The following is a 60,948-nucleotide window of genomic DNA, read 5'->3' on the forward strand; positions in this document are numbered from 1 at the left end:
CAAGCGGTAGTATAGGTTCCGCACCGGTAACAAAGAAGTAGGGGGAGCAACCTAGGTCTTTCCTAGTTGTTACTCTATCCGCCCACAAAATATGCTTCAAAAACCAGTACCATTTTGCAAGGTCTCCAGCTACGGCTTTCGAAAGCGCGCTCCGTAGATCGAAATGCGCTCTCTCATCTTTCCGTTTGCTTGAGAATTGTACGGTGAAATCTTAATGCTACGGACGCCGTATTTGTCCGTAAGCCACCTTGCCATAGCAATCATTTGTGGTGCATTATCCGTAACAACCTCCTCGGGACAACCCCATCTACTAATGATATCGTCAAAAAACCACTCTGCGAGTATTCTGGCTGTATCACTTTGAATAGCCCTTGCTTCGGACCATCTCGATAGTGCGCATCGTCCGTGAACAATCAGTTTACAACTGTTGCTAGCGGGAGTCATACTTAAAACATCTACATGGATCACTTGGAACAGCGACGGTGTGTGAGTAACCACTGGTGGTATTCTCAAAAGATCAAGCCTTCGATCCTGGCATTCTTGACAGCTACGGACAAACCAATCTATGTCCTTGTCCATATGTGGCCACCAAAATCGTTTCTCCATGATCGACTTAGTCGCAAACATTCCTTTATGTCCTAGATGATCGTGACTTGCTACGAGCATCCACATCCTCTTATCAGGAACTACATACAACCTATGTTGTGTAGAACCATCCGCAGACCGTTTGTAAAGTCTCCCATCGGGGTCTAGAAAGAATTTCGATCCCAATGTAATGAAACTGTTCATTTCGTTTTTAGATAACTCGCTTACAAAATCTGCTTCGGGATCTAGAAGCCACTCTTCAATTTGTGGAACTTTCTCATCGAACCTTTTAATCTCATTCGTATATTCATGTATAGGCTTATATGGATGAGAATCATTCCAACTGTCATCTACGGCGGGCGGAACCACTGGTACTTGCTTCAAAAATGTTGAAACATAGTCTGGAGGTTTCCGTAGCGCCCAATTTCTTATCTTATCTACAAAGTTTGCTTCATCTACGGCAGACCGTAAGTCTTCTAAATAGCAAAAGACAGATGTAGCCAACTTTGTTTCTCTCTCAGCTAATGAAACCAAATAACCTGACCGCGGATCTATATCATCCTTGAACGTATCAATGTCAAAAGGTTCATCCTCGATTCCATCTCCCATTCGAAACTTTACTGGCTGACCATCGTCGTCGACCAGGAATTCTTCCCATCCTTCTGGTCTAGGCGTAGATATCCCACCAGGAGGAGGTCTCGAAAGTCCATCTGGACCATGTACAAGTCCTTTAATATGAACTAGTTCAAAATGATAGAGTCTGATCTCTTCAATCCACCGGTTAATGCTAGCATTCGGAGCACTATCCGGATTGTTCAACATTCCTTTAATGTAGCTGGCATCCGTTTCTACGGTCAACGGTCTACATCCAAAAGTTTGATACTTCGACGCTCGTAGCGCCATAAGTAACCCGTAGAGTTCTCTTTTCGGTTGTGAGAAGCGAGCTTCTCTCTCATTGAACGTTATAGACCCAAAGTAATTGTAGAACTTCATTTTTGGATTTTCGGGGTCTACTTGGTACAAGTAATAGCCTACACCGTGCCAAGACGAATCTACGGCCAAAGTGATACCTGTCGGATTCTTATAGTTAATGGGCCGTAGCGCGGGTGCATCACGGATTCCATCTTGAACCTCTCGGACAGCTTCACAAGCTTCCTCGTTCATTTCAAATGGTACAAAAGCTCCAGTGAGCTTATTCAATGGTCTTGTCTTCTTAGCGTAGTCCTTAATGAACATGCGCATCTGTCCTGCAATCCCCAGAAATGATCGAATATCAGTTTTGTTTCTGAAGTTTTTCGGATCCCAAGAGAGAATGATCTCTGCAAACTTCTCTACAGGTTTTTCACCGTCGTAGGACACTCTATGACCTACTACCATTCCTTCAGCGCAACAAATGAAAGCCTTTGGACCTGAAAAGGTACCTCCTGCATACTTCATCCGCTGAACTATTCGATTCACGTTCTGTAAATGCTCCCAAACGAATCTACGGATGCCTGGATTTTCAGGAATCACCTCGTAGCCTCCGTCAGGTAACTCATATCTAGTACTAGGTCCTCGTATAGGTACGTCGTCAATGTATGGTCTAGTAACATGAGGAATTTCTTCCCGTAGAATGTATGTTACATCCTCATGAAACAAAGGGACTGAATTAGTCCATCCCATAGGTAGTTTCACTAATCTATAGGGGCCAAAGGGCGTTTGGAACGTAGTAAAGTCTCTCGATTCCTCGTCGATAAGCCTTTCATCGTAGCCAACCCAAATGTCTAACATTCCTATACATGCTCTTCCGGAAAAGCTACTAGCAATCTCAGCTGTTCCAGGTGGAATCCCAGAATGCTGAATCGTGACTGCATTCAATGGTTCTAACGAATGAACCAGCCGTAGACTCTTTCCATCTTTCTTTAGTACCATGAACCACTTCGATCGATACGACGACGTAGTAGGTTCGTATACTCCTGCTGCGATTTTGTCCTTCAAAATCTGGCAGACTTCTTCGTAAATCCCAGGTGGAATAGGGATATTACGTTCAACCCAGGGCTTGTGAGGCAACACTGGAAACTTAATCGGCGGGAAGAAATCTGTACGAAATGTTCCACCTTCGTCTGCACTCCAAGCGAATCCTTTCTCTTGGATTTTCATCAGATGGTGTACCAATTTCATTTCTTCGGGCCATAGAAAGCCTTCATTATGATTCTTTTCTATGATTTCCTTACGTTCTTCTGTATACCGTTCTCCTGGACTGAACGCAGGAGGGTGCGGCGATAGTACTGGCATCCCTTCAAGCGGATCCCCAGTAATATTCCTAAGAACTCGGAATTCTTCTGGCATCTTAGCCAATTGTGGTCGGACTTTAAGTGCTACTGGCTTATATTTTCCGTAGACCGACTGAACTGTATGTTTTCCAAGCGCCGTAGCACCCTGGGAAACATAGTTCTCACGCTCCATAGACTGCGAGCTACTCAAGAATGTGCTATATGAATTCGTAGGAAGACTTTCTCTCGAAAGCTTTCCTTCTAAGTTGCGTAGAGCAAGCCCCATCTCTTGTACACACGCATCAAGTTCGATAACGTAGGCATTCAGAGAGTCCGTAGACGATAGAATCTCATCTATCGGGGTTTCGCCCGTATAAAGGTCCTTAGGAAAGTTGTCTATAGTCCCGTAGACTTGCAACCATCTTTCCTTATGAAAAGCTAGTTCATTGAACAAAGTCTTTCCACGTTTCTCAGGATCCTTAGCTAACCTATCCAAATCCAAAGCTATACATTCGTCGGTTTGGTAGTGATTTTCGTACATCCTTTGGTGATAATCTACTAGCGCAGATGCTTCATATAGCATTGTATCAAATGCACTTTCATTTTCAACCGCACCCCCTACAAAACTTCGTAGTCGGAGCAACGGGGGTATCAATCTATCTGGATTTTCTTCGATTCTCGACGCATCAGCGAGATCCTTGAAATTCGTACTAAGCGAATCAACAAGTTCACATAGACTATGGGTATCTTGAGCCTTCAAGAGTAAAGCTCTGCTGTCTACGGCGACCTCACTAAGCTCATCTATCTTATCTTGTTGAGAAGAGTCCGATCGATGTGCCAATTTTTGGCTGTTGAAGCCTTCGAGGGTTGAACCTCTTCTAGTAGTACAAAGCAACCGTTCTCGTTCCGTAGATTCACCATGTATGGAATCTAGGGAATTCGAAACTAGTGCTGATGAATAATAAGAAAGAAAACTGTCCGTAACACAAGGAGAAATAGAAGCACTGTTTTTGTGTTTTGTATCTTCTGTGTGTTTTTGGTCTTTTTCGTTTATATCAATGTTTTTCATCCCTCTCGAATCAGACTGACTAGTAGTCCTTTCACTATTTGAAGCTTCTATGAAGGCTCCAGCCAGCTCCGTAGGAGAGAATTTTGTATTTATCAAATTTTTATATTTTTCAATTCGTGGAACACTGTGAGCATCTACGGATATTTGTAGAGCCACCTCTCCTTGATCCTCTATCAATTCATCAAGGTGGACTGAAAATTTGAAGATTCAGTCCCTCGTTGTTCTCTTTCTTTCTGCGCTTCCTCTGAACTCTGCGTCCGTAGGGTTGGTTCCCGCTTAGGTTTTATCTTAATGCCTTCCCCTCTCATGTATGTAGGGATGACACTTTGAATTCCTTTGTTTGGGCATGAAACCGTAACCCACTGATCTCCATCCTTGAAGTTTTGCACTTTTGATTCCGTTAGGACATCGAAAGGTCTACCCAAGAGAATCTGAAAGGGAGCTTTCTCCACCACATGAAGTTGCAAGTATACTGTTACTTCACCAAACTTGAAAGGTACATTTCTGCACACTCCCAGTGTTGGTTTCAGCTGTCCATTGGCAGACTGCATGTGAATCACTGAATTCGGATCCCATTGCAAGCCTAATCCTTGAGCAACCCATGCGTCAATCGCGATTATTTGCGATCCACCATCGATCACCGCTTCTACTCTTTCCGTAGAACCGTTAACCTCAGGAAAAACACATCTGAGACCCTCGGACAATCCAGCTACTATCACGACCTTCTGTTTTTCTTCAGAATCTAACTCGGTGCGATAAACTTCCACAACATCTCGGTGAACTACTGATCCCGCTTCCAATCCGTCTTCTTCCTCTTCCAAGGTTTCGAACGAATCTACGGTCTCAATATTATCTACTTTCACAAACTCCGCTTCTTCATCAAAAGGTTCCTCAGCCGCCGTAGAGTCTTTTATCGGATAGTCTAACGTTTGAAGGAACGCTTTATAGTTCTTCGTTCGAACGTGCTTATTCCTAACTCGCCGTAGCAATGCCTTTCGGAACTCTTCTGAAGCCGTGAGCTTGTTCAAGCAGACACTAGCCGGATTGGCCATCATTTGGTCAATTAGGTCTTGTATCACCCGTTGCTTATATCTTTTCGTTTCAACATTTTGAAGATTTTCCGTAGACGCTTTCTTCACGTTTTCGGAATGAACCTTCTTAGATTTTGAAGCACCCTTGTCTTCAGGAATTACGCTTCGGGGCAATACAGAATCCCTTGGTTGTGGGACACGTTCTACGGGCTGAATTTTATCGAATACCCTAGGCGGCGGAGTAGAAGGACGTCTATCGACCTGCGACGGAGGTTCTTCTTCATCCGATTCTGCTTCTTCTTCTTCAGAGACCTCTTCTTCGAAAGGCTTTCTCTGGGGTATCACATACGGTTGTTTCCTTAAGAATGACGGCGTAGATATTACTACTTGGGGTTTTGGTGGTAATTTTATTTTTTTGGGGTCCTCCGGTCTCCTCTGGGTATCTCGAGATCTATCTCTCTTATCTGAGGAGTCCATCATTGGACCTTTTAGTTTTTTGAGCTGTCGCCCGACTGGCGACGAGTCTCTACCTCCAAAGCAGCAATTCTCTGTAGCAAAACTTCTATCGTAGGCACAGATTGACGGTCTGGGAGATCATCATCAAGATCCAAGTCTCCTTGTAAGAAGAAACTGGTCTTTTCAGCACCTGGCCATCCCTTCTCTCTAGCGATAGCTCTAATTCTGTCTGCTCGCGACTCTTTCTTTACTGGATCAGGCGGTGGGAGGTTATTCCCATCGTACATCTCCAATCTATTCGTATGTTCATTCTTAACTATCCACTTCTTCTGGGATAGCTCTTGTGCTTGCCTGCATTCTCTCCAGAAATGCCCGGGTTCATCACAAATAATGCAATTTTTGTCCGTAGGCGCCCTATATGGCTGCCCCGCGGCCGTAGAGTTGGATGCGATCTGGTTCGAAGGCCTAGATCCACCGCTACTCTGCCCTTGGCTTCCATTATGATACGCCATAGCTTGCATGTTTTTGTAGAAGTTAGGCTGACTGAAGTCAGGCATCTTCTTCGAAAGCTCAGAAACTGCACGCGCGAAGTCGTTCATTCGAGTATTCTGTGCGTCTACGGAGGCCAAAAGTTTCATTGTCAACTCATCAGAAGCTATTTCCTTCTTGTACGAAGACAATGGAGCTATCGTAGGCTCGATTTTTGCACGAGTGATCAAAGGGGTTCCTACGGGAGCCGCCGCTTTCACTCCTAGAGTATAGCTAACAGGATCTAAGCCCTGAGGTGCGTAGCAATCGCCTACTAACTCATTACTTATGGTCAAAGCCATATCCCTAACTTGGGAGAAAGCAAAAGGGTCTAGCTGGGAAGCCACCCACCCACTATCTACTTCTACGGGCTTTTCTGCCTGCAGGTTTCGAACGTAGTGAGGGTCCCGTAGCCTCTTTCTGATCTCTCGCCAGAATGTCGGGTCTAGACATTCCGCAAACTTCTGTACTTTCTCTCGATTTGACAAACTTCCTGCAAGTTTGTCTGCTTCAAACTCAAACTCCATATTAAACGAAGTAAGCTTTTGTAGCTGTTCTTCTCCTATACCAGAGAACCTAGCCTTCAACAGATCTAAATTCTCCAGTGCTCCTATTTCTAAATCCCTAATCGACGGGAACGAATCAAACATCTCTTTCTCAAAGGCGGCCCAACTATAGCCTCTTGTAGATGGCAAATGATGTGCCAGGAGTCGAGAGGTCTCGAACTCCATTTGAATCATTGCTAGAATGATAAAAGATTCATCTAACTTCCAGCCCTTGACTTTCCCATATTGTAGGATAGCCGCCATCCATTCCCGTAGATTTCCAGGATCTAGACGGTTGAATGTGGGGAGCCTTCGTTTCGACGTATCCTTGTCTAATTCTTTCAAAGCACCTTTAGAGAACTCCGTCCAGGACTTCTTTATCGGTCTTTCTTCATCTGGCACACCTGCCGCTACTGGGTCATTCGATATATGGGACATACTTGTTAACGGTCTTTCAAGAAATAAACTCGGGTTTAGTTCAAAAGAATAAAACTCTTCTTCCCGTAGGTCGAAGTCTGAATTGTATTCGGAGGGTAGAGATGATAACGGTGAAGAAAACGGTTCAATGTCTTCAGTTAAAATCTCTGGGGTTTCGTATGGGGTTTCTAACGCTTGGTTTCTAGGACCTTGCGTAGATCTTGTATCTCGGAATGCTTCTCTCGGACTTCTGTCAAAAGAGAAACCGGGGTTTCTTAAATCGTTTGGGATAACTTGGGTAGCTTCTCTTCCTTGCGTAGAATTGCGCGTAGATCGAGAAGACTGACCAGCTCTCGGTACTTGAGCTGGGGTACTAGATGCTAAAGCCGTAAGACTATGTGTCTGTAAGACTTGTTTGCCAGCCGCTAGTGAAGTGCGAGTATTACGTCGCTGTGAACTAATCTTTCTGAGAGAAGTTCTTTTGGTTTTTGTTGTTTTTGTAGTTCTCGCCGTAGGGCTAAAACTACCGGAATTTCACAATATTTCGTTTGATACTGAATGTAATCTTATTTCCACCCCCTGCGGTGGTCACCAGATAATGGGCGAAGAATACCACTCAAGAGTCAACCTAATATCAGAGCTACGGGAGTAGCACCAACACCAAATCAACCCAAAAACTAGTAAACCTCCGTGTAAAGTCTATCAATAACTCTACACACCAGGAAAGATTGCAAGGGTGGACTGCTTGGCAAAGGTTACGCACAAGATCACAGTCTCAATATCGTAGTGAAGTTCTTATGAAATCAATGTGTAACTGCAAGTGTAAAACACCACAGCTTACGGGATTCTAGGTTTGTAGGGGCTCTGTTTATTGTCCAGTGGACTAAGTGGGACTATGAATTTCGTCTACGGTAAGACTAATTCGAACGATTGGAGACTATTGCCCTCGACGGACACGAAAACTAAGTCCTCGGCGGACACGAACGCTAAGACCCTCGACGGATCACGAAACAGTAATCAAGACCTCGGCGGCCTACGGACGGATAGTTCTCTAGTTTTTGACCTCGACGGTCTCGTATAGTTCAAATCAAATCTTATCGTTTCACTGCACAAAGACAGGGCAAATCTCTCTATTGGTGTCAAGAGCAGTTACTCACGGGCAACCCACTCAGGACTTTCCTACGCACGGGTAGTACTTTTTTATCTACGGATACATGAGCTGCTTTTATACTACTTCTACGCTAGCTTTGTAATCCTATCTCTACTTGTTCTATCTCTAAAAATAATGCACCGTAGCTACGAATCCATGCGGAGTCTTATCGCTAGGGACTGCTACATGTGCAGAATCTTGTCTACGGAGCTTTTCCGTATTCGAATCATATGTTTTGGACCAATCTGGACCGTTCTTCATTCTTGTTTCAGCATGTAGAATGGACCTACATAGGCGTACCATATGGTATTTCCTGCCTACGGACCTTATCCTGCATTTCGACGTTATCAAATCATATGGACTTTGTGTGTCCAAGTAGTTCCAGCATATGGATCCAGAGTTCCGAATCGCCATAGCACATGAACAGCGTGGACTCCGAGATCCGTTGTTCATTCCTGCCTGGTTCCTAGGTACTCTATCTGTGATCTGGGATCTGTATCATGTCTTTTTGTCTTTTCCTCAGATCGGGACTCGATCTACGGTCATATCAAATTTCTCCTAGTCTGTGTGGTCCAATGTCCGATTTCTTGTCAACTAAATCCCCCGTAGAAGTAGGTACTCCTAGTATGAAGGTCTTTTGACTTTGTTAAGTTCTGCTACGAACGGTTCTGTGAAGACTACAAGTCTTCTAATAGTACAATCCCTTGATATGCCAGTGCATAGTAGAATGTAGAGAGTAGAACTCGGTGAATTACCGCTTAAGTCCTCTGCTCATAGTGTTCTACAGGTTTCGAACGGTCATACAGTTTTCTGACACGATCTACGGCTCTCTCTAACTGGTCTAGCTGCGCCTACGGCACATTCTACTAGCGGCACTAGCTTTAACTAGCAATTCGGGCTCACTCTAGTTCTTAATACGATAAATATCGCTCCGTAGCACTGTTTTAAAGTGCAAAAAGAACCTTGTGTAGCATAGTCAACTAAGTCGCATTAGCGACATGATGGAAGTCAATCTACTGGAAGATGTGATGGTCAGTGGTCACCAATATTATACTCGCGATCACGGATTCTGGTAATAGATTTACTTTTTATGAATTTCAATCCAGCATCCTTAATCTTAACGCCTAGTTTAAATCGTTCGGATGTCACTGGAATATGACTAGTCAGTCTTGGCCTATTCCTAAGCAATTTTTGGGGCTTACTTGTTTTTTTCGTCCAGGATCGTTTGAAGGTTATTATTAACGGAGTCGCATCGCCATCATTAACGCCAGTGACTCTTTATCAAGCGGTCCACGGCCTTATTATTGCCAAAGCTTCCTCAATGGCGGGCTAGAAAGCACCTCGTCTAACTGCAGCCACATAAACCGTCCGATGATGGAAATTCACAACTATACCCATAAGGCAAACCTAACCAAAATCGATGGATTGGTGCCGTAAGGGAATAATGCTAATGACCGGTATTCCGAACGCCCAGACTAGACGCCAAACGCTGACCTATTAGGTTATTGGCACCCAAACGCTTCAAACCAGACGCCGATGTTTTGAAACCGCCCTGCCAAGACCAAAACTCTGAATATATCACACCGCACAACCCCGAACGTTGATTATCGAGACTAATCATATCACCTTATCTCCAAGATGGTCACAATCACTATCTATTTGGATTTGTAACCATGTGCCGCATTCTCAGTACCTTAACGCAGCACGACGCAGCATAAAGCCGGTGGGCGCCTCACTTTTCCGCCTGTACTGTCGAATTTACATCTCATTCTAATATGCCAGTCTACACCTCATCCTTCCGAACTGCGCACTTTAGCGAAACTCACCGATTGGACAACTGTGCTATATTTCCGTAGTTATTCTTTTTTATTTTCTAATCCGTAGTCAATCCGTAGCTGAACGATACTGACTCAGGACTTACAAATATATACAAACATTAGAACTATATAAGAACTGGGCCTTCAACACGAGAATCTCAACCTAGTTATTTTGCAACCTCTGTAACCTTTTTTCTTACCTTTAACTACTATTTCTCTCTTACTTTCTCTCTTGTAAATTCATTAAGACATAGAATCATATCTATCTGAATCTACAAACCCCATCTCGTGAATATTTAAGTGAACCAATATATCAACCAAACAAACCGTAAGCCTCTCCTCATTCCACAAATACTCTGAATATTAACCCTTTCAACAATCATAACTAACTATCAACCATTATCTTTCATAAATCTCAACTTGTGCATAATAAAATACTTGTTGAATCAAACTAATTACTCACATCTTGTCATTAATCAACCCTAGCTTAAAGTGTAAACCTGTTTATACTACTCAACTCTAACATTTATCTTGTGAACATTTTAAAAAAATCATAACAGAATCCATGCGGAGTCTTATCGCTAGGGACTGCTACATGTGCAGAATCTTGTCTACGGAGCTTTTCCGTATTCGAATCATATGTTTTGGACCAATCTGGACCGTTCTTCATTCTTGTTTCAGCATGTAGAATGGACCTACATAGGCGCACCATATGGTATTTCCTGCCTACGGACCTTATCCTGCATTTCGACGTTATCAAATCATATGGACTTTGTGTGTCCAAGTAGTTCCAGCATAGGGATCCAGGGTTCGAATCGCCATAGCACATGAACAGCGTGGACTCCGAGATCCGTTGTTCATTCCTGCCTGGTTCCTAGGTACTCTATCTGTGATCTGGGATCTGTATCATGTCTTTTGTCTTTCCTCAGATCGGACTCGATCTACGGTCATATCAAATTTCTCCTAGTCTGTGTGGTCCTATGTCCGATTTCTTGTCAACTAAATCCCCGTAGAAGTAGGTACTCCTAGTATGAAGGTCTTTTGACTTTGTTAGGTTCTGCTACGAACGGTTCTGTGAAGACTACAAGTCTTCTAATAGTACAATCCCTTGATATGCCAGTGCATAGTAGAATGTAGAGAGTAGAACTCGGTGAATCACCGCTTAAGTCCTCTGCTCATAGAGTTCTACAGGTTTCGAACGGTCATACAGTTTTCTGACACGATCTACGGCTCTCTCTAACTGGTCTAGCTGCGCCTACGGCACATTCTACTAGCGGCACTAGCTTTAACTAGCAATTCGGGCTCACTCTAGTTCTTAATACGATAAATATCGCTCCGTAGCACTGTTTTAAAGTGCAAAAAGAACCTTGTAGCATAGTCAACTAAGTCGCATTATCTCCCCCAAACAAAGAGGACTGTCCCCAGTCCATCTACGGACTGAGTACAACATCATCTTCTATCGCTTGAATTGATCTACGGCTTTTTCATTTAGTAGTTCTACTAAAAGCCTTCAAAATGGCCCCTAGATCTACTTAATCTTATCTACAGTGTACACTCTAATGTACAACCGCCAAGTCTCTGACTTAGAGAAATTTTGAGCTCGAGCTCTACGCTGACCAGCTAATGTTCCCAAAAGGAAATGTTCCGACATCAAAATGATTTTCCCACGCTAGAACTCCTACGATGCAATGTTCCGTCGTTAATTACTTCCATCATTTCTTAATTATGGCCTCATCATTCGTAGATGATTTCAACAGCCTCGAGGCTTTAATTTCCGTAGATCTGGAATATTCTACAACATTCTGCGATGTTCTACGGTCATGTGCTGGTTCATATGTTGGATTTGGCTATAAAACCGCAGCAGTTGAACTTAGAAGAAAAATTCTTTCTTCCTTTCTCCCACCACTCTACGGTCGCTCTTCTTATCTCTTTGCTCACTGTTCTCAACGTTCTCAGGTGAGGGGACACCCACGGAGGCTTCGGAGTCTGCTCCGAGGCCCGTAGATTGTTTTTCTTTTCTTTCTCGGTGTCGCATACTAATGTGACGCCAGAGATCATATCCAATGCCGTCCAAACAAGACAAAGGCAAGGGCAAGCCTGCTACGGAGCCCTACATCCCGCCTCCTATAATCCTGGACGCTCTGGAGGCCAACCTCCTTCGCTCACACCTGGATCGGAAGTCTAAACAACCGACTTATCGCTAAGGTGACAGAAGAACCTCAACTATTTGAGGAGTTCCGAGAGAACGGCTCTTTTCTGGTGTGTCTTCTTTTCTAGCTACTTGCGCTCTGACTCTGCCGTAGAACGACCTTTATCGCCAAATTGTCCGATTCAGTGATGAAGACTGGATTTCCGCACTTCAACTAATGGCAACACTCACTTTCCTGGCCAATGATTGGAAGGTCCCGGAAACGAGTGGCAATATGGTCTAGCCGAGACCAATCACTTACTCGACCTCTACGTAAGTTTCAACTCCCATCTTTGTTCTCTTTTGATCTTATTTTGCTTCCGTAGCACTTTGATTTTGATTCGGAAGCCCCAGAACTTTATCTTCCGAATGCTCCCAGATCAACTCTGCCATCTACGGTAAGTTTTCTATTCATTTTCTTCTTGAACGCTCAGCTTTCACCGTAGCTCCCTTTACCCGCACTTCTGGTTCCTCCTGGTAGCTACGAGCTCCCAGGATGTGGTCATGGGTTCCCCAGGCAACCAATGTTCAACCTGCTTTCGGTTCATCTGAAGCGTCCTCTACGCTTCCAGTTGCTGGACCATCAAGGTCGGCTTCAAAACGCAAGGTATGCCACTTATTTCCACTTATTTGCCTGTTTGTCTTAACATATCTAGGCTCCTATCTCGCCTACGGCTGGTCCTTCGCAACCAAAGAAGGCCAAGGCTGCTCGAACCTTCTCAAGAAAGTCGCTTTGCCGAAACTTCTGATGATGCGGGTCTCCCCTCCTTCAGTACGTTCTTTTCCTCTCGATTCATTTCCTTAGGTCTGATGCCTTAGCGCTATCAACTCGATCTCGCCAAAGCGCTCCACCGCCCTCACTTCCGATTCGAGGCGATGGCGGTTGATACTCCTACGGAATCAATACCCGGACGAGCTTCCAAGGGTAAAGGCCCTAAGAAGACGACCGAAAACCGAATTCCACCATCCGTAGACGAAATGTGGACATCTTCCACACCCTCACATGCCTTTCCCGAGTCTTGGATCGGGAAGCTAAGTGTTCGCTTCTATTCCCATCATCTTTTCTTACACCGTAGATCAGACATGGATCTCCAGTTTGATCTTGGAGAGGCTAAGTTGAGCCTTGAATCAATTCTGAAAGCTGGCCGCTCTGTAACTTTCGTGAGTTACGCTTTTCGTCCCAAGTCGATACGTTCTTTCTAACTGTCTTCGTTCAGTTTGATCGCCTAACGCCCTGTGGCCGATGCACCTACTTCGGCTACGCAGATTGCAAACCGATCTGGGCTGCCAGTGGCAAGGCTGGCGTGACCGACTTGTGCACGTTGCTTCGCAGGGAAGCAGAAGTGCTCTTTCTTTGATCCAGACAACTCACGATCTGGATTGAAGAAACTCGAAGCCGCTTCTAGTAATAACCTTCGTAGGTTTTTCCTATGATTCGCTTTTCATTTCATTTCATTTAATTTCTTTTGTCAGTTTTGGCCAAGATCGCCCTACGGCTCGATCGCGAACCACGGTCTTATGAACAGATTCAGCTGGCCCAGAAGACCACTTACAACGCCGCTAAGTTGGTCTGGTCAAACATTCAGGAGAGTCAGCGGGCACTACGGGCAGCTGGGAGGATCCAGTCGAAGTATTCAAAGGTCTCGGTGACGATGAAGACTTCAAGATGACCCTCCCAAGTTAAAGCTCTTGGTGAGGCCCTTGGTTGGTCTCTCTCTGGATCTGCAGTAGAAGAGGTCGTAGAACCTGCTTCTTCTTCTGTTCCTCTGGTAAGCCTCATTCATTTCTCATCTACAGGGATCCCTAGGATTCATCCTCGATTCCTTTATTCTAGCCGTCCAGCTCTACTATCAATCCACCAGCTCCCATTGCTACTTCTGGAGCTTCCGAGAAGGATAGCGCAGATGAAGAGGAAGAAGAAGAGGGTGAATCTGATGGTGGTTCATCGGACTCTTCTTCTGCGGCGGCTTCTTCATCTGTAGCCAAGTCCAGTACGGTTCAGGACGCTGAGCGCTGAAGATCCTCAAGTACAAGAACCCGTAAAGTCAATCTTTTAATCATGTTCTATGCTTTTTTTAATTCATATTATTTCTAGGAAGTAGCGATTACAGCTTCACGACTTGATCGACGATGAGGCCGAGGAAGCGTGTTAAGTCTCTTACTAATCTTTCGCGTAGACTGGTTTCCTAATCATTTCCTATCTAGAGTTCCCGAAGATTCAAGTACGGAAGAAGAGGAGGGGGACAGTGAGGACCGAGGGAGAATCTTCGGATTCTTCCTCCCTTCTGTCGCCGCTCTCTCGATCCAGATTTCCAAGGCAGTCATTGCCAAGCTGGATCAAGACAGGCGAGCCGTCGAGAGGGCGTTTGGCCTTCAGCTGCGACGCAAAAGGTAAGCTCGATATTTCTATCTTATAAATTCAAGGTTACTAACTCTTTGTTAGAGCTTAGTAGTCTTTCTTCCCTTGAACTTTTAATATCAAATCTGTAATCATCATTTTCATGTCTTCTTGGTTGTATCAATAGCCTACTTTTATTGTAGCTTCTTGATTCTTGTATTGGGCATCTGCCTCATCTTTTGTATATTCTTGGTATGCGCTATACGGCGCCTAAGTTCTCTTTTTTGTATTTTTAGTTTCATATCTTGTAGTAGAATCAAGACTTGTTTGATTCATATACTGTGTGAACTAAGTTCAAATGTGTCCAACTTAAACTCTAATTGCTAAGTTAAAGTCTCATCGGCCGTAGCTCGTGTATCTCTATGCTCGGAGCTAGATGAATCTATCCGTAGCATATTGTTCAATCATTCTTATCGCTATGCATCTCTCGCGTAGCTTCTCGCTTATAAGTTTTTCTTAAGCGATGGTTATCTTTTCAGGATCCGTAGGTACACCCGTATGTTCATGTAGGTGGTCCAAATCACAAAACTTGAATCTACAGTCAAATTTTCAGGAACCTAAGGTACCTCTCCCCAAACAAATGAGCAGTCAACTCCTGTTGACTAGATGTTGGATCCGGGAGTCCTTTAGGACCATAAGGTAGAGAAGTCATCTACGACTGGATAGTAGAGCGTAAAAGGTATAAAAGGTTGACCGTAGATAGTCAATTCTTCACTACCCAGCTCTACCAGCATTCGTAGTAACCAATTCTCAACTCTTACATTCTCATATTATCTAAAACATGTCCACTCGTAGCGAATTTGTTCCTACCAAAATCTGGGTTGAACGCGCTGCTCGATCGTTGAACAAGTCAGCCAGTTGCGTCCCTACGCTAACAAGCTGTCCTGCTGAGCTGTTCACCAAACAGCTTCTCGACGTTGTGGTACGTTCAGCACTGCTCTTTCATCTCTGTTTCATTGCAATGCTTCTGCCGTAGGTTCAGACCAAGCTCCAAAGCTACCAGTCTGCCAAAGACGATGTTGCGTTTGATCTTTATCGCAACGTCGTCGAGATGGTCACCGCTGACATTGAGCAGTTCTCCCTCGATAAGAGCGTTGACTTCGCAAAGGCCAAATCCTTCTACGTCGAGATGTGCGCTGTGCGCAACAAGGCATCTGCTATCAAGCGCAAGAATGTAAGCTCTTAGTTTATCAATCTTTCTAATTTTCAATATTGACTTCGCCGTAGGGAGCTAGCTCTTCTCGCAACGAAGCTACTATCGAAATCTCTGATACTGAAGAAGCAAACAATAAAGTAAGCCTTCCAGTTTGTTCTAAACCTATCTACGGCTCAATCCTTTTATCAGAATGACGACTTCAAAATGAAGGACGCCACTAAAGGAAGGATCCTATGAAAATTCGCATTTCCAAGAAGAAAGAGGTCCGTAGATCGCATTATTTGTTTCATATAAATCATTTCTAATCTTTCCGTAGATCGAAGCAAAGCCTGCTAAGAAGGCTCGTATCGATAAGGCAGGCGTAGACCTTACGCCCGAATCTGAGGGTGAGTGTCCACCTTGGGACCGTCCTCTCTTTATTCGTGGCCGTAGCATCACTTATGACAACTTGTTGGACAGAGGAGAAGAAATGCAGAGAGTCTACGCATCTCTCTGTACTCAAGGTCATAGCCAGCATGCCGGCCCATTTTGGTATGGACTCCCTTTCTGCGTCCGACCTCGCCGCCATTCAGACCCTCCTCTGTACGGAGGTCAATGCATCGGCCTTTTCGATCCTTCACCAAGGAGCAGCGTACCGGGCAGCCTACGAAAAACTCGTCGAGGCAAATCAGCTAGTCCTTTCCCGCCTCGCCCTTTCCGTCGAACAGTCAGCTACGTCGACTTCAACACAGGAGAGGTCTACAAACCAGCCTACTGAGGCGGATGCAGGTGCTCCTATGGAGTCTATTCAGTAGTGTATCTTTCCGTAGATCACTCTTTTAACAATGGCTGGCTGTAGCGATAAACGGTGTCCGCTCCTTTCATATTACTGTCATTTCGTATACTTGTGCACTAGTTAGATTTTATTAGAATCTAACTGGATTTTTCAGTTTCATATGTTCAGTCAGATCTGAGAGAATCTAACTTTCTTCTTAGCAGACCTAGTAACTCTTACTGGATCGTCCATTGGATCCTCAGATTCGCTAGGTAGCTCAATTTCATTATCATTTTCTGCCATAGCTGAGGCATTACCATTCAGCCTCAGGTTTTGAGCCCTGTCAAAGATGTAGTCCACTCCAAGTTCGTACTCAGTTGGTTCATCTTCGTTAGCCATGGCTTCTAACTCATCTTTAGATAGCTGAATTAAATCTTTTATTTCCGTAGGAGGTCAATGTGGTATCGCGCCGCGTGAGGTAGGATGCGAAAGGCTCCATATTTTCCCCGTAGCAACGTTCCATCCATTTCCGCTAAGATATAAGAGCCACCTTTAGTACGAATGACTACGCAAGGCCCAAAGTATCTAGGGAACATTTTCCTATCCAAGTTCTTTTCAATAGCGGTATTCCGTACTTGAACCAAGTCTCCGGGTTCAAAGTTTAAGGGTTTTATAGTATGTATATATTCCCGTTCGTACTTGATCAAGCGTCTACGCTTTTCTTCTGTAATTCTATCTCGCATAGCTGTTACATGCGTTCTGTGTTTAGCCAGAGCTTGCGCTCGAAAGCCAATTAACTCTTCTCGTGATAGAAACCTATTGGGTAGTTTCACTAGCCACGTAGATTCCACAATATCAAGCGGTAGTATAGGTTCCGCACCGGTAACAAAGAAGTAGGGGGAGCAACCTAGGTCTTTCCTAGTTGTTACTCTATCCGCCCACAAAATATGCTTCAAAAACCAGTACCATTTTGCAAGGTCTCCAGCTACGGCTTTCGAAAGCGCGCTCCGTAGATCGAAATGCGCTCTCTCTATCTTTCCGTTTGCTTGAGAATTGTACGGTGAAATCTTAATGCTACGGACGCCGTATTTGTCCGTAAGCCACCTTGCCATAGCAATCATTTGTGGTGCATTATCCGTAACAACCTCCTCGGGACAACCCCATCTACTAATGATATCGTCAAAAAACCACTCTGCGAGTATTCTGGCTGTATCACTTTGAATAGCCCTTGCTTCGGACCATCTCGATAGTGCGCATCGTCCGTGAACAATCAGTTTACAACTGTTGCTAGCGGGAGTCATACTTAAAACATCTACATGGATCACTTGGAACAGCGACGGTGTGTGAGTAACCACTGGTGGTATTCTCAAAAGATCAAGCCTTCGATCCTGGCATTCTTGACAGCTACGGACAAACCAATCTATGTCCTTGTCCATATGCGGCCACCAAAATCGTTTCTCCATGATCGACTTAGTCGCAAACATTCCTTTATGTCCTAGATGATCGTGACTTGCTACGAGCATCCACATCCTCTTATCAGGAACTACATACAACCTATGTTGTGTAGAACCATCCGTAGACCGTTTGTAAAGTCTCCCATCGGGGTCTAGAAAGAATTTCGATCCCAATGTAATGAAACTGTTCATTTCGTTTTTAGATAACTCGCTTACAAAATCTGCTTCGGGATCTAGAAGCCACTCTTCAATTTGTGGAACTTTCTCATCGAACCTTTTAATCTCATTCGTATATTCATGTATAGGCTTATATGGATGAGAATCATTCCAACTGTCATCTACGGCGGGCGGAACCACTGGTACTTGCTTCAAAAATGTTGAAACATAGTCTGGAGGTTTCCGTAGCGCCCAATTTCTTATCTTATCTACAAAGTTTGCTTCATCTACGGCAGACCATAAGTCTTCTAAATAGCAAAAGACAGATGTAGCCAACTTTGGTTCTCTCTCAGCTAATGAAACCAAATAACCTGACCGCGGATCTATATCATCCTTGAACGTATCAATGTCAAAAGGTTCATCCTCGATTCCATCTCCCATTCGAAACTTTACTGGCTGACCATCGTCGTCGACCAGGAATTCTTCCCATCCTTCTGGTCTAGGCGTAGATATCCCACCAGGAGGAGGTCTCGAAAGTCCATCTGGACCATGTACAAGTCCTTTAATATGAACTAGTTCAAAATGATAGAGTCTGATCTCTTCAATCCACCGGTTAATGCTAGCATTCGGAGCACTATCCGGATTGTTCAACATTCCTTTAATGTAGCTGGCATCCGTTTCTACGGTCAACGGTCTACATCCAAAAGTTTGATACTTCGACGCTCGTAGCGCCATAAGTAACCCGTAGAGTTCTCTTTTCGGTTGTGAGAAGCGAGCTTCTCTCTCATTGAACGTTATAGACCCAAAGTAATTGTAGAACTTCATTTTTGGATTTTCGGGGTCTACTTGGTACAAGTAATAGCCTACACCGTGCCAAGACGAATCTACGGCCAAAGTGATACCTGTCGGATTCTTATAGTTAATGGGCCGTAGCGCGGGTGCATCACGGATTCCATCTTGAACCTCTCGGACAGCTTCACAAGCTTCCTCGTTCATTTCAAATGGTACAAAAGCTCCAGTGAGCTTATTCAATGGTCTTGTCTTCTTAGCGTAGTCCTTAATGAACATGCGCATCTGTCCTGCAATCCCCAGAAATGATCGAATATCAGTTTTGTTTCTGAAGTTTTTCGGATCCCAAGAGAGAATGATCTCTGCAAACTTCTCTACAGGTTTTTCACCGTCGTAGGACACTCTATGACCTACTACCATTCCTTCAGCGCAACAAATGAAAGCCTTTGGACCTGAAAAGGTACCTCCTGCATACTTCATCCGCTGAACTATTCGATTCACGTTCTGTAAATGCTCCCAAACGAATCTACGGATGCCTGGATTTTCAGGAATCACCTCGTAGCCTCCGTCAGGTAACTCATATCTAGTACTAGGTCCTCGTATAGGTACGTCGTCAATGTATGGTCTAGTAACATGAGGAATTTCTTCCCGTAGAATGTATGTTACATCCTCATGAAACAAAGGGACTGAATTAGTCCATCCCATAGGTAGTTTCACTAATCTATAGGGCCAAAGGGCGTTTGGAACGTAGTAAAGTCTCTCGATTCCTCGTCGATAAGCCTTTCATCGTAGCCAACCCAAATGTCTAACATTCCTATACATGCTCTTCCGGAAAAGCTACTAGCAATCTCAGCTGTTCCAGGTGGAATCCCAGAATGCTGAATCGTGACTGCATTCAATGGTTCTAACGAATGAACCAGCCGTAGACTCTTTCCATCTTTCTTTAGTACCATGAACCACTTCGATCGATACGACGACGTAGTAGGTTCGTATACTCCTGCTGCGATTTTGTCCTTCAAAATCTGGCAGACTTCTTCGTAAATCCCAGGTGGAATAGGGATATTACGCTCAACCCAGGGCTTGTGAGGCAACACTGGAAACTTAATCGGCGGGAAGAAATCTGTACGAAATGTTCCACCTTCGTCTGCACTCCAAGCGAATCCTTTCTCTTGGATTTTCATCAGATGGTGTACCAATTTCATTTCTTCGGGCCATAGAAAGCCTTCATTATGATTCTTTTCTATGATTTCCTTACGTTCTTCTGTATACCGTTCTCCTGGACTGAACGCAGGAGGGTGCGGTGATAGTACTGGCATCCCTTCAAGCGGATCCCCAGTAATATTCCTAAGAACTCGGAATTCTTCTGGCATCTTAGCCAATTGTGGTCGGACTTTAAGTGCTACTGGCTTATATTTTCCGTAGACTGACTGAACTGTATGTTTTCCAAGCGCCGTAGCACCCTGGGAAACATAGTTCTCACGCTCCATAGACTGCGAGCTACTCAAGAATGTGTTATATGAATTCATAGGAAGACTTTCTCTCGAAAGCTTTCCTTCTAATTTGCGTAGAGCAAGCCCTATCTCTTGTACACACGCATCAAGTTCGATAACGTAGGCATTCAGAGAGTCCGTAGACGATAGAATCTCATCTATCGGGGCTTCACCCGTATAAAGGTCCTTAGGAAAGTTGTCTATAGTCCCGTAGACTTGCAACCATCTTTCCTTATGAAAAGCTAGTTCATTGAACAAAGTCTTTCCACGTTTCTCAGGATCCTTAGCTAACCTATCCAAATCCAAAGCTATACATTCGTCGGTTTGGTAGTGATTTTCGTACATCCTTTGGTGATAATCTACTAGCGCAGATGCTTCATATAGCATTGTATCAAATGCACTTTCATTTTCAACCGCACCCCCTACAAAACTTCGTAGTCGGAGCAACGGGGTATCAATCTATCTGGATTTTCTTCAATTCTCGACGCATCAGCGAGATCCTTGAAATTCGTACTAAGCGAATCAACAAGTTCACATAGACTATGGGTATCTTGAGCCTTCAAGAGTAAAGCTCTGCTGTCTACGGCGACCTCACTAAGCTCATCTATCTTATCTTGTTGAGAAGAGTCCGATCGATGTGCCAATTTTTGGCTGTTGAAGCCTTCGAGGGTTGAACCTCTTCTAGTAGTACAAAGCAACCGTTCTCGTTCCGTAGATTCACCATGTATGGAATCTAGGGAATTCGAAACTAGTGCTGATGAATAATAAGAAAGAAAACTGTCCGTAACACAAGGAGAAATAGAAGCACTGTTTTTGTGTTTTGTATCTTCTGTGTGTTTTTGGTCTTTTTCGTTTATATCAATGTTTTTCATCCCTCTCGAATCAGACTGACTAGTAGTCCTTTCACTATTTGAAGCTTCTATGAAGGCTCCAGCCAGCTCCGTAGGAGAGAATTTTGTATTTATCAAATTTTTATATTTTTCAATTCGTGGAACACTGTGAGCATCTACGGATATTTGTAGAGCCACCTCTCCTTGATCCTCTATCAATTCATCAAGGTGGACTGAAAATTTGAAGATTCAGTCCCTCGTTGTTCTCTTTCTTTCTGCGCTTCCTCTGAACTCTGCGTCCGTAGGGTTGGTTCCCGCTTAGGTTTTATCTTAATGCCTTCCCCTCTCATGTATGTAGGGATGACACTTTGAATTCCTTTGTTTGGGCATGAAACCGTAACCCACTGATCTCCATCCTTGAAGTTTTGCACTTTTGATTCCGTTAGGACATCGAAAGGTCTACCCAAGAGAATCTGAAAGGGAGCTTTCTCCACCACATGAAGTTGCAAGTATACTGTTACTTCACCAAACTTGAAAGGTACATTTCTGCACACTCCCAGTGTTGGTTTCAGTTGTCCATTGGCAGACTGCATGTGAATCACTGAATTCGGATCCCATTGCAAGCCTAATCCTTGAGCAACCCATGCGTCAATCGCGATTATTTGCGATCCACCATCGATCACTGCTTCTACTCTTTCCGTAGAACCGTTAACCTCAGGAAAAACACATCTGAGACCCTCGGACAATCCAGCTACTATCACGACCTTCTGCTTTTCTTCAGAATCTAACTCGGTGCGATAAACTTCCACAACATCTCGGTGAACTACTGATCCCGCTTCCAATCCGTCTTCTTCCTCTTCCAAGGTTTCGAACGAATCTATGGTCTCAATATTATCTACTTTCACAAACTCCGCTTCTTCATCAAAAGGTTCCTCAGCCGCCGTAGAGTCTTTTATCGGATAGTCTAACGTTTGAAGGAACGCTTTATAGTTCTTCGTTCGAACGTGCTTATTCCTAACTCGCCGTAGCAATGCCTTTCGGAACTCTTCTGAAGCCGTGAGCTTGTTCAAGCAGACACTAGCCGGATTGGCCATCATTTGGTCAATTAGGTCTTGTATCACCCGTTGCTTATATCTTTTTGTTTCAACATTTTGAAGATTTTCCGTAGACGCTTTCTTCACGTTTTCGGAATGAACCTTCTTAGATTTTGAAGCACCCTTCTCTTCAGGAATTACGCTTCGGGGCAATACCGAATCCCTTGGTTGTGGGACACATTCTACGGGCTGAATTTTATCGAATACCCTAGGCGGCGGAGTAGAAGGACGTCTATCGACCTGCGACGGAGGTTCTTCTTCATCCGATTCTGCTTCTTCTTCTTCAGAGACCTCTTCTTCGAAAGGCTTTCTCTGGGGTATCACATACGGTTGTTTCCTTAAGAATGACGGCGTAGATATTACTACTTGGGGTTTTGGTGGTAATTTTATTTTTTTTGGGGTCCTCCGGTCTCCTCTGGGTATCTCGAGATCTATCTCTCTTATCTGAGGAGTCCATCATTGGACCTTTTAGTTTTTTGAGCTGTCGCCCGACTGGCGACGAGTCTCTACCTCCAAAGCAGCAATTCTCTGTAGCAAAACTTCTATCGTAGGCACAGATTGACGGTCTGGGAGATCATCATCAAGATCCAAGTCTCCTTGTAAGAAGAAACTGGTCTTTTCAGCACCTGGCCATCCCTTCTCTCTAGCGATAGCTCTAATTCTGTCTGCTCGCGACTCTTTCTTTACTGGATCAGGCGGTGGGAGGTTATTCCCATCGTACATCTCCAATCTATTCGTATGTTCATTCTTAACTATCCACTTCTTCTGGGATAGCTCTTGTGCTTGCCTGCATTCTCTCCAGAAATGCCCGGGTTCATCACAAATAATGCAATTTTTGTCCGTAGGCGCCCTATATGGCTGCCCCGCGGCCGTAGAGTTGGATGCGATCTGGTTCGAAGGCCTAGATCCACCGCTACTCTGCCCTTGGCTTCCATTATGATACGCCATAGCTTGCATGTTTTTGTAGAAGTTAGGCTGACTGAAGTCAGGCATCTTCTTCGAAAGCTCAGAAACTGCACGCGCGAAGTCGTTCATTCGAGTATTCTGTGCGTCTACGGAGGCCAAAAGTTTCATTGTCAACTCATCAGAAGCTATTTCCTTCTTGTACGAAGACAATGGAGCTATCGTAGGCTCGATTTTTGCACGAGTGATCAAAGGGGTTCCTACGGGAGCCGCCGCTTTCACTCCTAGAGTATAGCTAACCAGATCTAAGCCCTGTGGTGCGTAGCAATCGCCTACTAACTCATTACTTATGGTCAAAGCCATATCCCTAACTTGGGAGAAAGCAAAAGGGTCTAGCTGGGAAGCCACCCACCCACTATCTACTTCTACGGGCTTTTCTGCCTGCAGGTTTCGAACGTAGTGAGGGTCCCATAGCCTCTTTCTGATCTCTCGCCAGAATGTCGGGTCTAGACATTCCGCAAACTTCTGTACTTTCTCTCGATTTGACAAACTTCCTGCAAGTTTGTCTGCTTCAAACTCAAACTCCATATTAAACGAAGTAAGCTTTTGTAGCTGTTCTTCTCCTATACCAGAGAACCTAGCCTTCAACAGATCTAAATTCTCCAGTGCTCCTATTTCTAAATCCCTAATCGACGGGAACGAATCAAACATCTCTTTCTCAAAGGCGGCCCAACTATAGCCTCTTGTAGATGGCAAATGATGTGCCAGGAGTCGAGAGGTCTCGAACTCCATTTGAATCATTGCTAGAATGATAAAAGATTCATCTAACTTCCAGCCCTTGACTTTCCCATATTGTAGGATAGCCGCCATCCATTCCCGTAGATTTCCAGGATCTAGACGGTTGAATGTGGGGAGCCTTCGTTTCGACGTATCCTTGTCTAATTCTTTCAAAGCACCTTTAGAGAACTCCGTCCAGGACTTCTTTATCGGTCTTTCTTCATCTGGCGCACCTGCCGCTACTGGGTCATTCAATATATGGGACATACTTGTTAACGGTCTTTCAAGAAATAAACTCGGGTTTAGTTCAAAAGAATAAAACTCTTCTTCCCGTAGGTCGAAGTCTGAATTGTATTCGGAGGGTAGTGATGATAACGGTGAAGAAAACGGTTCAATGTCTTCAGTTAAAATCTCTGGGGTTGCGTATGGGGTTTCTAACGCTTGGTTTCTAAGACCTTGCGTAGATCTTGTATCTCGGAAAGCTTCTCTCGGACTTCTGTCAAAAGAGAAACCGGGGTTTCTTAAATTGTTTGGGATAACTTGGGTAGTTTCTCTTCCTTGCGTAGAATTGCGCGTAGATCGAGAAGACTGACCAGCTCTCGGTACTTGAGCTGGGGTACTAGATGCTAAAGCCGTAAGACTATGTGTCTGTAAGACTTGTTTGCCAGCCGCTAGTGAAGTGCGAGTATTACGTCGCCGTGAACTAATCTTTCTGAGAGAAGTTCTTTTGGTTTTTGTTGTTTTTGTAGTTCTCGCCGTAGGGCTAAAACTACCGGAATTTCACAATATTTCGTTTGATACTGAATGTAATCTTATTTCCACCCCCTGCGGTGGTCACCAGATAATGGGCGAAGAATACCACTCAAGAGTTAACCTAATATCAGAGCTACGGGAGTAGCACCAACACCAAATCAACCCAAAAACTAGTAAACCTCCGTGTAAAGTCTATCAATAACTCTACACACCAGGAAAGATTGCAAGGGTGGACTGCTTGGCAAAGGTTACGCACAAGATCACAGTCTCAATATCGTAGGAACGTTTTATGAAATCAATGTGTAACTGCAAGTGTAAAACACCACAGCTATGGGGACTCTAGGGTTGTAGGGGCTCTGTTTATTGTCCAGTGGACTAAGTGGGACTATGAATTTCGTCTACGGTAAGACTAATTCGAACGATTGGAGACTATTGCCCTCGACGGACACGAAAACTAAGTCCTCGGCGGACACGAACGCTAAGACCCTCGACGGATCACGAAACAGTAATCAAGACCTCAGCGGCCTACGGACGGATAGTTCTCTAGTTTTTGACCTCGACGGTCTCGTATAGTTCAAATCAAATCTTATCGTTTCACTGCACAAAGACAGGGCAAATCTCTCTATTGGTGTCAAGAGCAGTTACTCACGGGCAACCCACTCAGGACTTTCCTACGCACGGGTAGTACTTTTTTTTATCTACGGATACATGAGCTGCTTTTATACTACTTCTACGCTAGCTTTGTAATCCTATCTCTACTTGTTCTATCTCTAAAAATAATGCACCGTAGCTACGAATCCATGTGGAGTCTTATCGCTAGGGACTGCTACATGTGCAGAATCTTGTCTACGGAGCTTTTCCGTATTCGAATCATATGTTTTGGACCAATCTGGACCGTTCTTCATTCTTGTTTCAGCATGTAGAATGGACCTACATAGGCGTACCATATGGTATTTCCTGCCTACGGACCTTATCCTGCATTTCGACGTTATCAAATCATATGGACTTTGTGTGTCCAAGTAGTTCCAGCATAGGGATCCAGGGTTCCGAATCGCCATAGCACATGAACAGCGTGGACTCCGAGATCCGTTGTTCATTCCTGCCTGGTTCCTAGGTACTCTATCTGTGATCTGGGATCTGTATCATGTCTTTTTGTCTTTTCCTCAGATCGGGACTCGATCTACGGTCATATCAAATTTCTCCTAGTCTGTGTGGTCCTATGTCCGATTTCTTGTCAACTAAATCCCCCGTAGAAGTAGGTACTCCTAGTATGAAGGTCTTTTGACTTTGTTAGGTTCTGCTACGAACGGTTCTGTGAAGACTACAAGTCTTCTAATAGTACAATCCCTTGATATGCCAGTGCATAGTAGAATGTAGAGAGTAGAACTCGGTGAATCACCGCTTAAGTCCTCTGCTCATAGAGTTCTACAGGTTTCGAACGGTCATACAGTTTTCTGACACGATCTACGGCTCTCTCTAACTGGTCTAGCTGCGCCTACGGCACATTCTACTAGCGGCACTAGCTTTAACTAGCAATTCGGGCTCACTCTAGTTCTTAATACGATAAATATCGCTCCGTAGCACTGTTTTAAAGTGCAAAAAGAACCTTGTAGCATAGTCAACTAAGTCGCATTATCGGGTTGGTCACTTTACGGGCGATGGTTGCATCCAACATGCCCATCCTACCATCTTCCACTACAACGACCCCGTTCTTGGACATGTTCGTGAACCCGCCGTTGCAGTGAACTTCTATCTCAAGCACGACCAAGACTTCCGCGAGAAACAGTACTCGCTCGAGTACGCTCCCGGGCCCGGCTATCAATTCTTCGCTGCCCTCTTCAACAATTGTGTTGACAATTACAAGCTTGCGGATTGGGACTACGGTTACAAAAGGAATGAGAGCGACCCTAACGATAAGTCACCCATCCTTTACCTTGACAAACCTTCGCCTCCGCCGGAACTATTCGGCATCGAGCTTCGTCAATGTGTCGAGGGCGAAATTCTTTTACCCGGCCATGTTTCTATCCCTCGCATCGAGTATGAACAGCTCTCTCGTCTCGCTAGCCAGGATGCCCTTTGTGCCAACAAATTTAGGACCAAGGCTGTTAGGGATCGTGCCGAAAGGAAGGCTTACAAGGAGGCCACCCAGTTCGGTACGGGAGGTTTCGGATACATTGACCCCATCACAAAAGCAAAAAGGGAGAAAGCTAAAGGTCGTGAAGAGCTTCTCCATGGTACTGGTCAATCCTCCTCCTCCTCCATTGTTGTCGATGAATAGATTTTTCAATTGGGTTAATTCTGTGATGTCGTATTCTCATTATTCCCCCCTCCTTTTAGTATTTTCTTTTCACTCGAGATACGATCCTTTCTTTCAAATATTTTTCAGCATTCCATACATCTTATGTATATATCTTTTATGGCCTACTGCGTAGCCCAGGAGGGCATATGTAACGTGCAGGATGGATATATCTTGTGTTCTCTTCATTCTGACAGTCTCAAGTTTATGTCTATTTGGCTTTTAGATATTTTTCTAGTATATAAGGAGTTCTAGTTAGATTTGAGTAGGGTAGCACTCTGGAAAAACACGTCTTATACCTGTTACCTTCGAGAGTTTGACTCTTCATGAAACCTTGCACTCCAAGCACCGGTTTCATTGTGACATGTGGCAGTTCCTTCCACTCAACGGTCATCACCATTGGTATTTCCTGGGATCTGCAGCCCTTAGGCCAGGATCAGGCAATCTTTCTCGGGGAACTTCAGGTTTATCTGGCAATTCACACCCGAAAATCTTATTTTTCTTTCAACGGAAACTGCAATTTGTGTAGAGCCTATCTAGGTTGCCCGAGGGATGGAATCCTCATTTCGAGCTTTTTCGTCAACCTGGGTCACTCCGGAAGAATAAAGGGCCTCTCCAGACTCCAGGTGGCCTATATTTGAAGGCGAAAACGTGTACTCGCGATTCTCGGCCAGCCCGAGCGGCAAGGTCTGACTCAGTTTATTTCCCTTAAAGTTTTCGGCAGAACTGACGGAACTACAGTCGCAGACAACCAAGCGCGACAATTTTCTTAGCGCTGAATTTTGAATTTTCTGGGCCAAAGGAATGACAGATTCGAACTCAGACCAGCGAAATACGTCGAAAAATGGTATTCCGAAGTTTTTCCCACGACCCGTTTCCGAGTCTCAATTTTTAGGCCGATTTCAATGAGCTTTTCAGCCGCTATCTCAGCCCTTACCCCGTGCATATACATTCTTTATCTATGAGAGTGGTGCTGCTGTATCTAAGACTGCCTCAATGCTCATCATTGCCATGCGTGAGACTGCTCGGTGACCCCGTTGCTTCCGCACAGCCCACTCCGCCGCTTTTCCGGTAAGCCCATGACGATATGCGCTCGAACGGTTGATAAACTTCCGTATAACCTCATAGCCACTGCATAATAAAACATCCGTTCTTGTAATCCCTCATCGTCAAACTCACCTTCCTCCCATTCTCGCACTGCCAAGTCATCTTCGGAAGATTCGCCACCCGAACTTTCCTCGTCCGACTGTAATCCGTGTCCGTAACATCATAACATCAGCATTTTGGCACTTTGATTGCCGCGGGTTTTCTTGGGTTGTGCAACCCAAGAAAACCCGGAACAACCGACAACCACGCCATCAGCAACCCCAGTCCGTTTATTCGCAATCGATTGATGGACCTGTCTGACCACCCAAATCTCTACCATTAAACTTTACCACTCACCATAAGACCATTCTAAATTATAGTAATTCTTTTCATTCATCCTTTTGGCAGATTTTAAACTCATGTATAAATAAAATTATTGATTAATGTACAATTTATATATGTGGATTGTGAGGTTGTGTGGAATTGTCGGGTGGTGCGGTTGTGTGACCATCCAAAAACCCGCCAAAACCCGCCAAAACCCGGGGCAGCCGCGCCATCAAAGTGCCCAAATGCTGATGAACATGGCGTTGCACGGGCATCTGGCATATCCACTACGTGTTCACTTTCATTTGAGGACTTGAAATTTTCGGATCCGCCTCGAGAACTTGGAGAACTGACGGCAGCTGTTGTCTCTGTGGCTTCTTGAAGTCTGTCATCATGTACATTGGTTTTCTCTTGATTTCGCAGGCCAGCGATATTTCTCTTGTGTTTGGCAGGCCTTCCCGCTGTCATGTTGCGGCGAAGGCACGTGCACGCCTGCAAAATTACCATATTTGGACATGAACTTCGCCTCTCCGATGACCCCACTTTTACCGGGATCGTGCTCAGCTTGGCAAATGGAGCATTTTCCGCATTTTTTCATAATTTTAACGATTTATTTTAGCCGAGTCTCAATTTTTGGGGTATAAAACTTCCATATTGAGCCTGGACGAAATCGGCTCGTTGAATCATGACCACATTGTTCTAAATAGCTTAAAAACACATTATTTTTTTTACCCTTGTATCGGTGTGAGTGGGAATAATTCGGTCAAGTTTTTTGTCGTGCTTGGTTGTCCGCGACTGTACTCAGACGCGCTGCCCACTTTGGTTTGAGCTTGACTGGTATACCCAGTCAAAATCAACTCCATCTGCATCCTCAGACTTCAATGCAATGAACTCGGAAGGTCGGGTGCGAAGTATCGCTAAAGGTCATCGCGACACTGTTGTTTATGAGTGAACGCAGGTATTAGAAGACGCTCACGCAAATATCGAGGCCCAGACAGTGCTGGTGACGCAATTTGAGGGATCTCTCTCATTCCAACTGACAAAGGGAAATTAGTGGAGACTCGGGGAGAGACAAAACTAAATTCGCCGCACTTGTCGTCAGCAGCATCAATGTCGGATTGCGAGGAAGGAGCCCATTATAATCCGTACTCGAGTCGTCTGTTGAAGCACTACACCTTCATCATGTTCAACAAGTTCTTTGCTCTCTTTGCTCTCACTACCCGTGCTGCCGCCACTGCTCTCCTAGACGATGGACGAAGAGGATCCGGAGACTCTGACGCCCAATATCCCATGCTTCCGGAATCTTCGAGTCGATCTCGGTGGACTCAACGTCCTCGTTGGTCTCACCTGCAGCCCTATTACTGTCATATACGCCGTGGAAACGGTATTCGGTAAGTTAATTAGTGGATTTGCTCTTGACAAGCACCGTGACTGACGAAAACTTCTTTCGTTAGATGCTTCCGGAACTTCCCCGGCAGCCGCCATGATGTTCATTTATCCAGATTTCGAGCCTTGGATGTTATTTACTGGCAAAGATCATTCATATTGGATTCATCGGCTCCGATAATTACGCTGATATATGGGACTCTGTAAGTAATTGATGTATCAATCGATGAATTTATCTTAACTTGTTCGCATCTTTCGGACATTCCGTACATATTTTTATTATTATCAGGGATCTACATCCTTCGAAGAGTCAATAGTAAGCTATTGCCGCACATTGAAGCAGCTGCAGCTTAAATACCTCAAAAAAGCATCGGGCTTGAGTGTAAACAGTGGTGGTTTCGATATATCTCCCATTTCGCAGAGTATTTCGCAGATTGCGTCGGAACGGAGAGCGACGCGACAGGTCACAACACGTGTACATGTGCAACGTGACGACTTGAACTTTAAGTTATTTGGAGCCTATCGCCGACAGCAAACCACCATCATCCTTACCGCCTTCGTTACATTTTCTAGTTATCCCTCGCTTTAATATTTTTTGAAGAATGGAAGGATCTTTACCCGGGTACGGTAGGTATCCAGAATTGATATAGTACTCATTCAACTCACCTTCAATGAACCGTAACTCAGAAGCGTCCCCACCGCATGCTAGATCGCCAGACTTGGCGCCCTTCCGCTGGAAATCGCTCCAACGTGCGGCAAATCAAATTGCGCCAGCTGTCGGTTCTCTCACACCACATCCTAACAAGCAGTACTCTACCCCGAGTCGCAATCCCGTCCGACAGCTGGAAGAAATGCTAATTTTGTAGCCTAACAACACGAGATAAAAAATAGAATTAGATCGAAGGTATCTTCCGATCCCTATTTGAGGTTCTGAAGAAAAAACTCACTGAGTCCTTGTGATACCAGCAGGAGAAATCATTCCAACTTTCAACTTGGACCCACTGAGATGGCGGTGAGTTTTACGTGTAGGTTCAACCCGCCGCGCTCATGATCAGGATCGTCCCAGAATACTTTTTCCCATCAACGACGTTACACATCCCTGCCATCTATGCATCAAATCGCGAAGAACAGAAATACATGTTACTTGATGTTTCCATTTCACACTTCAAACTTGTCTCTCACACCGACAGCGCTACCACAAATATCTGACTTTTTTGACCAGTCGGAGGAGGAAGGCTCTGTTGAAAAAGACCGCTAATAAAATGGGCGCTTCAAGACCGAATTATCTTCGGTGCCCGAGCTGTCTTCTCAATCCAAAAAACCCGTGCGTTAGAGAGAGACCGAGTAAAATTTGATGGAGTAGTGTTCAAGTTTTTGGCGCGCTTTCAGACACCTGCGCCACTTCAAAGGTTAACTTTTGAATTTATCACCGGCAACCGTTTCATTTGACCAAATTTCTTCTCTCCGTGATCGCAACTTTACAGCACATATACCAAAGTCTTTTGAATTGATATTCCCAAGGACTCCACCATAAACTCCACTTCAACATATCTCATACATTCGCTGTTCGCTTTGAAGAACAAGTAACACTTGAGACGGCTAGGAATCAGGACCAAAAAACGTATAAAAGGCCCACAAACGATGCCCTTTTCTCCTCACTGAACACTCCTGCAGTTCACTGTTCACTCGCCTATCCATCCCTCGAAAATGATGTTCAACAAGTTCTTCGCCATCTCTGCTCTTACCTCTCTTGCCGCCGCCACGGCCCTCCCAGGTGGTGGAGGAGGATCCGGAGGCTCTGAGACCCAATGCTGCAAGCAAGTTCAACAGGCGAGCGACGTCGACCCCATTACAAAGAGCACTATCCTCTCCTTGATTGGGATCGATCTGGATGATGTCACCGGCATCGTCGGTCTCAACTGCAGTCCTATCACTGTCATTGGAGGCCATAACGGTGCATGGTGAGTTGATGATTGGTTTTCATGTTGACATTAAGCAGTCGGCTGACAATGTCCCTCTAGCTCTGGCGGAACTACCGAGGTCAATTGCACTGACAACAGTCACGGTAATCATTCATTGTTTTAAAATCACGTTTTTGAATGTTTGCTTACCATGATCACATCTCCTAGGCAATCTCATATCCCTTGGTTGCATCCCCGTTACCGTTTGAACGTCTTTGTCGTGGGAGTTGAAAATGGAAGGCTCTCTGAGAATCCATGTAGATAGGTGTTGATGCAGATGGTTCGGATAATGCCCGTATATGGAGTTTTCGGCAGTAGCAGCTATTAGTGATACCCATGAAACTCGATACATAATTGATTCTCAGCGGAACCGTAACTCGTGGGAAACGAATTCAGACGCGCCAGAGCACGTGTGCTTCGAGTCTCTTGTCAACGATCATCGCTTCGAAGTTCAAGCAAGGATACCTCAAATTATGGAACATTCTACCCCCTCGAAGGCGTCACCCAACTTCTTGGTCTTTAAATCGTTTAACTCACCCGATATCAGAACCTGGGCCAGGCATTGTCGGCCGTTGCAACCCAGTCGCTTCCTATGCAAGCACAAAGACGGCAACAGTCATTCGGATGGCTCAAGGATGATGATGATGTACTCTTCGCAAGCCGAGCATGCTTCCTGCGACCTGTTTGCTTCATGTCAAATAAGTGGTCTACTCAGATTCAGTATCATACCACTGTCAGTTTCCTCTGTTTGTCCGCAACATGGGGGCTGTCCATGGAACTCCACTACAGGTGTGGCACGAGAACATACCGCGTCGTTCGTGGTTTTTGGGCATTGAAATTGAAGGAAAAAATAAGGATTGGGAGAACAAGATGCCAGCATCCTCGGCTAGGAATATTAATCGTTTGTGAGTGCAAACTTAAGATCCCTTGAGGCTTGGAGCAACCCGTTGCGGAGAAGTGCGGCTGTTGGTACTAATTTATTTAATGCTTGCATCGACGGCGATAAAGATTTTATTCGCCTCCGCAGTTACCTGCGCAAACAAAAGCTCACGCGCGAAGGGCAAGTATTACCGGATTCGGAAAACGATGGTGATGTGCATTTCATATTTCGGATTCTCCAAAGTTTCGATTTATCTTTTCCAATTTCCAGAACATGCGAGCGTATTGGAGGCTGTCGTCATCTACCACCTACCGGCTTATTACATTCGGGATGAGGTTGGACGGAAGGCCTTCTTAATTTTCGGCCCTTCGAAGGAATTCTTCAACTATTCAATGGCATGCTCAAAACATGATTCTAGGACGCTGCGCATTCCCAAGGACTCCACTGAGGCTCCACTCTGACAAGAGTCCCATACATTCGCGGTGAGTCGGTTCGTCCCCCAGTCCAGAGTCAAGTACATTCGCAAGTCAGAAATTGAAACCCCAAAACCTATAAAAACCCCTCCAAACGACGTCTTTTTTCCTCACTCGAACACACCAGCAGTCGTTTGTTCAAGTACTTTTCACCTTGCTCATTATGTTGTTCAACAAATTCTTCGCTCTCTCCTCCCTTACCGCCGTTACCACCGCCATGGCTCTCCCAGGTGGCGGAGGAGGAGGAGCAGGCACTGGTACCCAATGCTGCCAGCAAGTTCAACAGGCGAGCGCCATCACCGGTGCTACAAAGACTCTCCTCGGCTTGCTCGGGGTCGATCTGGACAATATCACCGGCCTCGTCGGTCTCAACTGCAGTCCGATCACTGTTGTTGGCAGCGGAAACGGTGCATGGTAAGTTGACGATCGGTTTTATCCTTTTGACACACACCAATTCCTAACGATGACTTTTTTTCCCTTTAGCTCTTCTGGGACTACTGCCGTCAATTGCACCGACAACAGCTACGGTAATCATTTATTAGGACTCAATTTTCTTGAATTTTTTGCTTACTGTAGCTGCCCCTCCTAGGCAATCTCGTTCATCTTGGATGCGTTCTAGTCAATGCTTAGAAATTTGTCTGTAGGCCATGAAGGCTGTACTAGTTATGATTTCACGAAAATTGTATATGGAGGAACTCCAGTGGCGAACAAGATGTTGCTTTGCATGTCCGCCGATTGAAGTCTAGTTTTTGGATGGCTGTTATTTAAATCTTCAGAAACGGATTTCGAAAGTCACAGCTCGCCACTTGATGGTGAAGACGCGACGCGTCACAACACGTGCCCTGTGTTACATATCCTGTGGCAAATCGGGACATGCCGACCCGAACCATCTTTAGTCCCTACCTTGTCGTTTTCCAAATCCCAATACGAGGGTGTACGTACAACCTTGTTTCACTGGCTATTATTACGGAAGGAGTAAGATGAGCGACAAATCTGAATCATCTTAGGAGAAAAGGTTCACCGGCTAGACATCCGAGTCAGACTCTGAGTTGAGCTGTCGATATAGAAGTTACTCTTCAAGCGAGTCGAAGTCGCCCGCGCTACAATCGCGGGGACCGAAAGCTCTGATATAAAGCCAAGGATAGGTCAGGACCGTTCCGTACTGGGTCCACCGTCATCGTCTCCCTTTTTTAACTTGTTGGAGGAGCTTCAAGAGGACGTGTGTTTTTGGTGTTAAAAACCATTTCCTTTACGAACAGTTTATTAAATGTCCCGTTCGGCTAGATATTTGTAGTGAGCACCTCCGATCAAAATGCTCGAAACTGGGAGCGAGATAGGGGAGAAATTGTAGGCACGCATACCACACGGTGTTGACCAAACGGCCAACGATTCTTGTTAGTCTAGGAAAGGAGAGAAAGACTCCCGTAAGGTTATCACGCCTACGATAATAATGCGCTCTCGCGTCGCAATGCAATGTGCATAGGGCCAGATGCGTTCCATAGAGTCGTAAATCACTTCCGACTCCCCGTCAATCGCCAGCTAACTACACATCATGGATGATGCGGCCGCAAGCGGTTTCACAAGCCGGAAAGTCTGAAGGCGAATAAACCGGATATCGAACTTTGACGCCTCTTAAGCACCTTGAAGTAGCGCCGAGAATATCTCGGGCTTGGTGTGAACAACAAACTTCTCGCTGTCAGTTTGAAGGTGATCACGTATGGATGGATCAGTGACAGAACAGTGAAAGCACTTCAGAGTCGGTAGAATCCGGAGCATACCGCGTGGTAGTGGCATATCGGAAGAGGCACGGAAGCTATATGACTGTGTTCCAACAACCGAGGATTACCGAGACGTAGTAGTGACAGCTTAGTGGTACCATTTGGCAGGTGAAATCCTCAAAAAAGTGTCAATCATTATCCGTGGGGCGTAGCCTTCAAATCGCGTAAAACTTCATCTTATGAATAATGTAAAGTGGGCAGAGCAACTGCGTGGGGCAACCTGGGGGAGTTGGTAAGTGCGTTTCCCCGGCCACAACGTCGGGAATCGCGTCCCGCACGCCATACTTGTCGAACCAGAACTGAACCAAATAGCACTGCCACTAGTCCACGGATTCGAATCATTCGTTGCGATGACTCTGGTGTGGGTGTATCCAGACCGGTTCACTGGTCATAATCACGTCCTAGTACGTAGCCAGGCGCCAAGAGCCCGATATCGTACGTAGAGTCTCAGACTGCAACCAGAGAATACATTGAGGAAGGACTATATTAAGTCTGAGGTTCTCCGTCGACCGTGCTGATTTCGCTTTTAATCAGAGTCACCCTCGGGCTTTTGGTATCTCGGGCACGTTGCACACCAGAAACTATACCCGCCAGCGAACATCCTCAATCCGTCGAGAAATCGCTTCAAAGCAGTCGAAATTTCCAACTGGGGATTTTCCAGCATCGTATGAATTTTCAGTTCTTCTTCAATAATCATTTTTTTGACAGCGGCTTTCGCGTCTTGATCTGAAAGGTTGTGCTGTTTCATGAGAACAGCCACACCGTTCCTGATACGGTCCGAATCCTGTTGTTGACGTTTCTCTCTCTCCCAAGAGTAATAGTCATTGATCAGCCCCACGATGACTCCGATTGAGTACTTGAAATCATGGAGCAGTTCCGAATCGGCCTCTTCGGGAGAAAGGTCGACGTCCATCGCCCAAAGGATGAGATTAGCCACCAATCTATGGAGCAGGCCACGTTCAATATCCTCGTAGTCGCTGGGGAAGGCGGGGAGGGGGGCCACACTCACTCGTAGTCAAAATTGATGAGTCGGTAGGGCAAGTACTGTTTAATAGCTTCGAATTCGACGTCGCTACTATCACGAATGCGAAGGCTCTCCTCAAACGTCAAGAATAGAGCTGGACCGCGGATGGGATCTACCGCGATCACCTCAGCCTTGACGTCCTGGAGGAACTTGATCCACTCGGGGCGGGTATTTGGTGTACAGGCGTTCGAAAACCCGCGAAGACCGTCGCAGAGGATATCATGCTCCACCAAAGCATCCCCATGAGGAAGGACTTCTAGAACATCTGTGAACGTCAAGTGTGAGTGTCAAGTTTGAACTTGGGGCGCAATGAACCACTCCATACCATCGATGATACACAAAAACTGAAGGATGCGGACGATGGAGCCGACACGCTCAGCTTCACAAAGTCCTAAAGTGAGCGTGAAGAGATTCCCGTGCGGATTTTCATGCATGTACAAAGCCTTGCGACGTTCCTGAGTGTCCGGTTTGGTACATTGTTGAATGGTTAGACGGAGGTTCGTGGTGACGACCGGGCCCATCTCGTCCCAACAGTCCTTGACGTCGAAGGAGCTGAAGAATAAAGGGTGCATGCGAGTGTCAACGGTTCGAAGAGACGTAATTTGGGTCATGGTGCTTTAGCTGAAAGTAGATTTTTGTTGGATACTAGCCCCAGGATACGAGGGCCGTTTTTATAAGGACTACGAGAAGGACGCTGATGTCATGTCAATAAGCAGGTCTTCACAAGCAGCCACAGCAACGTCATATGGATTGAGACCTATTCAACTTATTGACGATCATTTTCTTACTGTGAAGTCGATCCGATTAGTTTCATCTCAAGTACGTGAATAGGAAAGAACTGACCGTTTTGTTCGTCCCTGACATTGGAGTGCCTTGCCTTTCCCCGCATCGCCATTTGAAACTTGGTAGCCTTATTTGCCTGCGTTGGAGACAGCTTCAACAAACATTTTTCATGTCGACCACTTGTACCATGCATGTCCGAGTCATTCAACCTGTTCACGAGGCAAGGTTTCCACATCCAAATTCTGTCTGGTAAAGCCGTTCCGGGTACCTCCATTAAGTTTGGGTGTAAAAAAAGCGTGGCGGATGGTAATCGAAAACTAAAAAATAAAACAACGACGTCAGTATCAGCAAGCTTTTCTTCCTAATTATGTCAAGAACACCCACATGGGAACATGAACAGCACCCAGGAGAAAGATGGTCATCAATCCGCTAACGAGTAGGCAAGGAGCAACCGTCACAAAATGTCGGTCTTGGTGGTTCGTTATTCCGAGGTAGTATATATAGAGAACACGGAACGCTGGGAGTCGCGACCTCTCGCCCGGGAGCAGAATTGTAGGCAAGGACCCACCAACATCCACACGCTCGTGCATCCTCCAGCCTGAAAAAAAGTGTTCTTTATGTTCCGAGTCCCAAGGGCTCGGTATTGTGCACCCACTGACTTCAGGTACAATCTAATAGTCACTTCATTAGTCGGTATATCAACATTCAATGCGTCAGATTATTGTTATGGTGTTCCGAAGTAATCTGGCATCGTAAAATGGAAAGTTGATGGAGTGAATCCTTAATGCGTTTCCAACCTGCAAATAAACCAATTCAGTTAGGCGGCCCTAATCGTATGCACGAAATGATCCTTCATAGGCCGTAATCTGTGCGCAGGGAACGTCCGTGTCCGAAAAATCGAGGAAGTCCCAATTGACGAATTCGGCCAACCGAGGAGCTTCTTGGAATGCGGGTATAGACAGGTAGGATTGCTGATATATATGAGAGATGTGCACCATCCTATAGCACGGTAGCGCGTCGAAGACAGTCCAACCGATAGCCAACACCACCATTCATCGTCATCTTCTAGAATGTGCAAGTACTATCGATGATCTCCATATTTTCCCAGCGAGATGAATGATTCATCAGGAGTCAAAAAAGTTCTTTGTTATGGAATGAGGAAAGGATATGGTAGATGTTCCCGATCGGTCAAGCTAGGTTCTGAGTACTTCTCCTGTCCACACCGTCCAAGGCTTACGGTACCCAGCATGAAGGAGCGCCATATTTCCGGATTGAAAGACATCGCAAGTGTTCTCTCTCCATCGACCACAAATCATGCTGATAGACCATGGGCCCTCATAGTCAAAACATCTAGCCATCTTCGTCCATATGATATTTCGGCCGCATTTTCAATCCTGTTATTGTTCCAGTCCCTAGAGAAAGAGCCTGAGCTCTTCGAGTTTAGCCTCTGGGTGCTTATCCATATAGCTCTTGTGAGCTGCGACTATGGCAACCAATGCCACTTCGGATGCGGTATTCTTTGGAAGAAAGTTACTCATTCCACCCGAACATTGAGTCGAGACAAATCTGCTCTCACCTGCAGACAGCCTCCACCAACGCCAGATGAGCCATAGAACACAGGGTCCAAACCAAACATTTGGGCTGCCCAATCCATTACAACCACCTCTAGCTCTGTGCATGACGGACTAGCCGTCCACTAAGATCGATTTGGTGAAGGATTTCGGCTGGAAATCCGTCAATTGTGGCTGGAGTTGAGCCTGTTATTATCGTGGTAGGTGATGGAATCGTAACACGTGGGTGGATTAAGGCAGTGCAATGCGAATCCGATATCGCCGTCACGGTGACAACTTGCTCATGATCAAGCGCTGTCAACTTTGCGTCAAGCGGCTCTCGAACATCGATTTCCTTCATCTCGTTTAGGCTGTCTTCCATATTCCCATCTTGGCGGGTGTTTTGACCTCCAGCTCCCAACTCTCTTAGATACAACGTCCTACTGGCAAGTTGTACCACGCGGATTTACACCCATTTGCCCACCATACAAACGCGGACAATCTTCAACGTTCAACGTCGCCAGCCGAAAGCCAACAGCACGTGCAGAAGACTGTGTACGAATGACATTCGTACTCAAGTGCGTAGGTACCACCCTTATCAGAATGGGCAGCTCACGAAACCTATAAAATCTTTTTCAAATGACATATATTTCTTTAATCGAGCCTCGAACACTCCATTAGTCGTCTGTTCAAGCACTACCCTCACTCAATATGTTGTTCAACAAATTCTCCGCCCTCTCTGCCCTCACTACTCTTGCGGCTACCACAGCGCTTCGATGCACCGATGTAGGATCCTGGCCTGGCCTCCGATGCTGCGACACGGACGATGAAAACGGCAACTTGAGTTCCCACTGCGGCTTACTCCTTAGCCTGTCCTGGATGACTTGCAACTCTATCACAGTCATGGAGGACGAAAACGATCAGTCAATGATCAGTTTCCCTTTTCACAGCGACTCACGGTAGCCTCTCAGCAACCCTAAGACAACCGTCATTTGCAACGGCAACACCCATGGTGGCTCGGGATGTACTTGTCCTTGACGTATTGTCGTGACTGATCGTTTTTCCATCTCTAGACGGTGTCATCAACATCGGATGCGTCCTAGTTATCATCTGAGTATAGTTCCAGTGGAAAAAGGAAGCTTCAATTGGACTCACGTACATGAACCCGTGTATGGGCTTCGTGCTTGAAATGATTGTGCTTCTCTGCTCTCTTCAAAGTGAGTTGAACTGTTGTTGACGGAACGGTCCTGCGCTAAGTGTGTCAGTTCCTCAGGATGGCCTTATAAAGCATTCATCTTCTGCGATGGCGAAATCCTCACACGTTCATAAACAAGTACGACAACTCGATTGCGTGCCGTGGCCTGCCGTTTGAATCTGCACCTCAAGGAGTTGACGGTTTCGAAACGCCACTGTTCGCTAGGTCGCTAGGAAACCGACGCCCAGACTTTACTTCTCCCGAGACGTCTGAGTGTATTCAAGACCGGAAACTTACCGATGGCCGTACGGCAACTGGGAAAGCGCCAGTCATCAATAAATCTACGCTGTGTAGAGCACCGTAGTAAGTAGACTATAAAGTGTCAGGTGTGAATCGAGATGAATTGATCGATGGCTCTCAGATTTCGGGAACAGGTACCGAGTCTCTGTGGTTCCCGGATGTTATCGGATGCGTAGCGATAGTTAGAGAGGGCTACTGCAATAGCAGTCACCTCCGTCTGAAGGTGGAACTCATCTCCGTGTGTATGACAGTAGTAGCGTCCCTTCGATCACCGCTTGGAGTCGAACCTTCCGGCTATAGCACCATCATCAGTCATCAGTTTGTTCCTTCGTCTTCTCTCAGAACAACGACTCGTGGAAATCACAGCTCCACAATCTCGGGTCGCTCAAGGGCTTTAGTATGTACCTACTTTGGGCTGCCCTGGATATGCGTAGAACTCGATTCAAACCACGGCAACTGCAGGAACCCAGACAGGGTCAATGACTATGAATCGTTTTGCTGGGCATGCGAAAGGTCTTCGGTGTATGAAAAACGCACTCCATTGATTAAATTTACAGGTACGCAACTTTAATTACAATTCTTGTCCTCCTTCCTCTCAACAATTGACTGCTATTTATTGTAGTAAAACAATATCCTACTGATAATCAACATTTTCCACATCAACATGGGCGGCTTTAGAATTCTGGAAATACGTTTGTTGCCATCGAAGACGGCGCGGTAGTGCTTGTATTAAATGGCAGATATGGAACGCACCCTTTTGACCGCTGGAATGGTAGTCACTAGCTCGTTTGCATACGCAATCCCGCATATATTTGGCCACCTGCGTCACCGCAATTCATTTCGAGTAAATAATTTCTCCGATGACGCTCCATTCAGGTTGACTCGACGGGATTTCCAGGAGTCTTCTCGTTTAGACACATACAGTACTATATATCCTCATGGTCAGCATCGCCCCCTCGATATTCGCAATTGAAGCTCCACTTCGACGTAGATTCAATATATTTGATCCAAAGGTTCGGAGCAGGTACCAGGTACATACTACACCTGCAGTCGGCAAACAAAATAAGTACCCAAAAAAAACATCAGATATCCCGACTAGAGGAATCCCTTATGGCACTCAGAACCGAACGAGACCCCCGCCAGACTCACATCGACCATCATCGCGCGCTAATATCTCCCTTTAGACGTTTCCTTGAGGATATACTCTGGGATGCGGAGCACGAAACACGCGCCTCTGTTGTTACCGCAGTATGCAGACTTGGCGCAAGATTGCTCTAACGACGCCTCGTTTGTGGTCTTCTATCAACGTCTTTATCCCCGATCCACCATTCTTCGCTCTATCACGACCACGCCGTTTTCATGATGTATTTTCGGAGCAGAGACTTGAGGAATGGCAGGATTTGATATCGAAACGTTTAGCAGGCGCAGAATGTTGGTTATCGAGGTCTGGTTCCGTTCCAATAACGCTCTTCCTTTCCCGTTCCCGTATAAGATCTGGAGCTTCCACATTTACACAGTTTTTGCTACTCGCTGAAATCATTCAAGACGGACCTTCCCTTTTCTCCAGGTGCGTTTGAAGAGTGCCTATGGTTCATGTCCTCAATTACATCGTTAACTTTGCATTGTGAATTATTAAAACCCACTTTCTGATGATTATATGCGCCCTTTGATTCCCGTCCATGACCTCTACATTTCAGCTATGATTTGTCCTTTGTTACAGACGTTGAATCTGGCGAATGTTTGTGGGCGGAGTGCAGACACGGTGACGAAGATAAAGGATGGTGGGGATGCAAGGAGAATAAAGGCGGCACGGGTCACGTTCTGTGAATACACCAAGGAGAAGTATCGCTCTCGAGTAAACGAATTACGAGAGCAGGGTTTGGATATTCTCCATCCAAGGCATTCGATCCGCGCGATGGAGGCCACATTTCATCCAAGAGAACGCCCTCGTCCTTGGGAGCAATCATTGCTTCCCTATTGAAAGGGGAGGAGCGAGAAAGGGTTCAGCGCTAATTGTAAGCGCTAAGCGTCGATTCCGATGTCGCCAGGTTTTGAGAAGCTGAATCGCGAGTTTTTCTAGAGTTCAACTCGCCTCGTTGTTGATCAACAGTGGTATGACTCCTCAGTGAAAATATCCACCGCGAAAGGTTGCGGTGGTTGCAATCTTAGAGATGACTCGTCTTCGACCCTGGAAATATAACCGAGATTTAGCCCACATCGCTGTCACGATTTTCTTGGGAGGCGTCTTCCTGCTTCCCACCAATCCTCACTTGAACCAGCGGCGTGTTCCCAAGGAAGGGGCTTCATCTGTTTCATTTCATAGGCGGAACTCCGGACGATGATTCTCTTTCCTTGTATCGGGAGTCCGTACCAGCTGAAATTCGGAAGGTGTTACTTTGAAGCAAGTAAATATAGTGCTACATAAGTATATTTACCAGTGACCTCCATTGGTATATCTGAGTGCGAGAAACATATTTTGGTACTTTGAAAGGTTTTGCAGACTTGGAAGCCCAGACGGCGCGAGGGTGGTTCTGCAATATTAGTTGCAAACGGAGTGAACGGCGCAAACTAAGTTCGCGTTGAGGTCGGTCGGGTCTGTGTTCATATGTCTGTGATATGGCATTCCGCTGATTCCGCTCCTCACAAGAAAGGGAAGATGGGAGTTCGAAAGGAAGACGCCTGAGGTATCTATCTATTACGTATCTAGACTACTTAGATCATTAGATCACAAGCTATGGGCTTGCAGGCTTCAAGCCTTCTGCCTTTCAGTACTCACAAATGTCTTCAATACCGCGTGGATACTAACAGTTATTGTTGTACGGAAGCCTCACATTGCCCCCCGGCGAATGGACATGGTCAAACTGAACCGGTACGCACGTCCAAGCTGCGCCTGTCGAAAAAAAGCTGTACAACCTGTCACTTCCTCTCACCGTCACACTCACCGTCTCCTTAATCTCATCGCTTCTTTCTCAAAAACCAGGGCTTGCTCTGGCCATAGAACTTCACTATGCGGCTATCAGAATACCACACTCTTTCACAACAAACAGAAACAGAAGACGACGTCGACTCAGACACCATCGCACCTTCAGTGTTCTCTACAAAATCTGGCAAATCAATAGTCAAACCGCCCACTTATTATGGAGAAGGCTCCTTTGATGCTGCTTCCTCGGATTCAAGTGCTGCGAGTGAAGAAGAGGAGGGGTTGTTGGCGATGGAGAAACCCCCAATGAGCCCTGGATTGGCAGAGAGTGGTTTCGGAAATGAGAAGAAGAAGGTCAGTCGTGAGCTTTCGTTGGTATTGCCTCTGAGGACTGACACTTAAAACGACGTAAAGAGGCCTTCATCGCTTCGTTTTCTCATAATCACTATCCTCGTTTTGCTCTTTCTCAGTGGCATAATCGGATTAATTGCGGCCAGGACGTATGTCGGGACGGGCTACCGAATACCTGGCACGAAGAAAGTTACGATGGATCATATATTCAATGGAACGTTCCGTGCGATAGAAACCAGTGTTGAATGGGTACCAGAAGGTGTAGAGCTCGTTAACCTCGTCTCTACTCGAACTAATTCAGGGCTGTGTGGTAGCTGGTGACGGTGTCTTCTCGATAAATGACGGCGGTTTTATCAAACTTGTAGACTTGAAAAGCAACCAAACGAGAGTATTGGTGAACTTGCAGGACGTGAAGGACGTATGTGCGCTGCTTCGCCTTTTACAACCACGCCTTGTTTAACTCTTTTGCAGTCGAACGGTAACCAAATCGCCATTGCAGATTGGAAGGTGTCACCAGATATGAAGGATATCCTTGTCAAGACCGACTATGTCAAGGTTCGTTCTGGTTTCCCTCATGGACGCAACGTCCTTGACAGCTGTTCGTTTCATAGCAATGGCGGTGGTCGTCTTATGGCAACTATTACATCCACAACATCGAAGCTAAAATTACGTTTCCTTTAATACTGCCGACCCATCCACCTAAAACGGCGTTTGCTACTTGGTCCCCAACGGGAGATTCTGTCGCCTTCGTTCACGACAACGATTTGTATGTTCTCATGCAGGCGGAGTGAGTTGACGCTCTCCTTCATACTCGCTCTCTGTTTACTCACCTCCACCGCTCACAGCGCCGCGACTGAACCGGTCCGCATCACCAACACACCGGTTGAAGCGAAGTCGACATATTTCAACGGCGTTCCAGACTGGGTGTGCGAAGAAGAGATCTTTTCCGCTCCATCTGCCCTATGGTTTTCCCCCACTTCCACCAAGCTTGCTTTCCTCAGCTTCAACGAGAGCGCTGTGGACGAATACGTGTTTCCGATATACAACCCAACCGAAAATTCGTACGTGGTCAACCCTTATACGAAAGAGGTCCGAATGAGGTATCCCAAACCGGGTTATGCTAATCCGATTGTGAACGTGTATGTGGTTGATCTGAATGCTATCCCGGGTGGGGGTGTTGAAGAGGTGATGTTTCTCCGACGAGCTTTTCGAGAAAAGATCTTGTACTGATTCAACTTCTTGCAGGCAACTGTGGAGTTGACTTGGGAAGGAAGAAAAGAGCAGGACAATTCTGTTATACAGGAGGTTGCTTGGGTTGGTGATGACGAGTTGATTGTCAAGGAGGTCAACAGAAACGCGGATGATGGTAGTGTGGTATACTTCAATATCGCCACTGGGTCTAGGAAAGGAGAGGGTCAGGGTCTTGTGGTTCGGAAGTTGGGAAAGTATGGAGAAGAGGGAGATGATGGTTGGATTGAAAGTGTTAGTTCAGCTCGTCGCCCTGCGACTTTCGTCTGCTGAAACTGTTTCTCCTCTTTGATACTACAGGCCCAAAACATCTACCCGATATCTCTCGGATACCTCGATATTGTTCCTACGCCTGAGGGCTACAACCACATCGCGTTGTTCTCGCCTTCGAACAGCTCTGAACCCAGATGGTTAACGAAGGGTGAATGGGAGGTTACCAGTGGTATTAAGGGTGTTGGTGCTGCCGACATGTACGTATTACTCGATTTCTTTCAAGCCTTCCATTCACTGTTCATAATTTAATAGTTACTTCGAGGCCACGAAAGAGTCTTCCATCGAACGACACCTGTACTCTGTACCACTCCCGACATCTCGTTCCACTGATATTCAACCCACCGAACCTAAATGGCTATCCAAACCCTCGACGTTGATCAACCCCAACGTACCTGTGGTCTCCCCCGATCTCAACGCTGAGCTGAGCGGTGGAAAAGAAGAACAGGCATATTTCTCCACGGATTTTTCACCTGAAGCTGGGTTCTACGTGTTAAGCTACGCGGGGCCTAACGTACCGTGGCAGAGGATTGTGAAAACTGGGGATGAAGGTCCGTTTTGAGTTCTTTGTTAAAGGATAGTTGCTGATGGCGTTTACGTTTTTTGCAGCCTTTGACTTTGTGTTGTCTTCGAATCAACACTTGGTGAATGTGACCAACGAGTACGAGATGCCGACGGTTATCTACGATACGATCAAGAGTGATGGTGTTGGTATGTGGTTTTCACTCTGAGATGCGTTAAAATACAGGGCTCACATCTACCATAGAAATGAACGTGAAGGAAATGCGTCCACCTCGCATGGATGACTCTGGTCGGACGAAGTACCCTGTACTTTTCCATGTATACGGAGGGCCTGGAAGTCAACAAGTCAATGCTCGATTCTCTATGAACAGAGATTGGCATTACTACCTAACCTGTGGATTGGGGTATATCGTCGTGGTTCTCGATGGACGTGGAACTGGGTTTAAAGGAAGGAAAATGAGAAATTGGGTGAAAGGAAACTTGGGGTTCTTTGAGACGAAAGATCAGATTGAAGGTGGAAGGCTTTGGGCTTCCAAAACGTATGTTGATAACCGGAAGATAGGAATTTGGGGGTGGTCGTATGGTGGATTTATGGCTTCGAAAGTTGCAGAAGCGGATCAGGGAGTTCATTCGTTGTCTATGGCGGTTGCGCCTGTGACGAGTTGGAGGTTGTATGGTATGTTGTGGTTTTTTGCTTAGCCCCCCCCTCATGAATGGAAAGCTAATTGTTCTCTTAGACTCGATATACACTGAACGATATATGAACCTGCCTGATGTCAACCCGGGAGGGTACATCAATGCGTCGATTTCGAATGTGACTGGGTTCCATAATATAGATTATTTATTGGCTCATGGGAGCGGGGATGATAACGTTCATTATGCCAATTCGGCACATCTGATGGATATGTTGACCAGGGAGGAGGTGAGAGGGTGGAGGTTTAGGATGTTTACGGATAGGTTCGTGATTCTTGTTTTGATGTTTTCCGACTTCTATTCTGACGTTTGGGCGGGTGTGTAGTGACCATAGTATTCAGAAACGTGGTGCTTATAGGGAACTGTATGAGTTCCTTACGGAGTTTTTGGTGGAGAAGTGGGGGAAAGGTGGGAGGAGACGTGCATGGTAGGATGGACGATGATTCTCTGGTTTCTTGCTGTGGAATATTGTATTATTGTATTTAGTTTATCGTTATGAGCGTGACAAGCACATTCTTTTTCTGGATCTGACAATTTGCCTACAAAACTTCTCGTATCCAACATGTAGACCAAGGAAAACAACTATACCTCGTACGAGAATAGGATTCGAACCCACGCCCCGGAGGACAGTCACTATTGTGCACCCGATTCTAGTGCCTTGCACCTCTCGGCCATCTCGCCAACAACAAATGTAAGCGACAATATTGTACTTTGTATTTATGTACCTAGGTATCACCGTAGCCGGCTCATGCGTTGTGAATTTGAACCTAAATCATCCTTTCCGTTCACGTTCATGACTCTCTTCTGGGACTCACCACCTTCCGTTCCACATACTTTCAGAGACTAATACGTTCATGGTCAGCCATGGATTATGTATCATTCGCAAACCGCATATTTCTTCGACAGTCATGCACGCTTTTACGATCCAGCTGAATTGCAGCTGGACGGGTTTGCATCGGAGGGAACGGAATGGAATGAACAAGATCCGCTCTGCTACTAAACAGTTCCGAAGCACCCAAGGCGGTCATGTTCAATTCAGTGCCACCAACTTCTGCTGAAACAGCCCTTGAAATAGCTGTTACTCCGTTGGAATGACCTTTTTTGCGACTGTGTCAGTGGACAGGCTCGGAATACTCTCACGCTTACTACATGCGAACAGCTGTATGACAGCTCTCCGCAAATCCTCGGTTCTAATAATTCCTACCGTAATGTTCAAGTAATTCCTCGGCTTACAAGCTTCCATGACCTCGGAAGTTGAAATGTTTTTCTGTTTTGGACGACACTTTCGCTCTCAGAATGCTGCTCTGATTCATCTGGAATTTCCTGGCCTGCGACTCGCCGCGTGGTGGCAGACACTAGAACCCTTTCTTACTGATACAAGGGTGATAGGTTAGGATTCGGGGCTTCAAATGTCTGACAGTATCTGCAATGCTGTTCGATTGGATCGTTCTGGGTTTCTGATAATTCTCCTGGAGAGCCTGCAACCTCTTGGCAACCTCCAAGTTACCAGATCGGCGAGTTTTTTCCACTTCATTTACTACTCGTGACTGATCCTGGTTCTTCCCGGAAGTTCCATTCCTACTTCCACCCTCTTGCCTTGCTGTCTACTCGAGGAGTTAAACTCTGGCTATTTCCAAGGCTCAATTCCATTCGTTTCCTCGGCAGCTGATATCACACAGTTGAAAGGTTGTTTTTGTAATCGGTTTCGTACTCTTTCGACTTCAGGCCGTTATCTATTGAAGTACTGACTGTCCCAGTCGCAGTCCGAGGTTTTCCATGTGGCCAAAAATTCAATCAATCAAACTTGCAATTCATTCGCCGATGAACTTCGGGTCAGTTCGATCGGCGTCATGAATTTTGCATGAATCCTATCTCATCCCTAACTGCCAGGTGCATCTCCAGTTGTGTACTTAGGCAGATTAAGCTAATAACTAACTATCGCACCCCTCTTACGGCGACGATACAGAGAAAGTTCAAAAGATCCCTATTTTCAGTCACGAGTGCTATGAAAACAACTGCATTTGGGGCTTCTTATCCACATCAACCGCAACGTGGGTCGAGCAAGTCAGAATACGTCAATTACATACTGCAGCGCCAAAGCATGTAGGGTGCAATTTTTGGTGCGGGCTGGGCAAGGGTATGAACACAGCATGCAACCTTCAATAAGCTTTTGCTCCGAGTCCCCTACTGACTGATTGGCTCGAACGCGATTCGACCGTATTTGAAGTTTTGAAAAAAAGGATGGATGAAAAATTAATCGCACGAACTGGTGGTACTGGTCGGCCTGTGACCTGGTAGCTCCGAAAGAGGATCTGGAAGAACTTCGTTTGTAGTCCCGCCCAGTCAAAACGCTGCCGAGAATGGGATAATTGTTGTGGAAATCTTCCTATAAAAATTGCTGATCAGTGGCGTTTGGTTCCCGGGAGATGTAAGATAAAGATATAAGGGCGCAGTGCTTTTACAGAAGTGTATAAACAGCACCCTCCGGTATCATACTTATTAGCGAGCCTTCCCACCTTTGTAACTCTCCTCCTTTTTCCCCGAACCGCTATCGGATACAACAGAACATCACGTAAGTGTTCACAGGCGTCGGCAACAACAGAGCCAAATATTTGGCACAAATCCTAACAACCCCCTTCCCGCACTACGTCGACGAAGAAACCCCGCCACCATCGTCGAGAGGGCGACGACGACCGCGACGACGACGACAGTGACATTACTTAGCACGCCGGGTGCCCGTATGGCAACTGCCCCAGGACAGCAGCAGCCACCCAACACCCAACAGCCTCCTCCGTCAGGGCAACAACTTCCGTCTTCTCAGCCTGGTCAGATTCCAGGTCTCCCTCCGTCTTCGACGTCGAGTGGAAATCTACAAAATGATTCGAATTCAACATCACAACTGTCTTGGGAAGGAGAAAAGATGTACGTGCCGCTTTGGCAATGCGCCATTATCGACGTGTTACTAGCTGACTCTTTGTTTGGTTTTTCCCTCCCCCAATTCCATGGCGGACAGGTTCAACATCTATATACTCGACTATTGTCATAAGAGGGGGTTCAAGAAGACGGCGAAGGAGTTATCTCAGGAAGCAGATTTACAACCAGACTCTCAACCACCGATAAACGCAAGGCAGGGTCTCTTGTTCGAGTGCGTTGTTGTACAGCCTTTATCTGTTTTCATTGCCTTACTGATGACTAATTGAAGGTGGTGGAGTGTTTTTTGGGTCCTCTTTACGGCGAAGAATAGCAAGACTGGTAACGACGATGCATTAATTTACATCGAGGTACTTCCCTTCTTCTCTTTCCCTTCATGGCAACCATCTTTTGAACTCTCGATCGGCTTGAGAGATATTCGACGAGGCCAGTTCGCAAGTCACGGGCGGGTCTAGAAAGATGTCGAACATACAGGATTTTGCGGTATCTTGCTGGTCAAATCGGATACTAAATCCGATCGCCCCAAGGGCACCGAAACTTTTGAATGAAGGCTTTGACGATTACGGAAATGACTTATTCCCTTTGTCTGCACTTCCAAACATCCTCGCAGTTCTTCAGTTTTCCTTTCGTTTTCTTATTCATGGTGTTCTTTTTAGCACCAAAACCAACAAGCGAACATGCGTCTTGCTCGAAGTCAGCAACAGCAGCACCTTGACCAACGACCACCTCAGATGGGTTTACCTGGACCGAATGGTATACATATGGGTCCAGGTCCGCAACCAGGAGGCCAACAACCAGGTTCGATGATAGGTCAACCTCCACTCGGAAGGAATAACGGTCCACCACCCCGACTGATGCCGAACGGTATCGGCCCGCCTGGATCGCAAACAGGTCCTCCAGGTAGTATGACTGGTGCGAACGGAGGAGGCAGCCTTCCCAACCCAGGAGGATTCCAACCAGGTGGACCCACCATGAACGGCATGCCACCGCAAGGCAGTGTTCCTCCTGGACAACAGATGCCTGGATTTGCAGGACGACCACAGCCTCCTAATGCCCGGCCTGGGGGACCGAACGGTCAACAACCTCAACAGCCGTTCCAGAGTCCGACGATGGCGCATTCGCCTCCTGCTGGTGGTGGTCAAGGGCATGGAGGACCCGGAGGACCTCAACCTTCTCAGCCTGGTCAAGGTCCAGGTCAAGGACAGGGACCTATGTTGGGGCAAGGACCTGGACCTTCGCCTCATATGGGACCTCGACCTGGACAACCTGGACCGGGTGGAATGTTACCACCACCCGGACAGCAAGGACCACAAGGTGGTGCTGGTGGTGGCGGTGGGCCTGCGCAGGCGTCAACGCCGAATTCAGGAGGGAGTGGATATCCTATGGGTGGTATGGGGCGTAGTCCTAGTCGTGCAGGGGAAGGAGGACCTGGAGGGATGATGACGCAGCGTAGTAGTCCTTCGATGGCTCCTCGACAAGTTGGAGGGCCTCAGGGTATGGGTGGAAATCCTAATCCGATGATGACAGGTGGAAATCCGAATCCGATGATGGGAATGAGTATGGGAGGTGGGATGGGAGGTGGTATGCCGAGTGGTATGGGTATTGGAGGTAGTCCGATGCTTGGCGGTATGGGCGGTATGGTTGGGATGGGAGGCATGAATATGAGTGGTCATATGAACATGATGAATCTTGATGCGGAGCTTCAGGCTATACCACATCATCTTGTTGTCAAAGTGAAATCGGAAGCGGGCGTTGATGGGAAGGACTTGTTGACGATGGATGAGAAGGTGAGTTTTCTTTCGCCATGATCATATATGGGTTTCTTTACTGAATGCCATCTAGCGCCGAGTTGTTAATATATACCGTCAGCGATACGCAGGAAAGCCAGGTGGCGGACCGCCTGGTTCTGGTGGAGGTATGAGCGGAATGGGAATGCCTGGAGGACCTGGTCCGGGAATGCCTCATCCGAATAGCGCAAATCCTAATCCACAAGGTCCTGGTCCCCAACCTGGCGGTCCTCAGCAAGGCCCTCCCGGACAGCGATCGCGAGTTGGGGGGAAACGGAATAGTGCATCTGGTGAAGAGGTGAGTTGTGCTATCGCTCTACTAGTTCAGGTTTCATGTCCGTGCCTTTCTCTAGGCCGATGGAAGCGCAGGCTCGTCCCCTCCAAACGCGAAACGACGTCGTCCGTCACCAATGGATGCGCAACAGTCGCCATTGTCCGGTGCAGGAAACTATTCGGGTCAACAACAAGGTCCTCAAGGCAATATAATGGGAAGACCGCCGCAACAGCCTGGCATGCCAAATCCTGGCTACGGTGGGATGATACAACAGCAGCCTGGAATGACTTCTTCCAGCCCTGCTCTAGGTGGGGTTGGTCTACAGGGTGGTGGTGGAATGGGACCTGGAGGTGGAATGCCCGGACCCGGGACAATGCAATACCGAAATATGCAAATGCACACTCTCCATCACCGTGGGATGCCTCAAGCCCCAGGAAATGCTGGATCCCCAGCTGCCTCGTCATCCACCGAGCCTTTCGGTGGTAGAAAAACGTCGCAAACTGGCATGATGCCTCCACCATCACCAGGTATGAAACCAGACGGCACGCCAAACTCTGGAGGAGCTGGTAACAAAGATGGCGCGAAGCCTGATGGGTCGCCGAGGGGAAATCACAGTTCGAATCCGACACCTGGAACGGCTTCGTCGACGCCAGTGTTGTCGCAATCAGTTCCGCCACCTCCACCGTCTTCTGCACAGAGCCAGGGATCGCAGCAACATACACCGAATGCGCAGGGTGTCGGTGGTCCAGGCGGGATGCAAGGAGGGATGGGCGGATTGCCAGATCCCATCTTGGGAACTTCCCTGCAGAATCCATCCCAACAAAACCATCAGCAACCGTTGACAGACATGTTCCCAACCGAATTCATGAACAGCGTTGCAAGTCAGCTAGAAGACTTTGATACTGGTTTGTTCAGACCGGACGGAGATATCAACTTTGAGCGGGACTTTGGGCAGTGGTTCAACCCGGACGATACGCTGGATGGCATGAAGTGAGGTGGTGATGTGATCTGGTTTCTGGGACAGTTGCTTCTTGCTTCTTCTTTTTCTTCTTCGTCTTCGGATTGGATGGAATCACGTCTTACAGTTTCAGTGGTGTTTGGTTTGGGATGTGGTATTGATGTCGTCTGTCAGAACTTCCTGGTCCTCCTCAGGTTGGCTGCCCTATCGCTGTCGCTCTCTGTTGTCGTTATCGTTATTTTTGTGTGGATGATTATCGCAGGCTGTCTCTACTACCCTCCACCCCCTCGATCCTTTTTTACCCCTCCTTAGTGTACCATCGTTTGTTTGTTTTTTCGTTCTTTCTTCGTGTTCCATTTCTTGTATGTGTGTGTGTTATTTAAGCGTTACCCTTACTTGCTTCACCATTCTTTCTCCTTATTCTTGTCAAAAGTATGGTCTTAGTTTTTACCCCGACTTCCCCTCTAGTTTTGTTTTTGTCGATGGGGGTATTTGGATACCTTTCCCTGTGTTAGTAATTTAGTCACCCACTTGTCATTATTTAGATTATCTCTCTCTGCTTCTTACTCGCACCTGTACTACCCTATTCCTAACAAACATTCTTCCTCTGGCTCTTATCCAAGTTTGCTGTCAGGCTGAGCAGCGGGATGGTGGACTGCATGTTAGTCACCGGCTGATGCAACCGGTATGTTGATAGATTCCCGCAGTCAGTGACCACCGACAGGGGCCGGCGACTTGAAGGATCTTCACTTGTACTTACCACGGGCCAAAGGATGCTCGAGGAGCAATCCCGCCTTCACCCTGGACTCACCAGAAACGAACGACGATGCAGAATACCATACTAGTGCGAAGGGCTGTACCCGACGGTACGTACCCCCTATAGGCTATAGCCTATCATGCCTTTGCTCGAACGGTGATATCCAATATTCAACGTCAAACCGCATCGTCCGGCTCTTGTTTTCGGATTGAATGCGGGTATGCAGAGATGGAGAATCTATCTGTTAGTTTTGGACAAGGGTATCCCTGCGTTGCTCATGGCAACATCATCTAAGTATACCAGGATGGATCCGGAAGGAATGATGGAGATCTTTTGGAGATCGCCTTGATGAAATGTATCGTAGGCATTCGCGTTGTGAAGGAGGTTTCATTGGACAAATGGAAACTGGTACTGTACCTTCAGTTCACAACTACTGGCTGGCCGACTCTGGAGATGGACCACTGGCTTCCGAGTCTTATTATAGCTACTACCGATATTTGACCGATATACTATTGTACGAGGTCGGGTGTGATTATGGTTTTCAATCACTATGTAGTTTTAAATATCTTAATGACAGTTGGGTGTAGCGGACTGTTACTTTAAAGCTTAACTATTGTTCATGATTATAGGCAATCAAATTCTGAATTCTTCGATAGCTATATGGTTATTAACCACTGCTACGACGTACGGCCAGAAAAAGTCATACTGATTCGACTGGACGTCAAATCTGTTTAACTGTGAGGTGTTCGAATCAATTGAACTTTCAGCTGCAGTAGGGTATTGGTAGGATAGACCGATTTTGGTTTTTTGCTCGGTTATCAGTATGTATAAGTAGGAAAGGCCGGCAATTTATCGGATGTAGATCAATTTTCGGTACCGTAGAGTAGATAGTTTCGGTATAAACTAGTACTGAATAGGAAGGTTCCTGCATTCAGTACGCAAATATCTCGAGGAATTTTTTTTTCGTATTTTCGATGCTCTTCTCACCAGCATACTAGTCGCAGGAGGTTTGCCTCCTCCTTCGTCGCCCATTGCCATGATTGGAGAACGTACGCCTATTGTCTGTTGAAAAAAACGCCAGGAATTGTCGCACATCCTCGACAGACGAGATTGAACTGTAGCATTCGCGAACAACTTAAGTTAGCTTTACTGGCATGGAAGCTGTATGAGGTGCGATTTTTGTCTCTTTCCAGTCTATAACTCCTACTCCGATGTACATGTATACAGCTTCAATCAACGGCCGGGTCTTCTGTGTGGAAAAGTACCTTAAGAATAGAATCGCATATATGGGAGGAGAAAATGGTTCAAGTGTCAGGCTATAGACCTTAGTCAAGGGTGTGGATATCTGGAGTGAGTATCTATTTGTTTCGTGTAGTGTCTATTTTCCTCGTGTAGTGTCATTTTCTCTCTCTCTCTCATTTCTAATCCTTCGTCAGGCTAGAAGGGCACAAGGTACCCGCTCCCGTGAAACTCAAAGAACTCGTATCGCCGTTCTAGCCTTCTAGGAAGCCGCTTGTGAGGATGAAAATAACGGTGTTGTAGCGCCCCGTACAGATATGGAGATACGACGTACATCTGTTTCAAGACAAGTCTTTTTCCGCAAGGTTCGGATATCAAGAACTGTGGCTTTGAAACCAGACGAGTATCGCCCTCTATCAGCCATCTGATCTCATGGAACCGAGCTATCACTCAGCTTAATCCCCTTGTTGCCCGTTTACCTAGTCGAAGTAATAGCGGATCGCCAGTAAGTGTTTGTCCTGATTTGAATACATTGGCAAAACATCGTGGTCTGAAGGCGAGTGCTTCCGGTTTCCTCCACTTTCGTTCTCCCATTCTAAAATATACCGATTCTCCCATCTCCCACTGCCAATCGTTGACACGAGTATGCGGACCCATAAAATGATATGTTCATCTCGTTTCGAGGGTCAGTAAACGGCTCACAATTCTGCTTGAAATGGCGAGGCCTCTTCGGATCCTAGAGCATCGCCCGTTGTATACTCGAATCGTTCCTCAATTGTCTTTCGGGCAATATCGGAAACGGTCAACTCGGATGTTGAAGATCCCGCTGGACGGCTCGCAATACCGATCCAAACGATGGGCTCTCTTCGGATCTTAGAGCAACGCCTGCTGTGTACTCGAGTCATTCCTCAGCTGTCTATCGGGAATGGTCTCGGATTTTGAAGATACCGCTGGATAGTAGCCATAATCATCCGCCGAGGGTTGATACAAAAGCAGGCACTTGGGGTGCACCCACATTCGCAAATTCAGCCCTACTAAGTATTAAAATATGGGCCCTTCTGTTTTAGTTGTAAGTATCTTGCACCCAAACTTCCTTTCCATACGATGCTAACAGTTTCTGGTATGGACAGGTTGGTTCAGGACCAGCGGGTAACTACTCCCTTCTCTCAAATCACTGTCGACAATCGTATCTGACATTCATGTTAAGGTCTGGTATTAGCCTTGACACTCCTCCGAAATGGCGTTTCTGTCAGGATCATCGAGAAGAACGACGCCATTTTTGTCGGGCAACGGGGAGCAGGTTTGATGGTAAGTGTGTCCTCAGTACAGCTGAACGAATCTGACAATTGCACTCCGACCTGCCCTAGCCGCGAACTCTAGAAATGTACAAATTCCTTCAAATTCTTCCTCAAATTGAGGCCAAGTGCACCACGATACCGCCCTTCCGTATGTACACGTCTCCCGAAGGCGACAAACCAGTCAAGGAAATGCCCTTCGTTGAGGAGTTAGAGGGTAGGCCTCAATATTATCGTGTAAGTATCCGTTCATAAGTTTCTTCCTCTAGGACGAAAGAATCATGTCGTTTTGTCTAGATCAATGCCGCCTTTTTTGGACAAGATGAACATCAAGCTTTCTTAGCCGAGGTTATAGAGAAGGAATACCCTGGAACTCGCGTCGAATTCTCGACCGAGCTCACTACGTTTGAGCAGCACGGGGATCATGTGGTAGCACACCTCTACAAGAGCAAGAGTGACGAGACCGAGGTCATCAATTTCGACTTCGTCGTAGGGGCTGACGGAGCACACAGCACAGTCCGCAAGAAGCTTGGTCTGAAGTTCCTGGGGGAAACATATTCTGAAAACGAGCTGGTTATCGGGGATATCGAGATCACGAAGGGATACGATCCTTCTGTGAGAATTTTCAGTTCTTTTTTTCTCCGTTCTTTTTTTTTTCTCACGTGGTTCAACGGATGTCACAGCATGTGAAGACCTGGGGGTCTATGGGGGATAAGATGTTCGTATCTCCATACCCTCATTGAACGTCGAACTGAATAGTGCCCATCTCTTACCTAGGTTGTTTCTACGTCCGTACCGGAAGGATGGCAAAGATTTTGGATGGTTCCTACTCGGCGGTGTGAATGTCGACATTCAAAAGGCAGCGAGCGATCGTGTTCATCTTGTTCACGCGTTCTACGACATCATTGGGAAGAGGAACATCCAGTTTGGAGAGTTGAAGGCGTCGGCTGCCTGGCGGTAAGTTTTCACTGTGTTGTCCTTTTCGCATTGGATAAGCGCCTCATGGTTTCTTTCATCTCAGAGCCAATGTCCGTATGGCAGACAAGTTTGGTGAAGGCCGAGTTTTCGTCACTGGAGGTATGTATGGTTACGCTTTTTCTTCGTCAGTGGACTGATGTGTTGTATCAGATGCTGGCCATGTACATAGTCCGACCGGTGGACAAGGCCTTAATTCTGGTATTCAAGATTCGGTATGTCTTCACCCTTCCTCAAAGTGCCTTTGCCCCGTCCTTGACACGTGTTTTCTCAAGGTCAACCTCGGATGGAAACTCGCTCTGGTTCAGAAAGGTCTCGCTCCGATGACCCTGCTTGATACTTACACGACAGAGCGAATCCCAGTTATCGCTTCGATGCTCAACAAGACTACGGATATCATGCGCAAGACGTTTACCAAATCTCAGGACGCCGTGGGATGGCAAGGTTGGGTTCGTGGATGGGAGATCCGACAGCTTGGAATTAATTATCGCGGAAGTCCGATTCTTGTCGATGAACGATACACGGATTCAGATGAACCTGTTGATCCGTATCGTTCAGGGCTAGACGAGACTGTGCATGCTGGTGATAGGGCACCGAATGCGCCGGGCTTGGTTGTACCGGGGAAGGAGGGGAAGATTGATTTGTTTGATGTTCTGGATGTGGTTTCTCATACCGTCATCGTCTTCGAGCCGGAGCCGGAGCCTTCGTTGGTATCCAGGCTCAAAGAGGAGGTTGATGGCTTGGTGGATTCGTACCCGCGAGGATCCGTCAAGAGTGTCGTTATCTACCCACAGCGTGCTGAACTTCTGTCCCTTGCCAAGGATGGTTCGGTGCTCGTAGATGGCGAGGGTTACGCTCACGAGCACTACAAGGTCAAGCAGGACGAAGCGATCGTTGTTGTCGTCAGACCAGATGGGGTAGGTTACTCGTATACAACTTCATACGTTCTTTTCGCTGATTTTTGTTTCTCTTTTAGTATATTGGAGCCGTGGTACGGGGTAGTTCTGGTGTGAAGGAATACTTTACGCGGATTTTCGTTAATTAATAATTTCCTTTTTTTTCTTGCATCTGCCAGAGAATATCGGACCCCTTATTGTACAGTTTTAGACATATAATGTACTCGCCTGGAACCGTAATATTTTATTATTCATATAATTCCATGACCGCTGTCAGTCTTTAGTCAAAGCGAATCATCACAACGCCCATCTCTTCAACTCTTCTCGTTCAAGCTCACCGTTTGGTGGTCTTGATGAACCCGAGGCAGTTCCAGTGCGCCCGTGTGATGGATCTTGAGGAACCGAGGAACCGAATACTTTTCGGGGGGATTGCGTGGGTGGTTGTGGGCGTAAGCTTCGGCTGTCAAGTGGCAGTGCTATCCCTACGTCCTTTCCTTCACATCTTCGTTTATGGCCATAACTCCTACAGGCTGCGGTTTGCCCCGAGCTTGCATTGAATCTCTTCAGCTTTGATCATTTCCGACATCAATATTTTAGGCATATAGGCTCCTTACGAGAGGTACTTCCAGTTATCATTCCGTCTTCTCAACTGGTGAACAAACACAGAAACATCTACTCAGCAGGAATGCTGGCCTTTTGCAGAGCTCGTATTAAGTAGAGACAGGAAGTGGTTTGAGAGATATACTAGTTGATGGGACGTCGGTCAATTTCAAGGATACCTCAGTCGGTGTGTCGATTTTAAAAACCATACAAAAAACTTTGTTCTAAATGATCAAAACGATAAGATTTCGCGCTCTAGCTCGATAATACGCACATAACGAAGACCCATTTCAATGACTTTGGTACAACTAGTGGTGCCCTCGGGTCTCTCAGAGCTGGCGAGCGTCCACCGTCGTTAGTTGTTAATTGGTGTCCTGATAACATTTGGGCACTGGTTCAACAATGTTGGTCACAGGAAAACCGTCACCGACCGACAGCTGCTCACATGTTTGCCTTTCCGTTGCATCTGGAAGTACTGCGTCGGGGAGGGTCTTGCTTAGGAAGAATTTCCCCATGTGGATCCGTTTGCGGCGCCATCGACCGACGATGGTTTTGAACATGATTGGTGATGCAGAGATTCAGGCCGTACTACAATCCCATCCTCTTATCAAGATGAACGCAGATGCGAGTGTGGATACCCGGGATGAGAAGGTTTCTGTCCATTTCGGTGGTTGGCTATGGGTTCCCTGCTGATCTTTATCTTTTAGCTTTTCAGATCCGATTCTCAACTACTAGAGACGCAAAACAATCAGCTGGCTCTACTGCACTCCGCGGAGGTCCTGTTCCGGGGATGACTCCTCCTTGCAGCGTAATGCCCGGTCGACAAGGAGGTCCTGATCTTCAATCCAGTGATCAGCAGGGTCCCCATGGCAGACTCAGAGGACGCGAGTTGGTGGAAAACGGATTAGCCAGTCTGGAGAGGTGAGTTGTGGTATCATTCTACTCGTTCCGATTTCTTGAACATGTATATCTAGGTTGATAAAGACGCAGGTTTGCACCATTCAAACTTGAAACGACGCCGCATGTCACCTACGGACACACAGTGGCCATTGCCCGGGGCAGGAGACTATCCAGCTCGACAAGGTCCTCATCCGATTGCTCAACCTAATATGACCCCGAGAAAACCGTCGCAGCAACCCGGATATAGTGTTAGTTTTGACTTTCTACTTGCTTTCTATGCCGTAATATTTCACCTTCTACTTATAGCTCCTCTTGCTGGCATGTACTCATCCGGTGCCACAAAATATTCACCTCGTGAATGGGGGATTGACTAGGGATTGTGTGGGTGTTCACGTTCAAGTGGCAGTGCTGTACCTTTGTCCTCTTTCCACCATGGTCGTTCATAACTCCTGGGATTGTCTTCGCAATTTTATGGAACCTCTCCCAATTTCGATTATCGATCAATGGTGTCGGCGATTTATCGGAACCTGAAGATACCTCCGGTCTGCGAGTGTTTATCGTTCCATTTCCTCTGCCGGTGAACAAGCAGGGAAGCATTTATCTAACAAGTATCACCATGACTAATGGTTGTTTCATCATCTCATTTGAACGTAGGCAGGTAGGGGGATAATGGACATGATTGATGTATTTTGGGACGTTAGTCACTACCAAGGAGAGCTTGCCGGGTGTGTCTAATCTCGAAGATTCCATCAGAAAACTGTATTCTAACTGACCCCAAGGACAGGACCTTACGTACCAGCTCGATGATCTATTTGTGTGGGGAATAAAGAAGACTTATTCAAATGGGGCGGTGTTGTTTCTGTGCTCAGCCCGGTACGTCTATCTTTCCCCTCTCTCGATATACCATGACAATCTTTGAAGAGTTGACAATGCGGCCGAAAGATGTGCGGCGAGTAGACATTTGACAGGTAAATAACCAAATCAGGAAACGAGAACAATCCCCATAACGACTGACCTTCCTTGACCACAACCCTCATAACATTCTTGACGTCCTCCAATTGCTCGCCTACACCCTCATCACGGTCCACCGAGTCTTTCACCGGTCGCAGGAAATGTCACAAACTCGAAGCGGCATGGTGCCACCACCTCTATCACCAGGTATGAAACCAGATGGCACACCGAACTCTGGAGGTGCTGGTAATAAAGATGCCACGAATCCTGAAGAGCTGCCGATGGGAAATCTCAGTTTAAATCCGACGCAATCGTTACCGCCACCACCACCGCCCTCTGCGCAGAGCCAGCGATCGCAGCAACATGCATTGAATGCTCAGGATGTTGGTGGTCTAGGTGGGATGCAAGAAGGAGGGATAGGCGGATTGCCAGAACCCATCTTGGGAACTCCCTTGCAGAATCCATCCACAGACATGTTCTCAGTCGAATTTATGAACAGCGTTGTGAGGAGTCAACTAGAAGAGTCTGTTCCTGGTTTTTTCACACCAGAGGAAGAACTTAATTTTGTACGGGACTTTGGGCATTGGTTCAACCCGGAGGATACGCTGGATGACATGATGGGAAATCTCAGTTTAAATCCGACGACTGGAACGGCTTCGTCGACGCCGGTGTTGTCGCAGTCAGTACTGCCACCTCCATCGTCCTCTTTGCAGAGCCAGGGATCACGGCAAAATGCACCGAATGTTCAAGGTGTTGGTGGTCGAGGGATGAGCAGAGTGCCATATCCCATGACGCCCTCTCAGCAGCGGTTGACGGACATGTTCCCAGCCGAATCTATGAATAGCGTTGAAAGCCAGCTAGAAGACTTTGATATTGGTCTGTTCATACCGGACGATATCAACTTTGAGCGAGACTTTGGGCAGTGGTTCAATCCGGACGATGAGCTAGAGTGGTGATGACATCTGGTTTCTATGACAGTTGTGACTCGCTGGACCTTGTCGTTCAAGTTAACGTTTCTTGTGTGTCTTCCGCTGTGTGGATGGTTATTGAAGGCTGTCTACTACCCCCCAACTCCTTCTTCTGTTCCACATCTTCCCCCTACTTGAGTGTTACCTTCTATCTTGTCGCGAAATATAGCCTTGGTAGTAAGTTAGACTTTCTACTTGCTTTCTACGCGGTACTATTTTTTCGCTCTACTTACAGTTGTTACCTTTGTCATGTACCCATCTGAATGCAAGGTTATTTATCTCGAATAGGGCAGTGTGGGTCCAAGACGCGTGTAAAATTACTTGTGCTACAGCAGGACGAGGTTAGTTGAGAGTAAATCGCTTCGAAGCGCAAATATTCAAACTGTGGTTTGAGACATATTGAACTAGAACAGTACATGTAATACTAGAGTAACATTAAACTTAAATAGTACAGTTCAACTGCAAGTTGACCTAGTGAGCTCAACCTTTAGTTGAAAACTCCGCAGTTCAACCCTCAATATACTGCTAAGTTAATGACGACATCGGTTTGTATACTAATACTAATATACTAGTAACTAAGAATAATTAAGACAGTTAATACAAAATGCTACGTTATAATTGTGAGTAGTATCATTGTTAAAGAGTATTAGAGCGAACGAAGGCTGATGTTACTGATTTTGATTGTGTTACACCCGCGCGTGGGCCTTTGGTGTACTTACCATTTTTGGATGTGGCTGTGCAATCTCTACTGGTAGGGAAATTAGTCAACACATAACCCGTTATGG

General features: G+C 46.2%; 11 protein-coding genes and 1 non-coding gene across 13 annotated transcripts; 9 read left to right on the forward strand and 3 right to left on the reverse strand.

The window, feature by feature from the left end:
• Positions 1–26,265: 26,265 nt before the first annotated feature.
• Positions 26,266–26,870, forward strand: E1B28_007992 (uncharacterized protein; the record flags this gene model as incomplete). The annotated part of the gene is made up of 2 exons (XM_043152775.1): positions 26,266–26,316; positions 26,379–26,870. The coding sequence occupies 2 exons, from the start codon at positions 26,266–26,268 to the stop codon at positions 26,868–26,870; spliced, it is 543 nt and encodes a 180-aa protein (XP_043010862.1).
• A 2,677-nt stretch (positions 26,871–29,547) lies between these two features.
• Positions 29,548–29,865, forward strand: E1B28_007993 (uncharacterized protein; the record flags this gene model as incomplete). The annotated part of the gene is made up of 2 exons (XM_043152776.1): positions 29,548–29,689; positions 29,753–29,865. The coding sequence occupies 2 exons, from the start codon at positions 29,548–29,550 to the stop codon at positions 29,863–29,865; spliced, it is 255 nt and encodes an 84-aa protein (XP_043010863.1).
• Positions 29,866–31,391: 1,526 nt separating this feature from the next.
• Positions 31,392–31,854, forward strand: E1B28_007994 (uncharacterized protein; the record flags this gene model as incomplete). Its single annotated transcript, XM_043152777.1, has 3 exons — positions 31,392–31,645; positions 31,706–31,749; positions 31,814–31,854. 3 exons carry the CDS (start codon positions 31,392–31,394, stop codon positions 31,852–31,854), a joined length of 339 nt encoding a protein of 112 aa, XP_043010864.1.
• A 1,307-nt stretch (positions 31,855–33,161) lies between these two features.
• E1B28_007995 (uncharacterized protein) lies at positions 33,162–33,628 on the forward strand (the record flags this gene model as incomplete). Its single annotated transcript, XM_043152778.1, has 3 exons — positions 33,162–33,412; positions 33,482–33,525; positions 33,588–33,628. The coding sequence occupies 3 exons, from the start codon at positions 33,162–33,164 to the stop codon at positions 33,626–33,628; spliced, it is 336 nt and encodes a 111-aa protein (XP_043010865.1).
• Positions 33,629–35,302: 1,674 nt separating this feature from the next.
• E1B28_007996 (uncharacterized protein) lies at positions 35,303–36,411 on the reverse strand (the record flags this gene model as incomplete). Its single annotated transcript, XM_043152779.1, has 3 exons — positions 35,303–35,717; positions 35,786–36,065; positions 36,126–36,411. 3 exons carry the CDS (start codon positions 36,409–36,411, stop codon positions 35,303–35,305), a joined length of 981 nt encoding a protein of 326 aa, XP_043010866.1.
• A 165-nt stretch (positions 36,412–36,576) lies between these two features.
• E1B28_007997 (uncharacterized protein) lies at positions 36,577–37,173 on the reverse strand (the record flags this gene model as incomplete). The annotated part of the gene is made up of 3 exons (XM_043152780.1): positions 36,577–36,587; positions 36,644–36,900; positions 36,968–37,173. 3 exons carry the CDS (start codon positions 37,171–37,173, stop codon positions 36,577–36,579), a joined length of 474 nt encoding a protein of 157 aa, XP_043010867.1.
• A 5,342-nt stretch (positions 37,174–42,515) lies between these two features.
• Positions 42,516–46,210, forward strand: E1B28_007998 (uncharacterized protein). Its single transcript, XM_043152781.1, has 13 exons — positions 42,516–42,902; positions 42,963–43,158; positions 43,214–43,317; positions 43,371–43,454; positions 43,511–43,686; positions 43,745–44,084; positions 44,145–44,381; positions 44,448–44,617; positions 44,673–44,968; positions 45,027–45,128; positions 45,184–45,615; positions 45,677–45,896; positions 45,958–46,210. The coding sequence occupies exons 1-13, from the start codon at positions 42,636–42,638 to the stop codon at positions 46,061–46,063; spliced, it is 2,730 nt and encodes a 909-aa protein (XP_043010868.1). The 5' UTR covers positions 42,516–42,635; the 3' UTR covers positions 46,064–46,210.
• A 12-nt stretch (positions 46,211–46,222) lies between these two features.
• E1B28_007999 lies at positions 46,223–46,313 on the reverse strand. The gene has a single exon. It is a non-coding gene; the product is annotated as a tRNA-Ser (tRNA).
• Positions 46,314–48,173: 1,860 nt separating this feature from the next.
• E1B28_008000 (uncharacterized protein) lies at positions 48,174–52,195 on the forward strand. 2 transcript variants are annotated; one of them, XM_043152782.1, is made up of 6 exons: positions 48,174–48,554; positions 48,646–48,777; positions 48,835–48,913; positions 49,220–50,350; positions 50,406–50,648; positions 50,704–52,195. In XM_043152782.1, the coding sequence occupies exons 1-6, from the start codon at positions 48,373–48,375 to the stop codon at positions 51,616–51,618; spliced, it is 2,682 nt and encodes an 893-aa protein (XP_043010869.1). In that variant the 5' UTR covers positions 48,174–48,372; the 3' UTR covers positions 51,619–52,195. The 2 variants fall into 2 exon arrangements, with proteins under 2 accessions (XP_043010869.1, XP_043010870.1); XM_043152783.1 differs by having other exon boundaries at positions 48,835–50,350; positions 50,704–52,194.
• A 1,071-nt stretch (positions 52,196–53,266) lies between these two features.
• E1B28_008001 (uncharacterized protein) lies at positions 53,267–57,017 on the forward strand. Its single transcript, XM_043152784.1, has 13 exons — positions 53,267–53,509; positions 53,567–53,689; positions 53,776–54,647; positions 54,709–54,727; positions 54,786–54,886; positions 54,946–55,110; positions 55,171–55,488; positions 55,557–55,591; positions 55,651–55,830; positions 55,895–55,950; positions 56,002–56,063; positions 56,124–56,765; positions 56,825–57,017. The coding sequence occupies exons 3-13, from the start codon at positions 54,627–54,629 to the stop codon at positions 56,891–56,893; spliced, it is 1,668 nt and encodes a 555-aa protein (XP_043010871.1). The 5' UTR covers positions 53,267–53,509; positions 53,567–53,689; positions 53,776–54,626; the 3' UTR covers positions 56,894–57,017.
• A 729-nt stretch (positions 57,018–57,746) lies between these two features.
• E1B28_008002 (uncharacterized protein) lies at positions 57,747–58,138 on the forward strand (the record flags this gene model as incomplete). The annotated part of the gene is made up of 2 exons (XM_043152785.1): positions 57,747–57,995; positions 58,052–58,138. The coding sequence occupies 2 exons, from the start codon at positions 57,747–57,749 to the stop codon at positions 58,136–58,138; spliced, it is 336 nt and encodes a 111-aa protein (XP_043010872.1).
• Positions 58,139–59,356: 1,218 nt separating this feature from the next.
• On the forward strand, positions 59,357–60,389 carry E1B28_008003 (uncharacterized protein; the record flags this gene model as incomplete). Its single annotated transcript, XM_043152786.1, has 1 exon — positions 59,357–60,389. The coding sequence occupies one exon, from the start codon at positions 59,357–59,359 to the stop codon at positions 60,149–60,151; it is 795 nt and encodes a 264-aa protein (XP_043010873.1). The 3' UTR covers positions 60,152–60,389.
• Between the last annotated feature and the right edge of the window lie 559 nt (positions 60,390–60,948).

The sequence above is a fragment of the Marasmius oreades genome, chromosome 4, assembly GCF_018924745.1.
Source record: "Marasmius oreades isolate 03SP1 chromosome 4, whole genome shotgun sequence".
Lineage (NCBI taxonomy): Eukaryota > Fungi > Basidiomycota > Agaricomycetes > Agaricales > Marasmiaceae > Marasmius > Marasmius oreades.

Coding starts and splice junctions, on each gene's coding strand:
- E1B28_007998 (XM_043152781.1), top strand. CDS start 42,636: ATGCGGCTATCAGAATACCACACTCTTTCACAACAAACAGAAACAGAA. Junction 44,969..45,026: donor TGTGAAAACTGGGGATGAAG/GTCCGTTTTGAG, acceptor CGTTTTTTGCAG/CCTTTGACTTTGTGTTGTCT. Junction 45,897..45,957: donor TTTAGGATGTTTACGGATAG/GTTCGTGATTCT, acceptor GCGGGTGTGTAG/TGACCATAGTATTCAGAAAC.
- E1B28_008000 (XM_043152782.1), top strand. CDS start 48,373: ATGGCAACTGCCCCAGGACAGCAGCAGCCACCCAACACCCAACAGCCT. Junction 48,555..48,645: donor TCTTGGGAAGGAGAAAAGAT/GTACGTGCCGCT, acceptor CATGGCGGACAG/GTTCAACATCTATATACTCG. Junction 48,914..49,219: donor ATGCATTAATTTACATCGAG/GTACTTCCCTTC, acceptor TGTTCTTTTTAG/CACCAAAACCAACAAGCGAA.
- E1B28_008001 (XM_043152784.1), top strand. CDS start 54,627: ATGGGCCCTTCTGTTTTAGTT. Junction 55,592..55,650: donor GGGTCTATGGGGGATAAGAT/GTTCGTATCTCC, acceptor TCTCTTACCTAG/GTTGTTTCTACGTCCGTACC. Junction 55,951..56,001: donor CCGAGTTTTCGTCACTGGAG/GTATGTATGGTT, acceptor GTGTTGTATCAG/ATGCTGGCCATGTACATAGT.